Source organism: Diceros bicornis, chromosome 28 (genome assembly GCF_020826845.1).
Source record: "Diceros bicornis minor isolate mBicDic1 chromosome 28, mDicBic1.mat.cur, whole genome shotgun sequence".
Classification (NCBI taxonomy): Eukaryota; Metazoa; Chordata; class Mammalia; order Perissodactyla; family Rhinocerotidae; genus Diceros; species Diceros bicornis.
This window is the reverse complement of record NC_080767.1, coordinates 15,282,888-15,354,976: the sequence shown is the minus strand read 5'-3', so window position 1 is coordinate 15,354,976 and position 72,089 is coordinate 15,282,888. Positions and strand designations below refer to the sequence as shown.

General features: G+C 36.6%; 1 protein-coding gene across 1 annotated transcript; it reads right to left on the bottom strand.

Annotated features, from left to right (window-relative positions):
- Positions 1-17,198: 17,198 nt before the first annotated feature.
- Positions 17,199-71,171, bottom strand: TMEM38B (transmembrane protein 38B). The gene is made up of 6 exons (XM_058523713.1): positions 70,986-71,171; positions 56,258-56,414; positions 44,637-44,821; positions 43,428-43,515; positions 39,275-39,392; positions 17,199-19,185 (listed from the first exon to the last, which is right to left on the bottom strand). Exons 1-6 carry the CDS (start codon positions 71,095-71,097, stop codon positions 18,970-18,972), a joined length of 876 nt encoding a protein of 291 aa, XP_058379696.1. The 5' UTR covers positions 71,098-71,171; the 3' UTR covers positions 17,199-18,969.
- Between the last annotated feature and the right edge of the window lie 918 nt (positions 71,172-72,089).

The following is a 72,089-nucleotide window of genomic DNA, read 5'->3' as shown; positions in this document are numbered from 1 at the left end:
GAATCTTGAGGACATTATGCGAAGTGAAATAAGCCAGTCACAAAAAGACAAATGCAGTATGATTCCACTTATATAAGGTACTTAGAGTAGTCAAATTCATAGAGACAGAAAGTAGAATGGCAGTTGCCAGGGGCTGGGGAAGGGAAAACTAGGGAGTTATTGTTTAATGGATAGATAGAGTTTCAGTTTTACAAGATGAAGTCAGTTATGGAGATGGATGGTGGTGACAGTTGCACAACATTATGAATGGATTTAATACCTCTGATCTGTACAATTAAAAACGGCTAAGGGGCCGGCCCCATGGCTTAGTGGTAGTGCGAGCACTCCGCTACTGGCGGCCCAGGTTCAGATCCCGGGCACACACCAATGCACTGCTTGTCTGGCCATGCTGAGGCCGCGTCCCACATACAGCAACTGGAAGGATGTGCAACTATGACATACAACTATCTACTGGGGCTTTGGGGAGGAAAAGGAAGAGGATTGGCAGTGGATGTTATCTCAGGGCCAGTCTTCCTCAGCAAAAAGAGGAGGATTGGCATGGATGTTAGCTCAGGGCTGATCTTCCTCACAAAAAAACAAATAAATAAAAACGGTTAAGATGGTAAATATTATGTTGTGTGTATTTACCACAATAAAAAAAAAAAAAAAAGCAGCGTTCCAACCTCCAGTTCCACATGTAAGGAGTTTGGAAGTCACCACTCTGTCCCAACAAGTAAAAAGCTGAAAAGACTGAAAAAATCAACTCTTCTTGGATCCATAAGAGAGGGGAAGACACAGGATAAAGTGATTGCAGAGACAGGCAAATAGAGGGAGTTGCCATTTACAGGAGCAGAGACTCACCAGCAGAAACTACCAATAAAACCGGTGCCTGGTAGGAAAATCTGAACTGTACTTGACAAACTGCTGAAGGCTCAGTGTGGACAACTCTGAGAGTTAAAAACTGCAGGGGAACCCAGTCATAAGTGGGCCCCCACAATATTGTGAGATTTACTGCAGGAGTTCAACTACCTTCTCACAGTAAATACCAGAGAAAAATCCCCTTGGGCTTCCAGCAGGGGGAGGGTAAAAGGAACCATTTTGAAATAAGTCAGAGCACTCTGTTATTAACAAGGCCTGCCCTAGGGGGAATCTGTACCCAGAGCCTAAACTTCTGGGGTATCCAGAACTGCTAGGGTATTATCAGAGCCTAATTGACCTAGGGAAGGGAAATGCCCCTGACTTCGGCACATTCTAGCCATCCTGTCCCACCTACAGCGGGGAAAATAAACTGAGAAACACTTGCGAAGTTCACAGTCCAGAGGCACAGGCTCACTAAAACACTAAGACCTAATCATAGGGCTATAAAATGCTCCCTCTCCTCTGACACCTCACCACCACATTACTAAAGGCCTATTCACAGCAGTTTTTTTTACCTGATACATCATGTCTGGCTATCAAGAAAAAATTAGAAGGCATACCAAAAGTCAAAAAACACAATTTGAAGAGAGAGAGCAAGCATCAAAACCAGACATGGCATGGATGTTGAAATTATTACACCAGGAATTTATGATTAATTTGCTAAGGACTATAATGGATAAAGTAGACAGCATGTAAGAAAAGATGGGCAAGCAACATAAGCATGGAGATGGAAATCATAAGAAAGAACCAAAAAGAAATGCTATAGGTCAAAAACACTTTAACAGAAATGAGGAATGCTTTTGATGAGCTTATTTAGTAGACTGGGCATAGCTGAGGAAAGAACCTCTGAGCTAGAGGACATATTAACAAAAACCAAAAAGCAAAGAAAATAAAGACTGAAAAATAAGGAACAGAATATCCAAGGACTGTGGGAAAACCACAAAAGGTATAACATACATGTAATGGGAATACTAGAAGGAGAAGAGAGAGAGAAACAGAAGAAATATTTGAAATAATAATGACTGAGAATTTCCCCCACATTAACATCAGACACCAAACCACAGATCGCAGAAGCTCAGAGAACACCAAGCAGGATAAATGCCAAAAACACAAGTAGGCATATCATTTTTAAATTAGAGAAAATCAAAAATACAGAAAGAATCCTGAAAGAAGCCAGAAGAAAAAAACACTTCACCTATAGAGTAACAAAGATAAGAATTACATCTGACTTCTCAGAAACTATGCAAGCAAGAAAAGAGTAGAGTGAAATATTTAAACATTGAGAGAAAAAGACCACCAACCTTGACTTCTGTATCCTGCAAAATTATCCTTCAAAAGCGAAGGAGAAATAAAGAATTTCTCAGACAAACAAAAATTGTGGGAAATTGTAAATCTGCCTTGCAAGAAATATTAAAAGAACTTCTTTAGAGGGAAGGAAATAATATATCAGAAACTCAGATCTACATAAAGAAAGGAAGAGCATTCAAGAAGGAATAAGTGAAAAGAAATTAAAATCCCAATAAATTTTTTGAAATCATAATTTAAAAAATTGCAAAAAAATTCCAGCAAGTTATTTTTGTGGAAATTGACAAGATAATTCCAAAATTTATATGGAAGCAAACAGGGCCAAGGACAGACAAGAAAACTTTGAAGAAGAAAATATCAAAGTAGGAGGATTTGCTCTGTTGGATGAAGACTTATACGGCTACTGTAGTTAAGACAATGTGTATAAAGCATACAAGCATACCTCGTTTTATTGTGCTTCACTTTTTCACTTGTTCTTTTTACAAATTAAAGGTTTGTGGTAACCCTATGTCGAGCGAGTCTATCACACCATTGTTCCAACAGCATTTGCTCACTTCATGTCTGTGTCATATTTTGGTAATTCTCACAATATTTCAAACTTTTTCATTATTATTATATTTTTATGGTGATCTGTGATCAATGATCTTTGATGTTACTACTGTAATTGTTTTGGGGTGCTACAAACTGCACCCATCTAAGACGATGAACTTAATCGATAAATGTTATGTGTATTCTGACTACTCCACCAACTGGCAATTCCCCTCTCTCCCTCTCCTCAGGCCTCCCTGAGACACAAAAATATTGAAATTAGGCCAATTAATAACCCTACAATGGCCTCTAAGTGTTCAAGTGAAAGGAAGAGTTGCAGTCTCTCATTTTAAATCAAAAACTAGAAATGATTAAGCTTAGTGAGGAAAGCATGTTGAAAGCCACAATAGGCCAAAAGCTAGGCCTCTTGTGCCAAACAGTTAGCCAAACTGTGAATGCAAAGGAAAAGTTCTTGAAGGAAATTAAAAGTGCTACTCCAGTGAACACATGAATGATAAGAAAGTGAAACAGCCTTACTGCTGATATGGAGAAAGTTTTAGGGTCTGGATAGAAGATCAAACCAGCCACATTCCCTTAAGACAAAGCCTAATCCAGAGCAAGTCCCTAACTCTCTTCAATTCTATGAAGGCTGACAGAGGTGAGGAAGCTGGAAAAGAAAAGTTTGAAACTAGCAGAGGTTGGTTCATGAGGTTTAAGGAAAGAAGCCATCTCCATAAGACAAAGATGCTAGGGAAAGCAGCAAGCACTGATGTAGAAGCTGCAAAAAAGTTATCCAGAAGATCTAGCTAAGATAATTAATGATGGTGGCTGCACTAAACAACAGATTTTCAATGTAGATGACACAGCCTTATATTGGAAGAAGATGCCATCTAGGACTTTTATAACTAAAGAGAAGTCAATGCTTGGCTTCAAAGCTTCACAGGACTACCTGACTCTCTTGTTATGGGGCTAATGCAAGTATTGACTTTTAAGTTAAAGCCAGTGCTTATTTACCATTCCAAAAATCCTAGGCCCCTTAAGAATTATGCTAAATCTACTCTGCCTGTACACTATAAATGGAACAACAAAGCCTGGCTGACAGCACACTTGTTTACAACATGGTTTACTGAATATTCTAAGCCCACTGTTGAGACCTATTGCTCAGAAAAAAATATTCCTTTCAAAATATGACTACTCAACCTAGTCACCCAAGAGCTCTGATGGAGATGGACAACAAGATTAATGTTATTTTCATGCCTACTAACACAACATCTACAGTATGCCTCTATGCGACTGCAGAAACAGGTGATGGCAGCCCTGAGCCCACATGTGATCACTTCCTTGTCCAGTGGGAGAGTCCTCATGGCTTCACGGTCCACAGGGAGCAGCTCAGGCTCAGACCTAGTGGGGAAGCCTCGCCTACCAAGCACAAAGGCTGGTGCCACCGAGGAGCAGAGAGTGGCAGAGCTGCAAGCCCAGGCAAATGAGCTCCCAGCTGCCTCGAACATCCGTAATACTACTGCGGCCCTGAAGGGGGGAGCATGACTTGGTGGGACTGTGGGACCAGGCAGCAGCTGCCCTGAGCCCCCGTGTGATCACTCTCTCATCTGGTGGGAGATTCCTCGGTCCCAGGGAGTGGCTCTGACTCGGACCCAGTGGAGAGGCCCTGCCCACCAAGCACAACAGCTGGTGCAACCTAGGAGCAGATGGCAGCGGAGCTGTGGCTCAAGCAAACAAGCTCCCAGCTGCCACAAACGCCCATAGTACCACTGTGGCCCCAAAGAGGGAAGCATGTCTCAGTGGGACTGTGGAAACAGGCGGCATCAGCCCTGAGCCCCCACATTATTGCTTTCCCATTTGGTGGGAGACCCCACAGGGCCGCCGTGACCCCAAGGAGTGGCCCAGGCTTGGACGGGCACAGCTGACAAGGACCGCAGCAGCAGGCTCAGATTACACAGCTCCTGCCTGCCCCCAGTGGCAGTAGGTGGAACCTGTGACCAGATATGGTCACTATGTGCCAGCACAAAGCCACTCCATCAAATGGTATAAAGAAATATATCAATGCTCCAGACCAGAAGGACAAAGACAAACATCCAGAAATCAATCCTGAAGGCACAGAAATATACAATAAAAATGACAGAGAATTCAAAACAGCCATCATAAAATAACTCAATGAGTTACAAGAGAATTCAGAAAGTCAGTTCAATGAAATCAGGAACCAAATGAATGAAGAACGGGATTCTTCACAAAAGGGATTGAAAAGATAAAGAAAAACCAATCAGAAATGTTGGAGATGAAAACAGAATGGATGAGATAAATAAAAATCTGGAGTCCTTAAATAACAGAGCTGACATTATGGAGGACTGAATTAGCGATCTAGAGGATAGGAACACAGAAATGTTTCAGATGGAGGAGGAGAGAGAACTAACACTAAAAAGAAATGAAGAAATTCTCTGAGAAATATCTGACTCAATTAGGAAATGCAACATAAGGATTATTGCTATTCCAGAGGGAGAAGCAAGGAAGAAAGGAGCAGAAAGCTTGTTCAAAGAAATAATAGCTAAGAACTACCCAAACCTGGAAAAGGAGCTGGAATTACATGTAAATGAAGCCAAAAAAACTCCTAATTACATCAATGTAAAAAGACCCTCTACGAGGCATACATTAGTAAAGCTGGCACAAGTCAATGACAAAGAAAAAATATTAAGTGCCGCAAGGCAGAAGAAAATAACCTACAAAGGAACCCCTATCAGGCTTTCAATGGATTTCTCAGCAGAAACCTTACAAGCTAGAGAGAGAGGAATGATATATTCAAAATTCTGAAAGACAAAAACTTTCAGCCAAGAATACTATATCCAGCAAAAATATCCCTCAGAAATGATGGAGAAATAAAAATTTTCCCACATAAACAAAAGCTGAGGGAGTTCATTGCCACAAGACCCCCATACACACACAAGATTTTATCAAGGAGGCCCTCATACCTGGGGGAAAAAAAAGAAGAAGAAAGGGTTTACAAAGCCTTGAGCAAGGAGATAAACAGGCAGACAAAATCAGAAAATTACAACTCTCCATCAGAACAGATTAGCAAACACTTAATTATAACTGTAAAGATAAAGGGAAGGAAAACATCAAAAATAAATATAATCGCTTTATTTTAACCACAAATTCACAACACATAATGGAATAAGTTGTGACAACAACTTAGAAGGGGAAGAGGAAAGGGAATAAGAGGCTATCAGAGAATGGACTATCTCATCTACAAGATCTTTTATACAAACCTCACAGTAACCACTAAACAAAAAATCAGAACAAAGACACAAATGATAAATAAATAGAAAACTGAGAAAATCATCATAGGGAGCCACCAAACTGATTTGGCAGTTCAAAGACGACGAGAAACAAGGGAAATACATAACAACTGAAAAGCAAGTGATAAAATGGCAGCATTAAGAGCTCAAATATCAATAATCATTTTAAATGTAAATGGATTCAATTCCCCAATCAAAAGACACAGAGTGGCTGGATGGATTAAAAAACAAGACCCAACAATTTGCTGCCTCCAGGAAACACATCTTGGCTCTAATGACAAACACAGGCTTAGATCGAAGTGATGGAAGACGATACTCCAAGCTAATGACAAGCAAAAGAAAGCAGGTGTTGCCATATTTATATCAGACAAAGTAGACTTCAAGATAAAAAAAACAATAAGAGACAAAGAAGGGTAGTATATAATGATAAAAGAGACACTCCACCAAGAGGACATAACACTTATAAATATATATGCACCCAACACAGGAGCACCGAAGTACACAAAGCAACTATTAATTGACCTAAAAGGAGACATTAACAACAACACAATAATAGTAGGGGACCTTAACATCCCACTGTCATCAATGGATAGATCAACCAGACAGAAAGTCAACAAGGAAATAGTGGAACTAAATGAAAAACTAGACAAGATGGACTTAATAGATATATATAGAACACTCCATCCAAAATCAGCAGAATACACATTCTTCTCAAGTGCACATGGAATATTCTCAAAGATAGACAATATGTTGGGAAACAAGGCAATCCTCAATAAATTTAAGAAGACTGAAATCATATCAAGCATCTTTTCCAACCATAACACTATGAAACTAGGAATCAACTACAAGAAAAGAGCTGAGAAAGTGACAAACATTTGGAGACTAAACAACATGCTACTGAACAACCAATGGATCATTGGAGAAATCAAAGAATATCTGGAGACAAATGGAAATGAAAATACACCATACTATCTCATATGGGATGCAGCAAAAGCAGTCCTAAGAGGGAAATTCATAGCAACACAGGCCCACCTTAACCAAAAAGAAAAATCTCAAATAAGCAATCTTACACTACACCTAACAGAACTAGAAAAAGAAGAACAAACAAAGCCCAAAGTCAGCAGGAGGGAAATAATAAAAATTAGAGCAGAAATAAATGAAATTGAAACCAAAAAAATAGTAGAAAGGATCAATGAAACAAAGAGCTGGTTCTTTGAGAAGATAAACAAAATTGAAAAACCCTTAGCCAGACTCACTAAGAAAAAAAGCAGAGAAGGCTCAAATAAATAAAATTAGAAAGAGGAAAAATTACAAGCGATACCACAGAAATACAAAGGATTATAAGAGAATACTATGAAAAACTATATGCCAACACATGGGGACAATTTAGAAGAAATGGATGAATTCTTAGACTCATACAACCTCCCAACACTGAACCAAAAATAGAGAATCTGAATAGACCAATCACAAGTAAAGAGACTGAAACAGTAATCAAAAACCTCCCAAAAAATAAAAGTCCAGGATCAGATGGCTTCTCTGGAGAATTCTACCAAACATTCAAAAAATATTTAGTACCTATCCTCCTCAAACTATTCCAAAAAATTGAAGAAGATGGAACACTTCCTAACACATTCTACGAGGCCAACGTCACTCTGATCCCAAAGCCAGACAAGGACAACACAAAGAAGGAAAAAACTACAAGCCAATATCCCTGATGAACATAGATGCAGAAATCCTCAACAAAATTTTGGCAAACCAAATACAGCAATACATCAAAAGTATCATACACCATGGTCAAGTGGGATTTATACCAGGGATGTTATGTTCAACATCTGCAAACCAATCAATGTGTTACACCACATTAACAAAATGAGGAATAAAAACCACATGATCATCTCGATAGATGCTGAGAAAGCATTTGACAAGATCCAACATCCATTTATGATTAAAAAAAAAACTCTCAATGAAATGGGTAGAGAAGGAAAGTACCTCAACATAATAAAGGCCATATATGACAAACCCACAGCCAAAACCATACTCAATGGGGAAAAACTGAAAGCCATCTCTCTGAGATCAGGAACAAGACAAGGGTGCCCACTCTCCCCACTCTTATTCAACATAGTACTGGAGGTTTTGGCCAGAGCAATTAGGCAAGAAAAATAAATAGAATGTATCCAAATCGGCAAGGAGGAAGTGAAACTCTTGCTCTTTGCATATGATATGATTTTATATAGACAAAATTCTAAAGAATCCATCGGAAAACTATTAGAAATAATCAACAATTACAGCAAAGTTGCAGGGTACAAAATCAACTTACAAAAAATCAGTTGCATTTCTATACTCTATAAACTAACTCACAGAAAGAGAAGTCAAGAATACAATCCCATTTACATTGCAACAAAAAGAATAAAATATCTAGGAATAAATATAACCAAGGAGATGAAAGACCTATACAATGAAAACTATAAGACATTGTTGAAAGAAATTGATGATGACATAAAGAAATAGAAAAACATTCCATGCACATGGATTGGAAGAATAAACATAGTTAAAATGTCCATATTACCTAAAGCAACCTACAGATTCAATGCAATCCCAGTCAGAATCCCAATGACATTTTTCATCGAAATAGAACAAAGAATCCTAAAATTCAAATGTGGCAACAAAAGACCTCAAATAGCTAAAGAAAGCCTGAGAAAAAAGAACAGAGCTGGAGGCATCACAATCCCTGACTTCAAAATATAGTACAAAGCTATAGTAATCAAAACAGCACGGTACTGGTACAAAAACAGATACACAGATCAATGGAACAGAAGTGAAGGCCCAAAAATAAAACCACACGTATATGGAAAGCTAATCTTCAACAAAGGAGCTAAGAACATACAACGGAGAAAGGAAAGTCTCTTCAATAAATGGTGTTGGATAAACTGGACAGCCACATGCAAAAGAATGAAGGTAGACCATTATCTTTCACCATACACAAAAATTAACTCAAAATGGATTAAAGGTTTGAAGGTAAGACGTGAAACCATAAAACTCCTAGAAGAATATATAGGCAGTACATTCTGACATTGGTCTTAGAAAGATCTTTTCGAATACCATATCTACTCAGGCAAAGGAAACAAAAGAAAAAATAAACAAATGGGACTTCATCAGACTAGAGTTTCTGCAAGGCAAAGGAAACTATGAACAAAATGAAAAGACACCCCACCAAGTGGGAGAAAACATTTGCAAATCATATATCTGACAAGAGGTTAATCTCCAAAATATATAAAGAACTCATACAACTCAACAACAAAAAAACAAACAACCCAATCAAAAAATGGGCAGAGGATATGAACAGACATTTTTCCAAAGAAGATATATGGATGGCCAACAGGCACATGAAAAAATGTTCAACATCACTGATCATCAAGGAAATGCAAAACAAAACTACAATGAGATATCTCCTTACACCTATTAGAATGGCTATAATTACCAGGACAAAAAACAACAAATGTTGGACAGGATGTGGAGAAAAGGGAACCCTCATACACTGTTGGTGGGAAGGTAAACTGGTACAGCCACTATGGAAAACAGTATGGAGATTTCTCAAAAAATCAAAAATCAAAATACCATATGACCTAGCTATTCCACAACTGGGTATTTATCCAAAGAACTTGAAATCAACAATTCAAAGAGACTTATGCACCCCTATGTTCATTGCAGCATTATTCACAATAGCCAAAACGTGGCAGCCACCCAAGTGCCCATTGACTGATGAATGGATAAAAATGGATGGAACTTGAGGGTATTATGTTAAGTGAGATAAGCCAGATAGAGAAAGATAAACACTGTATGATTTCACTCATATGTGGAAGATAAACAAATACATGGACAAAGAGAACAGATTAGTGGTTACTAGAGGGGAAGAGGGTTGGGGGGTGGCCATAAAGGGTAAAGGGGCACATACATATGGTGTCTGATGAATAATAATGTACAACTGAAATTTCACAATGTTATAAACTATTATGACACAAATTTAAAAAAATACATTTCATAAGGCGATAGCTTCCATAGAGAGTGATTCCTCTGATGGATCTGGGCAAAGTCAACTGAAAACCTTCTGGAAAGGATTCATCATTCTAGATGCCATTAGAACATTCATGATTCATGGGAAGAGGTCAAAATATTAACATTAACAGGAGTTTGGAAGAAGTTGATTCCAACCCTCATGGATGACTTCGAGGGGTTCAAGACTTCAGTGGAGGAAGTAACTACAGATGTGGTGGAAATAGCAAGATAACTAGAATTAGAAGTGGAGCCTGAAGATGTGACTGAATTGCTGCAATCTTATGATAAAATTTAAATGGGGATGAGTTGCTTCTTATGAATGAGCAAAGAAAGTGGTTTCTTGAAATGGAAGCTACTCTTGGTGAAGATGCTGTAAAGATTGTTGTTACGACAACAAAGGACTTAGAATATTACATAAACTTAGTTGATAAAGCAGTGGCAGGGTTTGAGAGGACTGACTCCAATTTTTAAAGAAGTTCTACTGTAGGTGAAACGTTATCAAACAGCATCACGTACTACAGAGAAATCATTTGTGAAAGGCAGAGTCAATCAATGCAGCAAACTTCATTGTTGTCTTCTTTTAAGAAATTGCCACAGCCACCCCAACCTTCAGCAACCACCACCCTGATCAGTCAGTAACCATGAACATCGAGGCAAGACCCTCCACCAGCTAAAAGATTATGACTTGCTGAAGGCTCAGATGATGGATAAAGTATTTCTTATTGAGGTATGTACATTGTTTTTTTAGACATAAAGCTACTGCACACTTAATAGTGTAGTGTAAATATAACTTTTATATGCACTGTGAAACCAAAAAATTTGTGTGTGCTTTACTGCAATATTCGCTTTATTGCGACGGTCTGGAACCAAATCCACAATATCTCTGAGGTATGCCTGTATATGCAACAGAGCATAAAGACAGACAAACAGAACAATGTAACAAACAAGGTCCAGAACATTTTAATGCATATATGGACCCTTGATTTATGACAAAGTGGCAATTTTCAATAAGTGATGGTGGATCAACTGAATATCCATACAGAAAAAGAAAAAAAGCAAAATTGACTCCTTGCTCACACCATACAAAAATAATAAATTCCAGGTGGGATATAGATTTTAGAACAAAAGATACAATAATACAGCTTCCAAAAGATAATATAGGAGAATATCTTCACAACCTTGGGATAGGGAAAGGTTTCTTAAAAAGACAAAAAGGCATTAGTCAATCATAAAGGAAATATTGTTAAATTGGACTAAATTAAAATTAATAACTTCTGTTCATGGTACTTAACTACTAAAAGAGTGAAAAATGCAAGCTGACAGAGTGGAACAATATATTGGCAATACATAAAACTGCCAGACTGCTCATATCCAAATACATACACACACATACACACACACACACACACACACACACACACACACACACAAAACCCTATACACATTCAAAAGAACAGACAATAGGAAAAAAAAATGAGCAAGAAACTGGAACAGACACTTCACAAAAGAGGATATACAAATGGACAATAAACATTTGAAGTATTCAACTTCACTAGTCATTGGGGAAACACAAATTTAAAAACTCTACTCTACCCTCACCAGAATTATTAAATTTAAAAGATGGAGAATACCTACTGCTGGCAAGGAAGTGGGGGAATTGGAACTCTCAGACACTGCTGGTGGGAGTGCAAATTAAGCCAATATTTTGGAAACCTTTTTGGAACCATCTACAAAAGCTGAATATGTTTGTACCCCATGACCCAGCACTTTGACTTCTAAAAATATATGGAACAAAAATATGTGCACCAAAAGATAAGCAAAGGAATATTTATAGCAGCAATATTTACAACAGCCCAAAACTAAAAAACAATCTGAATTTCCGTCAACACAATGGATTGGATACACAAATGGAGGTATAGTCATACAATATTGGCAATGAAAATGAGTGAACTACAAGCTACACAAAGTAACATAGATGAATCTCACAAACAATACGCACAAAATAAGTCAGATACACCAGGATAAATACAGCCTAATTCCATTTATATAAAATTGAAAAACAGTCAAAACAAACATCCACTATTAGAAGTCAAGACATTGGTTACCTTTAAGAAGGAAAGAGTAGTAATTAGAAAACAGAGACACTAATAATGTTTCATTTCTTGACCTGGGTTGTGGTTACATGGGTATGTTCTCTTTGTCATAAGCATTTGTCTTATGACATATGCTTATGATTTGTGCACTTTTCTGAATGTTATACATCAATTAAAAATTTTTAATGCAAATCTGATAAATGTTCTTTTGAAGGAATGTTACTATTTCTAATAGAGATCAATTGTCTTGCCAGTTTCCTTTCATCCTTAACTGAACTGAATTTATCTGTCTCCTTTAGGTAGTGGGGTGCCTTCCGAGGGCAGTGCCCTGTCAGAATTTAAATATGTTTTAATTTCTCTTGTACAATGAGTTGTCAACTGCATTTTGATAGTCAAGAACTAAAAGTCACCTTGAAGCAGATCTTTCTCTTTCTACAAAGAATCTCTTGAGTAGGTTCCTGTCCTCGGAGAGAGGCTTAGCAAAACTAACAGTATTTTGAATGGCCGTTAAGTATGACTTTTTGTGGAGGTAGTTAGTTATCAAGGAGAAAGTAGGAATAACAATTCTACGTTTGTGAGCTGGAAAGTAGTGTTGAGTGAAACAGAGAGTCAATTGCTAGGAGGTCTATTGGGAAATCAAGACAACTCAATGGCATTATGACCCAGGATGACTGTCCTTCTTTAAACAACTGCTGTTAAGAACTTCACCTTGGCAGCCTTGATGGCAGCTAAAGCAGAAGATTTAGGCTCTGCCACCTTATTTCATCTCTGATACTTGGAGGTAACTATGCCAGCACAAAGCACTTGTCCTCCCTGGAGCCTTTTTGAGGAGTCTCATATCATCCTAGGAAATTCTCAGCCTTGTTCCTGCTGCCCACACCTTCTGCACATATCTCAAACGCTTTGCCCCACCACCTATTGACTCAAATCACTGCCACCTATAAGGAGTGACCATCAACTAAATTTGTGCCATTCCCACTGCTCTGGGGTGGCCTAGCATCCCATGGACTTGGTTCAGAGACCTAATGGAAATTACTTTAAAGACTCTGGACAGTTTGGCTTCAAGTCTCCTTTACTAAAAGTAACATTAATAACATTGCTCAAGGTAAAGAGGCAGGACCATATCTGAAGCCCCGTGAACACAAAATCACATAGGGTGAAAGGCTGGAGGAAGAGAGAAAGGACTTAAAGATTGTCTTCAAATGGATTTAATTAACACAGAATTTGTCATAATAATCTGCAATCACAGGGAAGGATAACGTGAGCTTTTGAGGACTTCTGAGAATATGAAAGATCAGACATAGTACGTGAATGTGGTAATTGGCATAGTAGTGCAGTGATAGAAATGATAGAATTGTTTAAACGCATGAGTCAGAACGCCATCTACAGAGCTACTCAGCTCCTCCATGATACCATTACATCACCACAGCATCATAACAACAGTACTAAAAGATAATAACAGTGCAGTGAGGAAAATGGACTTCTGAACTTCCTGTCTTACTGGCTTGTGGGATTCAAGTATTATACGTGGGAAATGACTGGGGCACATTAATTGTATTCCAAACTATGTAGAACTCTGGTTTTATCCATAAATTGACTAGACTCTTCTCTGTGAAATAATGTTTTAAAAACATTTCACATACATTATTTTCAAAACAGTCCTTTAAGGTAAACAATCGTGGCAAAGACTGTTACTTGTCCTCTAACGTGAATTTTTCTCTTTTCCTCAATATAACCCCCAAAATGTCAGGCTGCTCAAAATAAAGACTACAACATGTTAATGTTTCATTAATTTTTGTTACTCCACGTTTATTACAAAATTCACGTATATTTCTTTAGGCTTGGATCTTATATAATTCTTCCCTGCTATATACTTACGTGTTTTAAGCTGAATCATTTTCCAAGCATAAATTAGTCCTTTGAATTTTTCCTGTCATCATAGGCTTTCATAACACCTAATGTCCTTTGCAAATTTAATTAAGATGCTATGCACTTCCTCTCACAGGTCATTAAGATGTCAAATATAACAATGCTGTTTATAAGCCACTGTAGCAGATTCATTTTATTTTGTATTATTCTCAAGGAAGGTTTCTGTCTGTAGGCTATTTTATAGAGATTAGACTGAATTTTTATGTCAAACTTTGCATGATTACTCCAATTCTACGGGGGTAAAAATACACCCGAAGTTACTAAATTTGTCTGGCAGGAGTTGTTTGCGGCCATTGTTTGCTGATAAAAATTCTACCATATGAACTGCTTAATTTTTTCGTGATCCCACCAAACCATTGTTTGCTGATAAAAATTCTACCATACGAACTGCTTAATTTTTTCGTGATCCCAATTAAATCTTAAATCTCTTTATTAAATGTAGAAGAAAGTAACAGTTCTCATTTTAGATATGTGTGCCACATAATTTTGTATTGTCATGGATCTGACAGTCTGCCATGTAAATTGATCTAAGGTCTACTGATTTTCATACCAGATCATTGGTCCACATTCTGTCACCACAAATATGCATTTAGATTATCTATTGCCATATGGACCACTACCTCCCCAACTAATCCCATATCTACACTGAGTTTAGGGGATTTTTTATTTCATTCTTAAAATATTTTCTATTATCACATTCTTACTCACCATCTCTTCTAAATATCAGAGTTGTGATGAAGCAAGTTCAAAGCTGCCCACAGAAAGTCCCTAGACATATACACAAAAGTCCTAAATTCCTGTAATGCATAACCTGTAGCACAAGGACAGAAAAAGTGACCACATAAGTAAAGTGCACAATGATTTTCAAGAAGCAGAACCAAAAATTAGGGCCGAGTGACTTGCTGAGTAATAGAATTATTACTTTATATAATAGCATAAAGTGTTTCTCTTCTAACCATTTCTCAGAATAAAAGCTTGGCACTCCTTTATTTGGGTTCCCGAGATGGGCAAACATCTTCATGACTTGGAGGTAGGCAAAAGTTTCTTATGACACAGAAAATAATAACTATAAAATAAAATACTGGGAAATTAGACTTCTTCAAAATTAAAAACTTCTGCTCATTAAAAGACATCACTATGAGTAGGTAAGCCACAGATTATAAATATGTGCAAAATACATATTTGACAAAGAATCAATATCCACAATATATAAAGAACTCCTACAACTTAATAATAAAAAGACAAATCCAACAAAATAGGGGCAAAAGGTCTGAAGAGACACTTCACAAATGGCCAATAAGCACACCAAAAAAAAGACATTAATCATCAGGGAAATGTAAATTAAAACCATAAAACCCACAAACCACCCACTGGAAATGGACAAAATTTAAGTGTTTGACAACGCTAATCCTTGGTAAGGACGTAGAGCAACTGCAACTCTCATACATTGTTGTGGAGTATAAAATGGTACAACCACTGTGGAAAAAAGGCCTAGCAGTTTTTATAAAACTAAAGGTAATTCTATTCCTAGCTATTTGCCCAAAAGAAATAAAAACATGCTCACCAAAAGACTTGTACAAAAATGTTCACGGTAGCTTATTCAGAACATCCCAGGCTAGAAACAGCCTTGATGTGCAATACGATAAACAAAATCTGTCATATTTATATAGCAGAATGCTACTAAGCAATTAAAAAGATGCAACGTAAATGCAACAAGATGAATGAATTTCAAAACATTATGCTGAGTTTGAGAGAAGTCTTATGCAAAAGAGAATATATTGCATGATTCTATTTATATTCAATTTCGGGGGGAAAGGGTGGATTAAGTGGAAAAAAACTTCCTAAGGTGCTGGTAATGTTCTTTATATTGATAGGAGTTTGTTTAGGCTATATTGTTTTATGTATTTGTCAAAACTTTTTAAATGTACACTTACAATTTATGCACTGCATTGTATGCAGATTTTACCTCAAAAGAGAAAAAAAATTGTAAAAAAAATAATAAATTCTATTAAAGAAACATGTCTGTTAAAAACTACAAGAGTGAAATTGTACTTGATAAGAAAAATAAATCCAAAAATTTTTGAAAAAAATATATAATCTAACCCAAGTATATGAAGAAACAGCATGACCCTTGCACTTATCCAGATGTCTGCCTGGCCTGCTCCCTCACATCCTCAGGTCTCTGCTAAAATACAATTTTAACAGAAAGCCTTCTCTAACAATCCTATTTTAACAAATACCCCCTTACTTTCTATCCATGAGTCCTGCTTAATATTTATTCATAACCTTTAGTATCACAAGAACAAATTTTGTTTATTAATGTCTCTCCACCAGCGGAATGTAAACTCCAAGAGAGCAGTGGAAGGAGGGAAAGCATTCTTGAACACATTATTCCATTTCCAACATATCACTCAATTGCAATCAACTTGTGCTTTGAGGTAGATTTTAATGGAATGGTGTCTGGCCTTAAAGGAACAGAAAAAAAATACAATAAAGAGACGATAATGTCTCCCCTCTTCTCTCATCTCTCCACTTTTTGGTCTCTGCCTACAGGGAAGCTGGAATTTCCACTGAAATCTACCACTCCACTTATCTGGTCCCTCTCCAGCCCTTACTCCTTCAGTAAGGAAGAGTGACTAATCTGAAAAACCAGAGTTTGATATTTATTTGGCCACATTTTACTAGAGGGTGAGATCACTGAGTCAAGCCAGCCCATGTTCTTGCCAGCTTCTTGTCTCCTTTTACTTAAGGAGATCTATCAGGTCTTGACTCTCTCAGTGCCACTTATGACTGTGTGAAGCAGGCCCACAGGCCTCCTTCATGCTACATGTTGGGTGAGGACAATCTGCTTCGCAAATCTAGTAGTCTGTAGGCAGCATGTGTAGATTCAGGGTGGGAGGTTCAAGTCTAAGCCGTGTTCTCCAGTAGAGCTTTTTCCTAAGAACCTTGAATTGAAGGTTATAGGATGCTTGCTTAGATTAATAAAGTTTGTACCAGTGTCCCATCTGAACAGTAATCATTGAATATCTATCAGTCAAAATGCCAAAATAGAAAAGAAAAATCATTAAAATAATGTAACACTCCATTGGTGCTAAATAACTTATTTTAATAAATTTGTCTTTAATACAAGTGTAAAACAAGACTCCTATCATTTCAACTATAGTTAAACCCAAACTTCAAAACTAAGTCAATAATTAGTAACATGTAAATTTTGACAGGTTTTTAACCACAAGAGTATCAAATATAATACAGAACTCTTAAATATTTAACACTTTTTGTCACAATATTAAAAATAAACTGCTTAGCATCCCGAGGCTATCAAAGGTCCTCCCCACCAAAATCTCTTTTCTTTTAACAAGTAAAAGTATAGTACCTGCTGGTGTTTGTATTTGTTAAAAATTTTTAAAAACCAAAAACTTCTAACTTGAACGTGATTTGAGTACTTCTAAGCCATCCCAAAATGCCTGAAACATAACTAACTCTTTGCAGGTAGCAGGTTTATGGTCTTGGTAGAAGAAATCATGTCAGTCACAGCATTTTAAAACTAAAACTGGACTTTTAAACTATAAAATAAACCAAGAAAAATTAACATTATTTAGTACCTCTTTGTTTTTTTGTGTTTTTTTGCCAATAAGGAATCAGATTTAATGTCATCATTCTTCATTCAAATGGACTACCATATGAGATTTTAGTTTCTGTTTCTTCTTGGTTAGCTGGTTACTATCGAATGCCGAAGGACAATTCTCATTAGAGCTGAGCATTTTCATAAGGGTAATTAGTTTCAATTTAAAATAAAATTAGTAACATATGTACACATAGATTAAAATATAACATAAACATATGCAAACTAGCAAGAGACATTCAACTAGAGAATGAAGGAATTCAATTAGAAAGGAGACATAGAGGGGAAGTTTTTAAATTGAAATAACACTTTTGTTGAATCCTTAAGATGATACTACCATCAATGTATCCAGATCATCTAAGATCACAAAGAAGTTAAGAACATATGAAATGCTGAGAAGAATAATTTCTCCTAGAGTCAAAATGAATGTGTTTTAAGAAGAGACAAAAAAATAAGCTCCTAAAATGAAAACTTACAAAGCAAAACACGGGTTTAGGGATTTATTAAAAATTACACCCCTGATATTCTTTTGAGAAAAAAGAAACAGTATAAACAAAGACATGAAATAGACTTCAGATTGAGACTTATACTAATATTCTGTTCTCATTGAAAAACACTACTAAAAAAATTTTAAATAAAATTTCAGATATTTTCCATTTAATGTGGGTAAAAAAATACAATGTTTATATCTGAAATGTAAACTAGTAATTTATTTTCACTCATAATATAAAGTGATTTAGGTTAAGTTTACTTTTCCCAGTGCTCAAAATTAAATAGGAATTGTTTTCCATATCTAGGAACTATAAGGGTAATGTGAAGTAAAAGTTTAATTTTGCTGAACTAAAGCTCAAATAGATTTAAATAAAAGATATGTATGAAAATACGTGAAGAAAACAAAAAAGCTTTAATTTTTGTTATTTTACAATGATAGTAAGTTTACTTTTTCTAACATTAACAAGTATCTAGCCTTTTATCAATCTAAAACTATTAATCGCAATAGAATCTTTTATATATAACTTAGAAAAACAATTTCACATGATACACTCATAACACTCAAGAATTACAATCCAGAATGGGATAGTCTCCCTGAAACAGAAACAAGTTTTCTTTTTGTCACCTCCACTCCTTATATACAATCTTTATTTCATATCATTTACATAGAAATATTTATCACAATCTGAAAGGCAGATAATAAGAAAAACTTTTTTTGCCTTCTAGAGCTCATCAAGTAAATTTACTCAGTCTTCTTAATATGTTTCTTTTTAATTTTATCTGAAGCATCAGCTATAGGTTTTGAGGTCGATGAACCAGTACCATTAAAAGATGATTTTGTTTCACTTTTCTTTTCACATGATGAAAACTGCTGCTGCCAGCCAAACAGCACCCGACTCAATGTATCCTCAAAAGGAGCAAAAGACACAGTAGGAGTCTCTGTAATCATCATGGTTATCTGGAAAAAAAAAGTTTAATTTTGAATTTAAATACAAATGTTTTCTGTTTCTCAAAACTGAGAGGAGAAAGTAAATAAAACAAGAAAAAGATTCAAAATGCATTCTTTTTTTCCCCCACTCTTTTCTTAAATTAAAAAAAAATATATTTTTATTGAGGTACAATTGACATATAACATTATATTAGTTTCAGGTGTACAACACAATGATTCGATATTTGTATATATTGCAAAATGATCACCACAACAGGTCACGATACATAGTTATAAATTTTTTTTTCCTGTGATGAGAACTTTTAAGAACTATTCTCTTAGCAACTTTCAAATACACAATACACTATTAACTATAGTCATCGTGCTGTACATTACATCCCAATGACTTTATTTTACAACTGGAAGTTTATACCTTTTGACTCTTCATCCATTACCCCACCCCCCACCCAACCCCTCACCCCCACCTCTGGCAACCACCAATCTGTTCTCTGTATCTATGAACTTAGTTTTTTGTTTGTTTGTTTTGGATTCCACATACATGTGAAATCATATGGTATTTGCCTTTCTCCATCTGACTTATTTCGCTTAGCATAATGCCTCCAAGCTCTGTCCATGTTGTCACAAATGGCAAGATTTCATTCTTTTCATGGCTAAATAATATTCCATTGGATAGATGATAGACAGACAGATAGACAGATAGATAGATAACCACATGTTTATCCACTCATCCATCAATGGACACTTAGGTTGTTTCCATATCTTAGCTATTGTAAATGATGATGCTGCAATGAACATAGGGGGGCATATACCTTTTCGAGTTAGTGTTTTCATTTTTTTTCAGATAAATACCTAGAAGTGAAATTGCTGGGTAATATGGTAGTTCTATTTTTAATTTTTTGAGGAATTCCACAGTGTTTTCCACAGTGGTTACACCAATTTACATTCCCACCAAGAGCACAAAAGGGTTCCCTTTCTCCACACGCTTGCCAAAACTTATTTCTTGTCTTTTTGATAATAGCCATTCTGACAGATATAAGGTGATATCTCATTGTGGTTTTTTTGTGTGTGTGTGTGTGAGGAAGATCAGCCCTGAGCTAACATCCATGCCAATCCTCCTCTATTTTGCTGAGGAAGACTGGCTCTGGGCTAACATCTGTGCCCGTCTTCCTCTACTTTATATGGGATGCCGCCACAGCATGGCCCGACAAGCGGTGCATCGGTGCGTGCCCGGGATCCAAACCCGGGCTGCCAGCAGCGGACCACACACACTCAACCGCTACGCCACAGGGCCGGCCCCTCATTGTGGTTTTGATTTGCATTTCTCTGATGATTAGTGATGTCGAACATCTTTTCATGTACCTATTGGCCATCTGTACATCTTCTTTGGAAAAATGTCTATTCAGATCTGCTCATTTTTTAATCAGATTGTTTTTTGCTATTGAGTTGTATGAGTTCTTTATATATTTTGAACTCATCAGATATATGATTTGCAAATATTTTCTCCCATTCAGTAGGTTGCATTTTCCTTTGCTGTTCAGAGCTTTTTAGTTTGATGTAGTCCCACTTGTTCATTTTTGCTTTTGTTGCCTGTGCTTTTGCTATCAGATCCAAAAAATCATCACCAAGACATTACCACAATGTTTTCTTCTAGGAGTTTTATGGTTTCAGGTCTTACATTCACATCTTTAATCCACTTAGAGTTAATTTTTGTGTATGATGTAAGATAGTGGTCCATTTTCATTCTTTTGCATGTGGCTGTCCAGTTTTCCCAACACAATTTATTGAAGAGACTACCCCTTCTCATTGTATATTCTTGGGTCCTTTGTAGTAAATTAATTTTACCATATATGTATGGGTTTATTTCTGGGCTAAAATGCATTCTTAATTTGATCTTCAGGAGAAGCAAACTAAGCTAGGATCTAGGAAATCTCTGTTCTCTACAAGCTTATACTTAATTAATGGTAAAGAACATACCTCATTAACAATAATAATGGTACAAGGTACCATATTTTTGGGTGCCAAATGAGCAGTATAACCACAAAAATACATTTAGTATTCAAAGGCAATAGAAAGATAAAATATCATCTACAGTCTGCACCAAACAACCAATAACAGCTATCATTACTATGCACTTAACATACACCAGAACTGTGTTAAGTGTTCTACATCACCTTATTGTTTTTAACTTTAATCCAACAGCTACTCTATTATTACTCTCATCACAGAGATGAGGAAACGAGGCTCTGACAGGTTATGTAACTTGCCTAAAGTCACAGAGCTAATAAGTGGAAAAATAGTTTAGAACACCCAGATTTTGAGTTCAGTCACTAAATACACTGCATTCTATCATTATCTAGTCACAGACTTTCAGGGAATTACAGAATACTGCCCCTAGGAGGGACTGTAGAAAATCTCTATCATCTCATTTTTTCCATATGTATATTTATATACAAGGAACTGAGACACTGAGAGGTGGAATGGGGAGTGCTACCAAATCTTTATCTGGCAAAATGCACAGTGTTCAGAGATGTTTAGATTTGCTCAAGAAATTAGACTGACGCCAAAACAGATGTGGGGGGAGAGCTTTAAGGACCAGAATGGTTCCAAAAGCCCATGATTTTCAAAGAGTCGATTCCTCCAGCAGATCTCAGATAATAAATCAAACTAGAAATTTTGGGAATCAAATTTCCATAAGAGGCCCCTACCTAATCCACTTGTTTGAGGAAAATGAAATCAAGAATAAATTTTTATTAACTGCAACATAGTCTAGGTAGTGGAGAGTTGGAGAGAAAGTAGTGTCCATTACAAGAAGAAAGAACGGATAAGTGAAATGCATACTGTGCAACTATTAAAAGTAATAAATACAAAAGTAATACGGAAAAATTCTTAAAACATACTGTTAGGTGAAAATGAGACAAAGAACAAGAGCTATAGTGTACTATCATTTAAATAACTTAAAAATGTGATGCACACACAACATTGTGAATGTACTAAATGCCACTGAATTGTATACTTTGAATAGTTGATTTTGTTATGTGAATTTGACCTCAATAAAAATAAACAAACAAAATAACAAACTTTTTTTTTAAATGCATGCATACAGGCTTCAGGCCAGCCATGACTAAATACCTTATATCAGATTCAGTCTCTCACCAAAATCAATATAAAAGACAGAAATACATAAAACAACTGTTAAAAAGCACTGGAGAACAACCGATACAGACAGAACTTGATGGCAGAAACTTACGATCCCTAAGAGAAAGGAAACTGAACAAGGTGAGCTCCACATTCACCCTGGCTTTTTCTTTTAATGATAAATGTCAATTCACAGCATAGGAGAACAGCAAGCAACCAAATGGGCTAAGGAGACAGAGGCTGCATTCTGAGCATGTCAAAGCATCTAGGACTTGAGGGCAATACAGCTCAAAGAGGAGGCAACCACATGGAAGTGAGCCCAAAAATCCATGCATAACCTGCCCTGGAGGAGTTTACCAGCCCTCAATGGTGCAAATATAGAAAGAGATTTCAAAAACCTAGCAGAGAGCAACAGCCGGGAAGCCAAGAGCTGAGTAGACACTTCAGCAGCCAGCTGCTTGGTGCTGGGAAGAGAGGTTGGAGTTCAAGGCCAGCCAAGGTAGAACTGCCCAGGAATATACCTCAGGCTTAAATTGAAACCCCAAAAGGGTCACATTCTAGAAAAGCAAACCTGAAATAGAACATCACTAACAAAACCTAAAACCAAGCATCAACAGAATTAAAATAATCTGCTTGTGCATTACATCTGGCTGCCAGAAGAATGCTGAATGCCGTCCCTGCCCTCAAGGACCTTACAAACTAGTCAGAGACAGGCAAGTAAATCAGTAATTACAGAACAGTAAAGAGTATATGCAGTAACAGAGGTTTGCCCAGAAACCTCTGTAAGGGATATAGATTTGGAAGTCATTACCACATAAGTAAAAGGTAAAGGCACGAATATGAATGTGGTCACCTGGAGAGAGAATATAGAGTGAGAAGAGTCTAAATATAGTGTTAACCTCCAAGTTTATGCCATTATTAGGTACAATCTAAGAAGAACTTCCTTATATTAAATTACTCTTTAAAATAAATAGTTACAATGAAATGTACTAGCATAATTATCTCGGTCATAGCTTGAATTCATAGACTGCCAATAAAAGACAAAAGAATTCAGATAAAAACAATGGTCCACTGTCAGGGAAACAGCAATGTCTTTCTACAAAATCCAAAAGAGAAGACTGTCAGGATCTAAAGTATTTCCTGAGAACATGAACTATAGTATTTTTCAAAGTCAAGAATTTTAATAGAATCTCCACTCCCAGTAGACTCATCACTCAGCTGAGGAGTATTGCTGGCATCAGAAATTACTGCTGAGATGAAATTACTGCTGAGAACGAGGTTCAAGGATGGACTTCTGTGAATTCAGCCTCTTATCAGGCCTTGATTCAGCAAGGTGACACAAATATAATGGTGACAAATGGAATGAAGCCTTATTCTTTTACAAATAAAATATAAAACTGTCTCTTTATTTAGCAAACTATTAAAAGAAAAAGTATATTGCCTAAATTAAATAGCATTTGACTTACTGGCCTCTTGCTTAAAAAGGGAAGGAAACAAAAGAAAGTAGAAGCCCTAAGGATAATCTCATATTTAAAACATATCCTAAAATATAAATTTATTCAGCTAAAGAAATTTCTTGAAGCTCTGCCATATTATTTATATAATATCTCATGTTATACCATTTCAAAAATACTCAGAAAAATGTGACTTACAATATAAGTTCTTTAAGTGCACAAATAGTACTTATGAACTTTAATATCCTCAATAGTGCCTAGTATTGAATAAATATAACTTCTACCTCACATGAATAATTCAAAGACTAATACAATATATCTATATAAGCAAAATCTACATAATTAATCTCTCCACCCAGAACATACTTCTTCCTGAATCTACCTGCCCAAATCCACACAATCCTTTGCAGCGCAACTCAAGTATCTACTCAATCAAGCCTTCCTCAATGCCCTCCAATGAAAGTCACTTTGCCCTATAATGAAGTCCTGATGGCACATGGCATATTCAACCAGGCTTTCTAGTCATCTACGCTTTCTTCATTGGTGATATCATTCACTCAGACATCAATAATTATTAACCTGAATGACTGTCAAATAAATTAACATCTTAAGATTTCCCTTTTTATAAATGTCTTTTTCAATAAACTAGGTAAATGAATTGTTCATTTCTGGTAGCATAGCCTTAGATAAATAAATATGGGAGAATTAAACACAGAGAGCCCTATGAAAGAGCATTTTGGTCATTTATCAGTCAGTCAACAAACATATATTAAAAATCTACTACACACACCAGATATAATGCTAGGGATGGAGTGATGCATAAAACAAACCTAGTCCCTATCTTCATAAAGTTTAAAAGTATAGTGTACATGTCTCATATTTCTTTTTAGATAATAACATCTTGAAGACAGAGTTTGGGTCTTATTCAAACTTTATATGCCCAGTTGTATCCCTCAAAGGGCCTAATAACACTGTCCTTCATTCACGTATTCAACAATATACTATCTGAATACACCTCTCAACGGCATTCAGCACAAATGACCAGCCCGTCCTTCTTAAAACCACCTCCTGGTTTTCCTCTTACTTCATCAGCCACTTCTTTCCAGTTTCCCATTCTGAAATCATCTTTCTCTAAACATTAGAGAATCTCATGGCTTTGTCCTCACTCCTGTCTCACTCTATGCTTTCCTTCCTATGTAATATAACTGCCTAAGTTAATTTATAAATGTAACAAAATCTCAATAAAAATAACATGTTTCTTATGGAGTTAGACAAATTGCTATTAAATTTCATATCAATATCCAAAAATAGCTGGGAAAGAAACTGAAAAGAAAAACAAACATGCAAGCATATCCAGAAAACACGGAAAACGAAAAATTGCAAGTATCTGGATCTCCACAGCCTCATAAACAGAATATATAGCCAGACTTTTCACTTTTGCCAGTCTGATAAGAAATAGTATCTGAGTGTTATTTTAAATAATATTTCTCAAACTATGAGTTTCACATTTTTTCATATGTTTGTGGGACATCATATCTTTTCTGTGTGAATTGTCTGTTAATAAGTTTCTTTTAATTTTTCTATCAAGTTTTTGGTCCTTTATCCCTTAATTTTTAAGAGGTTGTTATGTATCAGGACTATAAGCCCTTTGTGATACATGTTGCAAATATTTTATCACAGTTTGACAGACAAGTTTTTACTTTGCCCATGATGTTTTTTGCCATGCAACTTGAAAAAAAATGTCATGGAGTCAAACTTACCAATCTTTTCTTTATAGAAAAAGAATAAAGTAAGCCTAAAGTAAGTATAAGGAAGGACATAATGTAGACCTAAAATTAGTGAAACAGAAAACAGAAAACAATGAAACCAAAGGCTGGGTCTTTCAAACCTACTGACGAAACTGATAAACATCTAGCTAGACAGATTTAAAAAGAGGGAAAGAAAAGATAGAAATGACCAATACCAGGAATGAAAGTGGAGACATCACTACAAATTCTATAAACATTAAAAGTGTAACAAAGAATATTATGAACAGTTTCATGCCAACAAAATTGAAAACTTAAATGAAATGGCAAATTTCTTGAAAAATACAACTTACCAAAATGAACACAAATAAATTAGAAAATCTGAACAGTCCTATAACAAACATTTAACTAAGAAATAATATCAAACCTACATAAACTCTTTCAGAGAGTAGAGAATCAAACACTTCTCAACGTATTTAACGAGCTCAGTGTTATGCTGACACAAAAACCAGACAAAGAAATTACAAAGAAAACCACAAACCAATATTCTTCATAAACACACTGGAAAAAAAATCCTTGAAAAATACTAGCAAATTGAATCTAGGAATATAAGATAAGGATACATCACGACTAAGTGAGGTTTATCACAGAAATGAAAGACTGACATAACATTTAAAAAAATCAATCAATGTAATCCACTATTTTAACAGAATATAGGAGAAAAACCACATGATCATCTCAACCAACGCAGAACAAAGCATTTAACAAAATTCCACACCAATGCACTATAAAAATTCTCAGCAAACTAGGAATAGAAGGGAATTTCCTCAACCTGATAAAGGGCATCTATAAGACACTTACAGCTAACATCACATAATGTTTTCCCACTAAGGTTAGGAATAAGACAAAGATGTCCACTCTTGCCATTTCTATTCATCATTGTACTGGAGGTTCTAGCCAGGAAAATAAGGCAAAAAAATAAAAATAAATAGCATCCATATTAAAAAGGAAAAAGTAAAACCATCTTTATTATTTATTATAGACAAAAAGATCATGTATGTAGACAATGCTAAAAAATCTAGACAAAAGATACGAGAAACAATAGGTAAATTTAGCAAGGCCACAGGACACAAGAACAGTATATAAGAATCAACAGTAAATCTACATATAAGCAATGTAAAGTTCAAAACTGAAAATTTTTAAATTACTATTTATAAAGGCATCCAAAAATATTAACTATAATAAACTGAAATTTAACAAAATCTATGTAAAACAATGAAAATTGCAACACATTACTATGAGAAATTTTAAAAGACCTAAATAAAGAGAGAGACATAACACATTCATGGATTGGTAGGCTCAGTATTCTTAAGATGTCATTTCTCCCAAATGGATCTATAGATACAATACAATCTCAATCACAATCCCAGAAGCCTATTTTTTGGTAGAAAGTTAACACTTTGATTATAATATTTTAATAGAAATGTAAAAGACCTAGAATATCCAAAGAAATCTTGAAAAAGAACAAAGTTGAAATACTTATGCTATTTGATTTCAAGACTTACTATAGAGTTATAGTTATAAAGACAGTTTGGTATTGGCTAAGGATAGACACATAAATCAATGGAACAGAATATAGTTCAGAAATAGACGCACACATGTAAGGTCAACAGATTTTCAACAAAAGTGCCAAGATAATTCAATGAGGGAAAGGATAATCTTTTCAACAAATAGTGCTAGAATAACTTCATTTGAGGGAGAAGTCAAGATGGCAGCATAGGCAGACTCTGAACTCACCTCCTCCTCCCGCGGACACAGACAATTTACAACTACTCGTGGAAAAATTAACCCTGAGACAGAACTGAAAACTGGGTAAGAGGAACTCCTGCAACAAAGGACAATCCTAGTTGAGGTAGAAGAGGGAGAAACTCCCTTCTGGAGAGGAAAAACGCCGCCTTCACAAGCCGCCAGCTTCACGACCACCCGGGAGCAGCCCACAGGTACGCAGCCCTCCCTGGAAGCACGGGGCCCTGAGCCGGGGAGCGCCCCTGCTGTGGGCATTTTGTGGACCCAGCACAATCGAGACAAGTGGCATAATATCTGACTTTGCCTGCTACTAAAACACTGGGGAGTACCCCCAGAAAAGCTGGTTCACAAAGACATTAAAATCGGGTCTTAAAGAGCCCAGGCGCAAACTCACCCATTTGAGAAAGCAACCTAAAATCACCAGAAAGAAAGGTGCACAGTGCTTTGGTGAAAAGAGACTCACCTAATAGGCCCTGTGTGCATCTCGGTGAGAGGTGAGACCTCTCCAGGGACTGGGACATTGGTGGCGGCCATTGTTGTGGCCTGGTGTGGGTGTGCTGACACAGACGCCATTGGAGTTCTCCCTGGGGCCTGGTAGCCCAGGGTCTGCCCCACCCGCTAGAACACCGATTTAATCCAACTAAGCCAGGGCAGGTAGCCCAACCTAGAGACTGGCCCAACACAACAACAAGCCCTCAGGCAACTTGTGGGCCTGCATAGATAGATTGGGGACTGGATTCTCTGCAGCCTGGCAACTGAGCCCACTTCTGTGGGGCAGGGCGTGCACAAGGGGCGGGTGGAGAGTGTGGGGCGGTGGTGGAGTGTGTGGGGCTCCCGCCGTGGAGAGACTGGGTCCACTTCGGGAGGTCGGGGTGCGCACACGGGGCAGGACTGTGTTGACTGTGTATGTGGACCTGTAGGCCGCAGGGCTTGTCAGCTGCAAAAGACTTGTGCTTCTCAAAGACCCACATAGGGGGTTTGCCCCACCTTCCAAAGCCTGAAACAATTGGGTGCTCCCGTGCCTTAGGCCAGACCCACCCAGCTGCAATCCTTAGAGAGCTGACAAGAGACTTAAAGGCTGGAGGCTTATAGCAATTGTAAGGCCCTGAGTAACAACCTGCCACGTTGGGGGCCTACTCACTTAAAAGAAAGACTGCAACACAAATGTGGTATTAGATCTTGCAGCCAACTGTGCTGGGGCTCCCCACACCTGATAAAGAGACTGAAGGGCCCACAACAACTACAAGCAGCTGAGCATTACAACAGCTGGCCAGGAGCATAACTCGGCCTCCCTGGGCACCTACAGGGAGAGCAAACAGGCCACAACAGAAGGACACACGTAGCCCACATAGGGGTCACCCCTAGAACATTGAGAACCGAGGGAAGCACACTGCAGGACTCCTTAGCCATCACTTACATAAGGTCACCTACCCAAGAGCAGGAGACGTAGCTGACCTACCTAATATGTAGTCACAAGAACCGGGAAAGAGGCAAAATGAGGAGGTAAAGGAATACATTCCAAGTAAGGGAACAGGACAAAACCCCAGAAAAGGAACTAAGTGAAACAGAAATGAGCAACCTACCTGACAGAGAGTTCAAACTAAGAGTGTTAAGGATGCTCACTGATCTGGGGAGAAGAATAGATGAACTCAGTGAGAATGTCAACAAAGAAATGGAAGATATAAAAAAGAACCAGTCAGAAATGAAGAATACAATACTGGAAATGAAAAATTCACTAGAGAGACTCAAAAGGAGAGTAGAGGATACAGAAGAACGGATCTGTGAGCTGGAAGAAAGACGAGAAGAAATTACCCAAGCTGAACAGGTAAAAGAGAAAAGAATTAAAAACAGTGAGGACAGTTTAAGGGACCTCTGGGACAACATCAAGCGCACTAACATCCGTATTATGGGTGTCCCGGAAGGAGAAGAGTGAGACAAAGAGGCAGAGAATCTATTTCAAGAAATAATAGATGAAAACTTCCCTAACCTAAGGAAGAAAGCAGACATCCAGGTACAGGAAGCACAGAGAGCCCCAAACAAGATAAACCCAAAGAGGCCCACACCAAGACACATCATAATCAAAATGTCCAGAATTAAAGATAAAGAGCGAATCCTAAAAGCCGCAAGAGAAAGTCAAGTTACATACAAAGGAAACCCCATAAGGCTATCAGCTGACTTCTCAGCAGAAACCTTACAGGCTAGAAGAGAATGGCATGATATATTTAAAGTGCTAAAAGGAAAAAACTTACAGCCAGGAATACTCTACCCAGCAAGGTTATCATTCAAAACGGAAGGAGAGATCAAAAATTTCCCAGACAAGCAAAAATTAAGGGAGTTTGTCACCAAGAAACCAGTGCTACAAGAAATGTTAAAGGGACTGATTTAAGGAGAAAAGAGAAGACCACAAATAGGAAAAATTATCTCCTTCCATGATAAGAGGGTAATGGATACAAATGCACAAAAAAGAGGTTAGATATGATATCAAAAACATAAAAGGAGGGAGGAGGGGAGTTAAAGAGTAGAACGTTCAGACAGAGGTCAAACTAAAGAGACCATCAATTCTGTATAGAAGAAGTAAGGAACAGAGAAGGACTACTAAAACACTGAGAAAAAAAAGTTAAAAAATGGCAGTAAGTACATACATATCAATAGCTACTTTAAACGTCACTGGACTAAATGCTCCAATTAAAAGGCATAGGGTGGCTGATTAGATTAAAAAACAAGACCCATATATATGCTGCATACAAGAGACACACTTCAGACCTAAAGACACTCACAAACTGAAAGTGAAGGGATGGAAAAAGATACTCCACGCAAATGGCAATGAAAAGAAAGCTGGGGTAGCAGTACTCATATCAGACAAAATAGACTTTAAAACAAAAACTGTCGGGCCGGCCCCGTGGCTTAGCGGTTCGGTGTGCGCGCTCCGCTGCTGGCGGCGCAGGTTTGGATCCCGGGCACGCACAGACGCACTGCTTCTCCGGCCATGCTGAGGCCGTGTCCCACATACAGCAACTAGAAGGATGTGCAGCTATGACATACAACTAGCTACTGGGGCTTCGGGGGGAAAAAATAAATAAATAAAATCTTTAAAAATAAATAAATAAAACAAAAACTGGAAAAAGAGACAAAGAAGGTCATTACATAATGATCAAGGGAACAATCCAACAAGAGGATATAACACTTGTAAATATCTACGCACCCAATGTAGGTGCACCTAAATAAATAAAGCAATTATTAACAGACATAAAAACAGAAATAGACAGTAACACAATAATAGTAGGGGACTTTAACACTCCACTTACACCAACGGATAGATCATCCAAACAGAAGATCAATAAGGAAACATTGGCCTTAAATGATGCACTAGAACAGATGGACCTAGTAGATATATACAGAGCATTCCATCCAAAAACCAAAGAATACACGTTCTTTTCAAATGCACATGGAACATTCTCCAGGATTGATCACATATTAGGCCACAAGTCTCCATAAATTTAAGAAGATTGAAATAATACCAAGCATCTTTTCTGACCACAACGGTATGAAACTAGAAATCAACTATAGGAAGAAAATCAGAAAATCCACAAATACGTGGAGATTAAACAAAATGCTACTGAACAACGACTGGGTCAACGAAGAAATCAAAAAATACCTGGAGATAAATGAAAATGAAAATACGACATGCCAGAATTTATGGGATACAGCAAAAGCGGTTCTAAGAGGGAAGTTTATAGCAATACAGGCCTATCTCAACAAACAAGAAAAATCTCAAATAAACAATCTAACAATGCACCTAAAGGAACTGGAAACAGAACAAACAAAGCCCAAAATCAGTAGAACAAGGGAAATAATAAAAATCAAAGCAGAAATAAATGAAATAGAGACCAAAAAAACAATAGAAAAAATTAATAAAACCAAGAGCTGGTTCTTTGAAAAGATAAACAAAATTGACAAACCTTTAGCTAGACTCACCAAGAAAAAAAGAAAGAAGGCACAAATAAGTAAAATCAGAAATGAAAGAGGAGAAATTACAACAGATGCCTCAGGAATACAAAAGATTATAAGAAAATACTATGAAAAGCTATATGCCAACCAATTCGACAATCTGGAAGAAATGGATAAATTCTTAGAATCACACAACCTTCCAAAACTGGATCAAGAAGAAGTAGAGAATTTGAATAGACCAATCACAAGTAAGGAGATCAAAACAGTAATCAAAAACCTCCCCAAAAATAAAAGTCCAGGACCAGACGGCTTCCCTGGTGAATTCTACCAAACATGCAAAGAAGACTTAATACCTATCCTTCTCAAACTTCCAAATAATTGAGGAGAGGGGGAAGCTCCCTAACTTATTCTATGAAGCCGACATTACCCTTATACCAAAACCAGACAAGGACAACACAAAAAAAACTACAGGCCAATATCACTGATGAACATCGATGCAAAAATCCTCAATAAAATACTAGCAAATCACATACAACAATACGTTAAAAAGATTATACACCATGATCAAGTGGGATTTATTCCAGGTATGCAGGGATGGTTTAACATTCGCAAATCAATCAACGTGATACACCACATTAATAAAATGAAGAATAAAAATCACATGATCATCTCAATAGATGCAGAGAAAGCATTTGACAAGATACAGCATCCATTTATGATAAAAACTCTGAATAAAATGGGTATAGAAGGAAAGTACCTCAACATAATAAAGACCATATATGAGAAACCCACGGCTAATATTATCTTCAATGGTGAAAAACTGAAAGCTATCCCTCTAAGAACAGGAACCAGAGAAGGATGCTCACTCTCACCACTCCTATTTAACATAGTACTGGAAGTCCTAGCCAGAGCAATCAGGCAAGAGAAAGAAAGAAAAGGGATCCAAATTGGAAAGGAAGAAGTGAAACTGTCACTATTTGCAGATAACATGATTTTATATATAGAAAACCCTAAAGAATCCACCAGAAAACTTTTAGAAGTAATAAACGAACATGGTAAAGTTGCAGGATACAATATCAACATACAAAAATCAGTTGCCTTTCTATACACTAACAACGAAGTAGCAGAAAGAGAAATTAAGAATACCATCCCATTTACAATTGCAACAAAAAGAATAAAATACCTAGGAATAAACTTAACCAAAGAGGTGAAGTTCTGTACACCGAAAACTATAAAACATTGCTGAAAGAAATTGAAGAAGACACAAAGAAATGGAAAGATATTCTGTGCTCTTCGATTGGAAGAATTAACATAGTTAAGATGTCCATACTCTCTAAAGCCATCTATAGATTCACTGCAATCCCAAAATGCCCAAAGATGACATATAAATGGCCAGAAAGCACATTAAAAGATACTCAAATCTCTAATCATCAGAGAAACACAAAATAAAACTACAATGAGATACACCACTACAGACAGATACCTATCTATTACAGGTAGATACCACTACCTATAAAATGACTCAGGTTAAACAGACTGACAATACCAAACATTAGCAAGGATGTAGGATACCTGGAACTCTCATACATTGCTGGTGGGAATGCTGGTGGGTACAATCATTTTGGAAAACAGCATGTCAGTTTCTTAAAAGTTAAACATATGCTTTCCACATGACCCAGCAATTCCACTCCTAGTTATTTATCTGAGAAAAATGAAAATATATGTCCACACAAAGTATATGTGTTCATGGCAGCTTTATTCATAATACCCTTATTTAAATAATTAAAAGCTGGAAACAATCCAAAATCCATCAACAGGTAATTGGATAAACAAATTGTGGTATATAATGGTACTTAGCAATAAAAAGGAATATGCAGGGACTGGCCCGGCGGCATGGTGATTAAGTTCACGTGCTCTGCTTCAGCAGCCCGGGGTTTGCAGGTTCGGATCCCGGGCGTGGACCTACACACCACTTATCAAGCCATGCTGTGGCAGTGTCCCATATACAAAATAGAGGAAGACTGGCACAGATGTTAGCTCAGTGACAACCTTCCTCACGAAAAAAAAGGAATATGCAACAACATGGGTAAATCTCAAAAATATTACGCTGAGCGAAAGAAACCAGACACAGAAGATACATACTATATAATTCCACTTACATGAAACTTGAGAAAAGATTAATCTGTAGTGGTAGAAAGTGGCTAAGCACTACCCTGGAGCTATGGGTGGTATTTGTGATTTACTGGAGTAATGCACAAGGAACTTTTTGAAATAATGAAAACGTTCCATATGTTGATTGTGGTAGTGGTTACACAGGTGTACAAATTTGTCAAAATTCATCAAAATGTACTCTTAGAATGAGTGTATCTTATTGTACGTAAATTATACTTCAATAAAGTTGATTTTTAAAAAGTTTTAAAGGAGTTCGTTCCTAAGTTTTTTGTAAAGGAATATTAAATGCTACTTTGCTAAAACATTTTTTAAAAGAGATCCTGATGGAGTTGAGCTCTGTATCACACCTTGGGAGATTGTTATAGGTTATACCTAGAAATAGAATTACTAGGTCACAAGATATGAGAATCTTCAACTTTGTCAAATATTGCCAAACTGCTCTCTCAAGTTGTTTCTATTTATTTTCTCTCCAAATCCCTTTAAAATAGTTTATACTCTGTCTTCACTTCCTCATATTCACCTCAGTCTATTACCACCATTTTTCTATTCTCTACCAGTCTACTGAAACTGCTTCTACCAAGGTCACCAAATACCTCTTCATTTCAAAATCCAACAGCCTCTTTTCAGTTTTAATCATTCTTGACCACTCAAGTCTCCCTCTGCTTTATTTAACAATAACTCCTTACAATGAGGAGCCAAAAAATAATTCGTGCTTCTCAAAACTTTTCTCAAATCATCTCTGATGAAAGAAAGTGAATTTGGCATAGCCCCAGTCAAAGACATGCCAAATATAAAATGTCATATTTTATCTTATCTTTTAAAAATGTGAATTTTGAATTCTATCCTATAATATGTTCCTGTTTAACTTTAAAATGTTTCTAACTAATTAACATCAAGATCAACCAATAGTATATAATGCATCACACTTATAATGTGACTTCATATAGCCAGTGCCAAAAGCCATATATCCCTTGGGATACAGATAACTCTAGTTTGAGAAACATAAACGACTTGCTCAAAATTGTGAAGCCTAGATTTCAACATCTGATTCCAAAGCCCATGTGCTTTCCCCCATATCAAGTCTTATTGGAACATAATTCTTTCCTCCAAGACTTGGGTTTTAACAATCACACAGGACTTGTGAGAATTGGAAAAGTAGAACTGAGTCCTTCTTGAATGAAACTGGGACCCCACAAGGGCTGAACATTCAGTGAATGTTCAGCTTGCCTGAGCTCTGGAAGAACGAAAGAAAAGAAAGGAGGATAAGAGGAAAGGAGGGAAGGAAAGAGATAAGAAGAAGAGGAGGATACTTCTCTCAGGAAGGAGAAAATAGATCAGATAAGGAAAAAATTAGTATGCTATATTTGAAACATAATGAACAAGCATATATGTAGATATATGTAGACGCTCTATACCTCCAAAATAATGAATATATTTATTTTCACACATACAAATAATAATTACAAAGTCTCATTAATACTAGTACAGAAATGAAGTCTCAACAAACACCAAAGAATAACATACAGACCACATAATTGTTCAAAATGCAGTTAAAGTAGAAAGCATTTTTAAAAAAGATTTTTTATAATTTTATTTGTTTATTTGTTTATTTATTTTCCCCCAAAGCCCCAGTAGATAGTTGTATGTCATAGTTGCACATCCTTCTAGTTGCTGTATGTGGGACGCGGCCTCAGCGTGGCCAGAGAAGCGGTGCGTCGGTGCACACCCGGGATCCGAACCCGGGCCGCCAGCAGCGGAGCGCGTGCACTTAACCGCTAAGCCATGGGGCCGGCCCTAAAAAAGATTTTTTAAATGCTTGAAATTTTAAAACACACTTATAAACATTTCTATGTCAAAGAAGAAACTGTAACATAAATTAGGAGGAATTTAAACTGAATGACAATAAAAACATACACATCAAAACATGTGATGTGTGACAAAGCAATGTAAAACAATATGATTGAGAAAAACAACAAAACCAAAAGTTGGTCCTCTGAAAAGATTAACTACAGAACAATAAACCTCTGACAAGATTGATCAAGAAAGAATACAGGAACTTCTTCCTTGGCTATAACAGAATAACTGCCTCTGGACTAGCACTCCAGGCATAAAAACCATAAATTTGACAAAATACATTAGGCAACTATTTTCAGATATTAGACAACAGATAACATAAGACTGATCCACAAGAAAAGGGGAACCGATGAAGTGATCCCCACATTTACCCTCATTTTTGCCTTAGAACAATTTCTCAAGCAGAGAACAGAGAGCTAGAACTGAAACCGAGGGGGCAGAGATTGACATCAGGTGCAGCTAAACTGCAGCTAAACTGGAATCTGCAGGGCAGGGTATCAGAAAGGAGGAAGCCGGGCAGGTGTGGGGGGCGGGGGAGGAGACTCCAAATGTCTATATGTGATGGTGCCACAAGTCCTTGGCTTAGGGCTAGGCTGCACATGTCAAGAGTGAGACTATCTGAGGCTTACCATGGAGCAGATTCTAGTCGGTTGAGATGACAAGAGATACTAGAGGTTGAACAACGCTAGGGGGCATTTACTTTCTGTTTCTTTTATAGAATTCACTATTTTTATGCTTGTATTATAGTTATCCATGTGCTCGTCTTACTTTGGGGGAGATACTCTCTTTGAAAAAAGAAATATTATTAGCATCTTTATATATGCCAAAACATTGGATTATTATCCAAAACAAACACACAATGTAAATTTCCTGACTATATAAATAATACAGAAAATGAAAGAGCAAAGTAAAAAAAAAAATAATTACTGCCAAATCTTTCTCTGCATATTCTGTCAATTCACTTTTTTATATCTAAGAAATGAAAAACTACGGTGGCTATTCAGAAACAAATGACAAGTGGCTTAAAAATCAGTACAGGGGGCCGGCCCAGTGATGTAGTGGTTAAGTTCACGCACTCCACTTCGGTGGCCTGGGGTTCATAGGTTCAGATCCTGGGCACGGACATCCACACTGCTTATCACACCATGCTGTGGCAGGCGTCCCGCACATAAAGTAGAGGAAGATGGGCACGGATGTTAGCCCAGGGCCAATCTTTCTCAGCAAAAGGAGGAGGATTGGCAACAGATGTTAGATCAGGGCTAATCTTCCTCACCAAAAAAAAAAAAAAAAAAAAATCAGTATAAATCTAAAGGAAATTTGAGCAAACAAATGAGTTAAAAATAAATATTCTATTTAGAAGTTGGTGGATAATTAGGAAAATGTTGGGGAACATGATTAGAAAAGTTCAATATTGTATGTTATTATCACATTGCGATATGGTGTTTAAGTTTAGGTGTTATAATAAAGAACTATATGTCCAGCAATAATTGTAAGAAAATTATCATTTTTATTCCACAAATTAGGCCTTAAACAAAAACTGATCCTTGTAATTCAAAAATTTAACAGATACCTATACTACTTATTCTTACTAAACCCACAATACATGTTCATTTTCTTTAAAGATAGAAACTTATCATACAGCTCTCAACACTCCCTCATGATAAAAATACTCAAAAAACTAAGAATAGAAGGGAACTAACTTCCTCAATCTGACAAAGGACATCTATGAAAGACCTACAGTTACTGTCATACTTAATAGTGAAAGACTGAGTGCCTTCTCCCTAAGATCAGGAAGAAGACAAGGATGTTCAGTCTATTTATTTGACATTGTACTGGATGTTCTAGAGAGGGCACTTGGGCAAGAAAATTAGATAAAAGACATGCAGATTGGAAAGGAAGAAGTAAAACTACCTCTATTTGCAGATGACATGATCTTAAATACAGAAAATCCTAAGGAATCCACACACATACACAAAAATCTATTAGAGATAATAAACAAGTTCAGAAAGGTTACAGTATACAAGATCAATGTACAAAAATCAATTTTGTATCTACATATTTGCAATGTACAACCTGAAAACGAAATTAAAAAGCAATTCCATTTACTATAGCATCAAAAAGAATAAAATACTTAGGAATAAATTTAACAAAAGAAGTGTAAGACTTGTACACTGAAAACATTGTTAATAAAATATTAAAGACGACCTAAATAAATGGAAAGACATCTATGTTGATGGATTGCAAGTTTTAATATTGTTAGGATGACAATACTCCCAAACTGATCTGCATATTCAATGCAATCCCTATGAAAATATGAACTGGACTTCTGTGGAGAAATTGTCGCGTTAAACGTAAAATTCATACGGAAATTCAAGTGACCCAGAATGGTGAAAACAATCCTTAGAAAGAAGCACAAACTCAGAGGACTCACATTTCTCAACTTCAAAACTAACTACAAAGCTAAAATAATTAAGACAGTGTAGTACGAGCATAAGAATAAGCATATAGATGAATGGAATAAAAGTGAGAATCCAGGGGCGGCCCCGTGGCCTAGCAGTTAAGTGCGCATGCTCTGCTGCTGGCAGCCCAGGTTTGGATCCCTGGCGCACACCGATGCGCTGCTTGTCAGGCCACGCTGTGGCGGCGTCCCATATAAAGTGGAGGAAGATGGGCACAGATGTTAGCCCAGGGCCAGTCTTCCTCAGCAAAAAGAGGATTGGTATGGATGTTAGCTCAGGGCTGATCTCCCTCACAAAAAAAAAAAAAAAAGAAAGAAAATTAAAATATCATTAAAAAAAAAAAAAGTAAGAATCCAGGAAAAAAACCCTCACATTTACAGTCAACTGATTTTCGACAAGGGTACCAAGACAGTTCAATGAGGTAAAGAATAGTCTTTTCAATAAATAATGCTAGGACAACTAGATATCCACATGTAAAAGAATGACGTTCAACCCTTCCTCATACCATACACAAAAATTGACTCAAAACAGATCATACAGCTAAATAAAAGAGCTAAAACTATAAAACTCTTAGAAAAAAACCATAGAGGTAATCTGTTTGACCCTGGATTTGGCCATGATTTCTTAGATATGACACCAAAAGCATACACAACAAAGGAGAAAATAGGTAAATTGGACTTTAACAAAATTTAAAAATTTTGTGCTTCCAAAGACACTACCAAGAAAGTGAAAAGATGACCCACAGAATGGGAAAAAACATTTGCAAATCAGAAAACTAATAAGGGTCTAGTATCCAGAATATATAAAGAATTCTTACAACTCAACATTAAAAAGACAAATGACACAATTAAAAATGGGCAAATGATCTGAATAGACATTTCTCCAAAGATTACAAATGGCCAACGAGCATATGAAAAGATGCTCCAAAATCATTAGTCATTAGGGAAATGTAAATCAAAATCACAAGATGACACTTCACACACACTAGGATGGCTCTAATAAAAAAGACAAGCCTTGGTGATGGTGTGGTGAAATGAGAATTCTTATACATTGCTGGTGGAAATGCAAAATGATGAAGCCACTTTGGAAAACAGTCTGCTAGCCCCTCAAAAAGTTAAACATAGAATTACTATATGATCTAGTAATTCCATTCCCATATGATATACTCAAGAGAAATGAAACATACATCCACAAAAAAAACTTGTACGTGAATGTTCATAGCTCATTATTCATATTAGCCAAAAAGTAAAACAACCCAAATATTCATCAACCAATGAATAAATAAAATGTGGTATACCCATACAATGTAAAATTATTTGGCAATAAAAAGGAATAACTTACTGATACATACTACAACAGGGATGAACCTCAAAAACATTATACTAAGTGAAATAAAGGCCCCCAAATTTATCTTTTTGGACTATAACAACAACAAAAAATAAATGTTCCTATTACTTGCCTAGTAAGCAGAATTCTGGTTATACAGAACTTGTAATACTGATTTATAGCTACTTTGAACTCTTACCTTTGTGGCCACAAGAAACATGGTATAAACGAACATAAGATTATGCCTTGATATTGCCAGATGCTTGGTGTGCTGGAATGTGAAGATAACTGATCCCAGCAGGGTTACCTTGGCAGGGCTGAAAATAGAACACATTTTAAGTTAGCAAGTAATAAACATGATCTATCTCTATATACCTCAAAGATCACTCTGCAAAATATTAATTTAACAAGATATTAATAGACAAAAATGAGTTCTATGATAAAGTTTTAGAAGTGCTAAGTTATATAAAGTTAAATATCTTTCTTTACAGCATAAAGTATCAGAGACTTTAGAATGTTCATATATATTGTGACTCTCCGATAAAGAGTACATTTCTATATGCAATATTTCTGAAATGTATGTGACCATATAATACTTTTTCACAAAGGATTTGGAAGTCCCATGTTCCACAGCATGATTTAGAAAAAGCAGATTAGTCCTGAGAAACTTTACAGTACTAAATAAGCTCCTTGGGTGGGGTGGGAGAAGGAAAAGAAAGCCCTGACTTGTAGTATTTTCCCATATCCATCGCGTAAATACTCCCATCACAGCCAATCTCAGGCTGCTGTGTGGAATGGAGAAGAGATACACAAAATCAGCTCTCATAAAGCAGTATGAGCCAGCTCCAGCATATTAGTTAGCTAACTCCAGCACAGAATATTAGCAATAGCTAGTATCTTAATAAATTAATGCTGAAATTTTAAAGTCTATAATAAGATATTAATCTACAAATAAGAAGTATTATTTTTATACTATATATTTGCCACATAAAGTGTATCTCAGTAACAGATCATTATCTAGCTCTTTATGCTTACAACTAGAAAAAAAAAATGATAAAGTCTTAGAATGCCACATTGCAAAATATGACAAAATCTAAAAGCCCAGATAAGCCATTTTATGAAAATTATTTATTTAATTATTGCAAGGTAAGGATTGAGTTCAAAACAGAGTTAGTCTTGGGCAAGGGGGTTTGGACCTCGCTTAACAATAAGATTGGGCAATATTCATGTTTTGGAACAGCGGTATCTAAACTTTTTGACTGCACATCCTTATTGGTAAAAAAGACACTCCCTAATATGTGTTTATCAATTAGTTTATAAATTATATACATGCACAACTGTATTATAAAATGTACACCAAATTGACATTTTAAAAGGATGAGATAAAAAAACAAATGTATTAGGTTTGTCTTAATGTCATTTTGCTACTCTTTGTTTCTAATAGAGTTTGGTTTCTGCACAATAGTGCCTCATCATGGGCATCTTCTTAGCATACTCATATTCCTTTTTGGATTGCATTTTCTTCAAACATAAATTCAGAAGCACTGAATCTGAGGAGCAAAGATTTTGTAGACAATAAATTGGAGCAGGGCATTTTTAGTTTCCTGTGAAACTAGAAAATAAGCTTATGTGCTTCCAAAATGCAACAGTGGAATAGGCATAGGATAACAGTTGCAGACATTCCCATTCCAAACAGAAGAACTGGAAGGAAGTAAGGGGTCACTGATCCTATGCAATTTCAAAATCCAGCAGGGCAAATTCCATTAGGTTTCAAGACCTGGGAATAATCCTCTGTGGCTTCAGGCTCCATCCTCTGAGTCTGCAGCTCCAATCCCTGCACTCACGGCTCTGGCCTTTGCACCTGCGACTCCAGCCTGTGGGCCTGGCCTCAGGCCACTAGGCCCGTGGTTCCCAGCTGAAAGTCATTCTTCCTTTTCCTTGAAAGGTAGTTACTCATTTGCAGCGGAGCAGTTCTATCAGCCTGTTTCCTGCCTATAGAATTTTGGGAGTCTGACAGCCTTCTTTTATTTCATCTTGTCTCTGTCCCTTTCAGTCCAAGCCAGTAGTGTTTCTGCTGATATAACATTTTCAAAAACCTTGTGGGCCTCCTGTGTATGACACAGGGATCCATGCCATTAGTCAATATGGTTCTCCACATATCTTCCCGGTATAATCTCATCTCTATTCCTGGCGTCTGCTGTGATTGCTGAATGGATCCATGAGTCATACACCTAATCTGTTTAACACTAGCAAAAGCTGCCCAGCCACACCCTTGACCTTCTCTCCATAGCAGGTTTTCCTAAAAATGAATCTCCTAATTTTATCATCTTTTGCAATCTAGATAAGCTGAGAATTTCCCAAATCAAGTCTTTGTTTCTTTGCTTAGCAGTTATCTGCTAAATTCAACTCTTGCCTCTCACACTTTACTATACGCAACAAGAAACCAGTCCAGATCTTCAACACTTTGCTCCAAAATCTCCTCAGCTAAAAATCCAAGTTTATTGCTTACAAGTTATGCTTTCCACATAACTGTAGCGCACAATTCAGCTAAGTTTTCTGCCACTATATATCACCTCTTCTCCAGTTTCCAATATCATGTTTCTCATTTCCTTCTGAGCACTCACCAGAACCTTTAATGTTCATATTTCTACCAATATTCTGTTTATCATAATATACATATTGTCTAAGACCATACAGGCTTTCTCTACTATGCAGAAGTATTTGGTAATAAGTAAATGAAAACTTACATACATACACACATACACAAACTATCATAATGTACCAATGATCTATCTTGCCTGACCAATTGTTGATCATTCATTCATTCATCTAATACGTATCAGGTGTCTAATATATGGTAGGTGCTTGGGATACAAGAGCAATCAAAAAAGACAATAATCCTTATCCTTGGCATCTTGTATTCTTTGAAGGGTGGGGCAAAGCCAAGAGGAGAAGAAAATAAACCTAATGAATAAGTAAATTATAGAATACGATAAATGCTGTGGGGGAAAAAAAGAAAAATAGAGGGAAGTGTTGCAATTTTAAGCAGAGTAGTCCTAATTAACAAGGTAAGCTTTGAGCAAAGGATGTAAGGCAGTTGCCACCTGAGGAAAAAGATTCTAGGCAGAGAGAAAAGCTAGTGTTAAACCAGACCACACCGGGCTTGTTCAAAGATAGAGAGCAGTGAGCAAGGGAGAGAATAGTAAGAGATGAAGTCATAGCAAATAGGGTGTGACGGAGAGGCAGATCTTGGAGGGTCTTATAGACCATCTCGGGGAGTTACTGCAAGGTTTTAAACAGAGGAGAAACACAATTTGAGTTTGGTTATAAAAGCCCCAAGAAATGTTTTATGGAATATACATTTCAAGGTATACACTCAAAATGAGAAAAATTTTCCTTGAATATCACTAATGCTTTATTTATAACTTATTATCAGTCAAAGCCTTCTGTGTTCTATTTCTAAACTACCTCATTCAAGCTTTAAGGCATACTTTCCAAGTTAAATATCCTGGAATTTGTTAGTTCACACAAACATATACTTCACCATTCATACTGCTTCTCAACCTTCAGTTTTAATTCATTCCAATAAACTTATTTTCACGTAAGGTCTTTCCTCACCTTGCTTATGGCCACTGTTCTCTAAGTCCTTTCCTTCTTTAATTGTGGAAATCGTAACTCTATTTCTCTATTTCATTTTCAGGTGCATCAGGGATACATTTGTGACTTATTTAAGATTGAGTCAGTGTCTTTAAAGAACATCTAATGATCAGATTCTCTTAAATGGATGCAAAAGGTAGTCTGCATTGTACAAGTACACAGTGAGTTATTTCCTCTAAACTTTTTCTTATTTTTATATGTAATTAAGCTCAACTCTCATTTTTGAAGCAACTAACAGGGCTTTATAATAATGTATTGATTTGTTCCCATAAGCTTGACATTTTACCACCAGAACTATGTATAATTTGAAATCTGCGTGATGTAGTCATTAAGAAAAATTTCAAGAGCCTATAACTACTTCATTTCCATCCAGAGCAGTCTGTTCCTATGTAGTTCTCTCTCCATAAATACACTCTTCCCACAATTCTACGACAATCCAGAAGTTTTCGTTTGGTTTTATTTTCTAAGAGAAGAAACCCAAAGAGAAAGAAGTCAATATTTATTTGAAAAACTACATTTGAGAGAGCACACTTTTTGAAAGAATAAGTTTCCTGGTTCTCTTCCCATTGTCATTACTATTTATTTTTCCAGCTATATTTCATTCACACTTGAGTCCCCAAAATGTTCTTAAAAAGAAATTTGGGAAGATCTCGGGATAAAAAGCTTGGATCTCAGTATAGTTTATACCAACTCACTAGGACATCTTCAGCCACTGATCAGCTTCTGGTTTCCAACTTCCTTTTACCAACTGCTCAAAACTCGTGATAACGCTACCACCTGCACCTAAAAATAAGATAATAAAACAAGAATATTTATTCAAATTTTCTAGAGAAAATATTTTAAACGAAGCCAAAATTCTATCTCCTGACTTAAAATGTCAAAGAAGATCCCGAAAATGTAACTCTTGGGAAGAAGAAAAAAGTTGCCTCATACATTTACGATACTGAAACAATTGCAATTCTTCCCTTTCACCAGCATGGCAACTGTCTATTATACCTTAATTAAGGTTAAAATTGGGACCTCAGGCACAGAGATGTGGCTAGACGTTTCATAGCCAAAAAATAAAATCCTCTACTTTATCATTTCCTTCTCTGGTATTAGTTTTAGGTGCAGTATACTATAACAAGAGATTAGAGAAATTTGTTCAATTTACATACAAAAGAACATACAAAAGAACTCAACAATAAACGTAAGTGATAGAGAGTGAACATGAACCCATAATCAATCATATTTATTATTTCTAGTTATTCAGGATGACAAAAACACAGAAGAAAACAGAGCAATGTTTTTTTATTTATATACACCACATAATTTCTTATGTAAACTTGTTTTATCTATAGTGGCACTACACCTCAATAAACAATGAAACCCTCTGGTTCTAGGGCTGCTGATCAAGCCAATCGTAAAAATTTTATAAGACAGTCAGGCTCAAAATAATGGCTGATGACTAACACTAATGAAAAGTGCTAGTTGTTTCTTCTTTGTTTTTTTTTGTTAAATTAATCTTTTTTGTTTTGAGGAAGACTGGCCCTGAGCTAACATCTGTTGCCAATCTTCCTCCTTTTTTCCTTTTTTCTCTCTAAAGCCCCAGAAGATAGGTGTATGTCATAGTTGTACATCTATGTTGCTCTATGTGGGATGCCGCATCAGCATGGCTTGATGAGCGGTGTGTAGGTCCATGCCCAGGATCCGAACCAGCAAACTTAACCACTACACCACTGGGCCGGCCCCTGAAAAGTGCTAGTTTTGAATTAACTTTACCAGCCAACAGAAACAAGGCTTCCATTTTCCAAAAAGACTCTATCATTAAAGTATGCAGTCTCCAGTAATGTAATTAGAGAATTGTTTGGTAGTCGCAGTACACCAGTAACAGAATATTTATGAATATATATTGTTCACATTACCTCGGGCCCATCCAACAGCTATCATGACTATCCAGCCATTTTTGTAATAGCTATCAGCATGTGTGACTCCACCTACTATTTTCCAAGTTCTGGTCACTTCCTTCATTCCAGCAGCCAAGAGTTCAACAGGTAGGAAAGAATAGCCCTGGGAAACTAGGTCATATGGGCAAAAAAATATAATATACCTGAAATTAAAATTTAAATATTTTAATATAAAAATGAAATCAGAAAAACAAAAATAAAAATCCAGCATATCAGCAATCACAATTTGGCAAACACAACAAATGGAATTATCCATATAAATATGAAATTTGACTTCAAGAAGACTACAGATTGGGTCAATTTTTTTAAATCTTGTGAAGCACATAAAAGTCATGATCAAAGGCGAATGTAAATTTTGAACTTCTGAACACTCTATATATGCAAAAAGTATTTACTGAGTTCCTAATTTGTGCCTATACTGTTCTAAAAGCTAAGTGCTGAATCCACTAGCAAAATATATAATCACTTCCAAGGTAGGGACTTCTCTAGCTAGAGTGTCTTTGTCCTCTGGGAAAAGGAATTAAAAAAGGGCCCTTGATAGCTGAGCAAGAGCTGCATTTCAACCCCACTTACATCTTCATCTGTGCCCCTTTGTGCAGCACATAAACTGCAACCTATACAAAGGTCATAGCTCTCAAGGAGACAGATTGTGTTAAGGAAAAACATATTTTCATACAGCTGAAAGAATATGAAGCTTGTTTTTCAATTTAGTTGAGTAAGCTTAAGTTTTACCCAATTAAATTGTGATATTAGTTTAATAATAATTCACTCCTCAGGTGAATTATTTTTTGAAGCCTCATTTGTTCTAAGCATCTGTTCAAAGAGTTTAACAGTAGTGTTAATTGGAAAATACACTACTTTTTCTTCCCCATTCCTAAAATACTCTCTGGCAGACAATTTTGTGCTTAAAGCAGAATATATTTTCTTCCTAATGAAGTGATATGGAATACACTGCATGAAAGAAATATTACATCTCTTCAAAAAGAAGTTGTTAATCTTACTGCAATTCATGATTCATAAAGTCAGAACTCCCAAAAGTATTCATGGAATACGAAATCTATTTGCCAAAATAGCGCTTCAGAGACCCAATACAAGCTGCAATGGTTTGTTTAGCCTGAAGCACTCTTTCTTCTTCATCTCCACTTACCAATTCCCTCCTATTCTTCAAGGTCCCACTCAAATACTACCATATACATTGACTTTGGGAGTTTTGTTTTAGTCAATATTCTCAGTTCACACTGAATTCTGATGGCTCTGTGCAACTAAAACAATTGGTTCTTATGCCCCAACATAGCTCTTTATACATTTTTCTTTATAATATATAAAGGCTGCAATGCTCATAATAAATTTTAATAGTCCTTAGATGGTAGGAACCATTCATCTTGTTACCCCTTCACCTAAAACTCAGCATGATGAGAAGTAGCCCTGAATTAAATGATTTATTAGCAGTTAATCTGGAGGCAAATTGCAAAATATACCAAATCAAAGAATCAGTTGATGGGGCCAGCCCGGTGGTGCAAGCGGTGAAGTGCGCACACTCCGCTGCAGCGGCCCGGGGTTCGCCAGTTCGGATCCCGGCGCACACTGACGCACCACTTGGCAAGCCATGCTGTGGCAGCATCCCATATAAAGTGGAGGAAGATGGGCATGGATGTTAGCCCAGGGCCAGTCTTCCTCAGCAAAAAAAAGAGGAGGATTGGCAGATGTTAGCACAGGGCTGATCTTCCTCACAAAAAAAAAAAAAAAAGAATCAGTTGATAATTAAAGAGTTCGAGAGAAAAAATAAATTATCTGAGGGGCCAGCCCGGTGGCGTAGTGGTTAAGTTTGCATGCTCCGCTTCGGCAGACCGGGGGTCACAGGTTCGGATCCTGGGTGCGGACTGTCGCATAGCTTGTCAAGCCATGCTGTGGTGGCATCCCATATAAAGTAGAGGAAGATGGGCACAGACGTTAGCCCAGGGCCAATCTTCCTCAGCAAAAAAGAGGAGGATTGGCAACAGATGTTAGCTCAAGGCTAATCTTCCTCAAAAAAAAAGAAATAAATAATAAATAAGTAATCTGAGAGTAGTAAAAAGCTTTTTGAAAACGACTGGTATGATTTAAAAATTTTACATGTTCACATAATATTTTGAAAGCCTCTATACGCTTCTCTCTTTAAATATACACCAAATTTCCAGGAAGTCAATTAGGTATTGGGGAAAAAAAGAGTTACACTTAAATAAGTAATTTTAAAATGTATTTTAAATAAAATAAAAACATTTCAGTATCCACTGGAGATTAGATTAAAAAAGGAGGATTTGGTTTCACTCGAGCAGTAATGAATGCTCAAAAGTAAAAATACTCAAAGAAACAAAAAAAACAAAATGATCCCATTTTCATTCTCTACACCGAGACTATCTTCAACATGAGTTAAAAACTTATACCAGTACAAGAGCAATCTTAGACTTTTTATATTCAACTATGTGACATTACGGTATACAGTGTAAAGTTTATAATTACTGCTATTTTTCAATAATTAAGTCTTTATTCTATTTAATCAGAAATTTTTTTTTTTTTTTAACGCAGGAAGCCTGGCTCCATATCCACTTTTTTTTTTTATGCTACTTTCTGTAGTGTTTTTTTTTTTTTTTAGATTTTATTTATTTATTTTTTCCCCCCAAAGCCCCCGTAGACAGTTGTATGCCATAGCTGCACATTCTTGTAGTTGCTGTATGTGGGACGCGGCCTCAGCATGGCGGGAGAAGCGGTGCATCGGTGCGCGCCCGGGATCCGAACCCGGGCCGCCAGCAGCGGAGCGCGCACACTTAACCGCTAAGCCACGGGGCTGGCCCTAATCAGAAATTTCTAAAGCATACCTATAATAAGCAAACATTTTAAACAGAAAACAGTTCTTGGTTCAAGTGTTAAATAGTCACAGGGCAAAAGAATAATTGTTTATTGTGCTCAGTAAACTTACAAGTAAACATATCAGACCAATGGCTCCCTAAACAACCATTCGTGCTTATAACACAAGTTAGCTTTTTTAAACTCCTTTAAGGAATCATCATTAAGCAATCATCATGTCCTTCCTCCTGTAAAGACTAGAATTTCACCTTTAACTAAAATTGCCACTCCTAAGGAACTTTTAACTTACAAAATGCTTAAAGAAAACATATCAGAAAAGAAGAAGAAATGAGACATATTGGAAAAGAAATGGAATGAGAAGACGATTTCTTATACATTTTTAAGTCAGTTAGGTTAATGGAGAGAAAAAAATGACAGAGAATAGTGCAAAATACTAGAAGTTAATCTAAAACAAGATACAAACAGGATGCTAGGCCACTGACAAATGAAAGCTAAACCAGTTTAAGTAGGAAAGACGAAAGTAGAATTTAGGTTAATATCAAGAGTTGAGCAGAGAGAAGCTTCCTACGGTTAGTCACTGAGAACTCTGTTTTCACTCTACTATTAATTCTACTTCTCTATCAAAGATAGTATTACTTAACTAAGCCAAAACAGAACAATAAACTAAATATAGTTCATATTAGTCCAATATGACAGCTTTGCTCTTACTCTTATTACTCTAACAAATTAATAAATTTACGTATCTGCTTTGAAAAAGACTATTGCAGAATGACAGACCTATAAAACTATAGCTTTTCTTGTATTTTTCCTCATAAAAATGCAGTCTTTTTTGCATTTTTGCAAAAAATGTATTTTGCATAAGTCACTTATGCAAATGTGCAATAAATAATAATTGCTACTTGGAAGTTTAAGGAAAACAAACTGGCACACAAAAATCAATACATAGAAAAATTACAAAATATTTATCTCCCCCAAAACAGTTTTCAAAAAGAAAAATCTTATGAAAGTGTATGCTGTCTTCCAAACAATACTATACCATGATATATACCAAGTTACTGTTTCCCTTTGCCAGTAGATGGTGCTAATCTCCAGATGTGAGCACTATGAACTATTGCACTCAAGATGACCTTTCCAATAAGTGCATTCACAGAATCCCTTAGTTTAGCTTGCTAGAGATTAAAGTACATTCCAAACATCATTTTATCTCTCAAATTAAAATCAAAGAAAGCAAAGATTACAAATTTGTTCTCAACATTAAAACCTTGAAAAGGAATATAGTAAAATATATATGTCTTTAAGCAAGCATTTTTTATACTTAAGGGTCTGTGAGAACAGAGACAATGTTTGTATTTCCAGAGTCCAAAACAATACACTGCATAAGAGCAGACTAAAGGATTAGATAGCCTAGGTTTGAATCCTGGCTCCAACCACCAGATATCTGTGATACCTTGGGGAAGATATTTAACCCTTCTTGCCTCGGTGACATCATCTGTTAAACGAGAATAAAATAGCATCTACCTTACAGGGTTCTTGTGAGGTTTAAGTGAAATAACATATGTAAAGCACTTAGAAAAGTGTCTGGAACACAGTAAATACTACATCAGTGCTATTGTTGTTGTTTTATAATGCCCAACAAAACAACTAGAACCAGTAAAAATGCTCATCAACAGAAGGATAAATAAAATATAGATATTAATATAATGGATTATATAGCAGTGAGACGGAATGTACTATAGCTACATGCAAAAACACGGATGAATCTTATTAACATTATGTTGAGTGAAAAAAACAAGTCCCAGAGAACAATATACAGTATGATACCCATTTTAAAATAGGGCTCAAAACTAAATACATATTATTTAGACATTCATATGCATGATTCACCTTTTTTTAAAAGGTAAGATAAACACAAACAGGATAGAGGTTATCTGTGGGAAAAGTGCAGAGAGATGCGATGGGGAAGAGATATATGAGCATAGGTAAATTAATGGTAAAGTCGAGTTTTTAGGCTGGATGCAATGCAGTGAAAACGTAAATTAGTACAATCACTTTGGAAGTGATTTGGCATTATCTAGTAGAGTTTAAAAATCACTTTCCCTGTAACTCAATAAATCTACTCTTAAGCATATACCAAGAGAAAATCTTGCTCATGTACACCAGTAAATATATATAAGAATGTTCTTAGCAACACTGTTTGTAACAGGAAAAAAACTAGAAACAACTCTCTGTCAACAGAGGAATGGATGAACAAATTATGACAATTAATTATGGTATGCTATACAGCAGTAAAAATTAATAAATTACAAGCATACACAACTATACCGAATCTCAGGAACAGAGATCGAACAAAAAACAGCAAATCACTGAAAAATACACACATGTGATTCCATTTACAAAACTTTCAAAAACTATATTGTATATGGATATAAACATATGCTAAAACTAAACATATGCTAAAACTAAATAGAAAGTAAAAGAATGGCAAGTACAAAATTAAGGGTAATGGTTACTTCTGAGTAAGAAAGAAAGGAAATCAGATCGGGCAGGGTGGGGGCAGTGTTGCATACAGGGAACATCAAAACTAATGGCAAGGGTTCTGAGAAGATGGTAGCAGCAGTGGCTGCACAGATTTTGAGCTCTTCAAATCCCCATACAAAAACAGATAAGGCAGGGGCCAGCCCAGTGGCGCAAGCAGTTTAAGTGCGCGCGCTCCACTTTGGCGGCCCGGGGTTCGCAGGTTTAGATCCCAGGAGCGCACTGACGCAGCACTTGTCAAGCCATGCTGTGGCAGCATCCCATATAAAGTAGAGGAAGATGGGCACGGATGTTAGCTCAGGGCCAATCTTCCTCAGCAAAAAAAAAAAAAAAAAGAGGAGGACTGGCATTGGATGTCAGCTCAGGGCTGATCTTCCTCACAGAAAAAAAAAAAAAAAACAGACAAGGCAACTAGCTGGCAAAACCAAAATCCCATCCACAACGCTTACAACAAAACTACAACAAAACTACACATGTGACAAGGTATCCCTTCAAATCCCAAAATGCAAGTGGGCAGAGACAATTTACTAACAACCACAAGACCTGCTCTGCTTGGCAGGAAGAGGAAGGCAATAAGGTGGCAACTAATGGACCTAAGAACAAAACTCCAAAATAGCTAATGAGTATTCACTAGAAAGCACAGCAGGCCAATTAGGGAAAAACAACAATAACAACAGCTGAAACTGGGAGGGATTCTGGCATCTCTACACTAGGTGACACAAAGCGTCCATGATAAGAAGGCCTGAAGGGGTCGGATCAATTTAGTCCCCATGAACTGATCCACCTGGGCAATCTTCTAGAACAAGCCCCACATGAGAAGAATCTAAACTGAGAGGACAGAACAACAGAAAAAAGGGAAGATCCAAACCAAACTGGGGAAAGGGAGAAGACCCAGGAAATCTTAGAAAGCAAATCATCATCTTTTGAACACTATATAAAAACAAACAGAAGCAGGAGCTCTATGAAATCAGAAAAATTTTCCTCAATTCCACCTTATCCAAAAAGTTCAAGAAACCCAATTCCACAAAAAAATGACCAACAGAAAAGTATCAAGGTCAAATCCTATAAAATTTATTATAAGGAAAAAAATCAAAATAAATCCCAAAAGACAATGAAAGCACTCAGGAAAATGTGTCCACAAAACAAATTAAACCTGCAACCCACTATTTCAAAACAAGCTAAAGACATTAAGAAAATGATACAACACATAAAAGAACAATCTACAACAGAATTAGAAAAATTGAGAACTGAAGATAAAATACTCAGGAAAAAATAAGAAAAAAAAGTGGAAAAAAATCATTTCAGTAATGAAGACCAAATTAGAAGGAAAACAAAGAGAAACAAATATAACAGTGCCTTCAAAAAAATAGAAAGGGAAAAGGGAAAACATTTTAAATTTTAAAAAAGACAGATAAAAAGGTTCATTGAAGAAAGGCAAAGAGCCAATATACCAATAATAGGAATTCCTAAAGAAAATCAAAGCAAGAGAAGAGTTCAAATCCTAAAATAGCTTCCTCAATTTAAAAAAAAAAATGTGTAACTACTAAAAAGAATATACTAGGTACCAAAGAATACTGACCCAGAATGCTTTATGACACAAGAAAACGGAATAACATATTTAAAATACTCAAAAGATAGAAAGTATGATTCAATGATTTTACATCCAGTAAAACTGACTTACAAGTACAAAAGACAAACTTAACAACATGGGAGAATTCAGGGACTACTGTTCTGATGAATCTACTAGAGAACAAGCTCATACAACCAAAATTACTAGACACAAAGACATAAAGACTGGTGATAAGCATGAAATATACAGCTAGCTGTAAAACTAAGACTGATTAAGACTAAGAAGGATTAAGAAGGGAAGCACATGGTATGTAACAGCTATGATAGTGTAGAATAGTACATCTATTTTAAAAATGAGAAGCATATTTGCGAAAAAATTAATGTTTTCAGTAATCATATGGGTAGTAGTATTAGTACTATTATTCTAAAACTATTGTGTATTGTGTGCATAATACAGAATAAAATAAGTGAGTAATGTTGGAATATTCTAATTCTATCATGTCTTGTGCCCTTAAGAACTAAAGTTTTTAGTGTGGAAAAAAGGAGATACATATGTAACATAGAAAGGTTAAATAAAAGCTCTGTGGTCTTGAATTTGAATTACAAATATCAATATGAATTCATGAGTTATTTTGTCCTTATTTTTTCCTAGCTCTGTCCACTAAAAAGGCCTAGAAACAATAATCAATCCACTAATAATGAACACCTATAGCACTCAGATTGTGGTCCTGAAATGCTACGTCTCACTAAAAGAAACCAGAGCTTCTTAGAGAAAGGAGTGATTCCAGAAGAAAAGCACAAGATGAATCCTACATTAAGTAGCAAGGAAGCTAATCAAAATCACAGGAGCCAATCTGAAGAAGCTCCCACTGGCCAAAAATGAAACAATTTGAACTTCAATAATGACAACAATTGCAATTTACTGAAACCCATGAAACATGCTTAAATCCATGAGTTCATAATTATAAAAAAAAAAAAAAACTGGTCACCTTTGGAGGATGACGGGACCAATTCTTATCTTAAAAATTGCTAAGTAAAAGGGAAAGAATGAAGTATTTACCCTGCCTTTCCTATATGAATTGTGTAACTGGGTAACCAAATAATAGATGATTAGTGAGAAGTATCTATTTATAATACTATTCTAACTAATACATAAGAAGACAGAATTAGACTATTAACATTTTGCAATTTTCAATTAACTGATATAGTCATTAAGTGTAAAAGAGGGCTAACGTGAACAAAAAAAAAGAGCTAATCAGCCATTTGGGGCCTCTTACGGTCTTGCTAAAGGGATCTAACCTGAATCTGATTTGGATTCTGGATCAATTTGCCAATTTTCAGGAAACACAGAGAACTGAGGAATATAATGATCTGCGCTAGGAGGGAGCGATCAGCAAACTCCAGACTACGGGAAACTCTGCATGTCAAATGGCTCTGGTTCTTCAAGAGATAAATTATAAGGAAAAAAAATGAATGGAGGGGGAACCTATAAATAAAAAAGACTTAAGAGACATCAAATTTTTTAATGGGCATGACTAAATTATAGTGTCTAGGGATGAACATTTGGATGATAAAATTACAAAAATATGCGAGGAAGTGATTACCATACAAGTCAAGATAATGGTGTGTTATTGTAATGGTTATTTAAGGTAGGAAGAGGGTTGTGTTTGGAATGGAACACACAGAAGGGATTTCTAAGATGGATGGCAAAGCTATATTTCTTGACTTGGGTAGTGGTTTCAAGGATATACTTTACAATAATTCATTAGGCCATACATTTGTTTTTTGTGGTTTTTCTGAATTTTCACTTTATAATAAAAAGATTTTTTTAAAGCAGCAATTTTTTTCTTAATCTAAATGATGGATATACAAGTTGTTATTATATCACAATTCTTTATACTTTGCATATATTTTATAAATATTCTTTTGCACCTGTTCAATACAAACCAAAATTTTTTTTAAGAGACCATGACTTTTTTTTTTTTTTTTTTTGCTGAGGGAGATTCGCCCTGAGCTAACATCTGTTGCCAATCTTCCTCTTTTTGTATGTGGGCTGCTGCCATAGCATGGCCACAGACAGATGAGTGGTGTAGGTCCATGCCCAGGAACCAAACCCAGACCGCTGAAGCAGAGTATGCTGAACTTAACCACTAGGCCACCGGGGCTGGCCCTAAACTAAAATTTTTTAATTAAAAAAATATTGTTCTTAATGAAAACTCTTCTCAGTTAAGATCACCGTGCTGAGTTGAAATCCAGACCCTGCCATTTACCAACTCTCTAAGCCTTAATTTCCTCTTATGTAAAATGGGGATAATAAAAGATCTGAGGTTAATAAAAATTAAATACTAATACTACTTATTCACTATATAAAAATGCATTTCTTATTTTCCACTTCTAACAAACATTTTAGTTTAAGCCAAGAAAGCATATATTTATAGACAAGCAATTTTATTTCATTTAAGGAATCAACTAATCAAGATTTGTAATTCCTTGCTACTCAATTACAGAAATCCCTTATAATATAACAATACATAGCAGTCCTTTCCTTTAGCAACGTATTTACTGAACCTAGAACAGTACTTGGCACATGGTTAACAAAACAAAGTCCCTGCTCTGATAGGTTGTCATTCTAGTGGAGTGAGACAGATCAACATAAAAAGAAATAAACAGATAATATGCCAGGTAGTAATAAGTCTAAGAAGAAAAATAAAAATGATGTGATAGTCATGGGAGAGGAGGTGCTATTTCAGTCAGGGAAGACCTCTCTAAAAAAAGAAAATATTATCCTCTGGGAAAAGGACATTATAGAGAAAGGAAAGCAAGCACAAAGGCCCTAAGGTAGAAGAACGCCTTATGTGTTCAAGAAGTGGCAAAGCCAATGTGACTATAGCAGACTGAACAGGAGTAGAGTGGAAAGACAGTACATTGAAGAGAGTGGAAAGGAAGATTTTCTAGAGTTTTATAGGCCATGGTAAGAGTTTTGTATTTTGTTCTTAATAAGATAAGAAACTACTGAGCATAGGAATATTATGTTCTAACTTATTTTAAAATAATCACTTTGTCTGCTACATGAAGAACAGACTCGGGGGGATAATGAAAGCAGCAGCTAGACCACTTAGGAAACTACTGCAATTGTCATGTAAGAAATAGTGGTGGTTGGTCTACAGGAGTAGAAGTAGAAGTAATGGAAACTGCCAGATTCTGGATATCCTACTTTTTATATAGTTTTAGCATCTACACACATACATAAAAAAATTCTCCAAAATGCTAAAATATTTTAAAAATATTGTTATAAAAATAAAAGTCCTTAAGAAAGTCTTTTAAAACACATAGCACCTGGAAGAATATACTTTAAGAGATGGTTAAAGAAATCTACGAGAGAAGTGGCTGTTAAGCATCAAGGCTGCAAAGTCAAACTTCTTGGTTTTGATCCTAGCTCAATCACTTACTAAATATGAAAATTTCAGAAAAGTTTCTCTATGCCTCAGTTTTGTCATTAGTCAAATGGGAATAATAATAATACTTATCTCATGAGACTCTTGTGATTAAATACGAAAAATGAATGTAAAGAATTTAGCTGACAGGGCCAGCCCCGTGGCTTAGCGGTTAAGTGCGCGCGCTCCGCTGCCGGCGGCCCGGGTTCGGATCCCGGGCGTGCACGGAGGCACCGCTTCTCCGGCCATGCTGAGGCCGCGTTCCACATACAGCAACTAGAAGGATGTGCAGCTATGACATACAACAATCTACTGGGGCTTTGGAGGGAAAAAATAAATAAAAAAATTAAAAAAAAAAGAATTTAGCTGACATATGGTAACAACTCAATAAATATTAGCTATCAAATTTATTATTCTACTCCTAGTAGTTTCCACTGCCACAGGTTCCCACTATTTTTTCCATTGCTACTACTATTTATAATACTCCCTTTTATGACTGGTTACATATTCATTTATAAATTATCACAGTAAAAATGAACTTTAAGTGTTCCTAACATGTTATATATTTCACTGATATAGTTTTTAATCAAAAGCATAGTTTTTGCTTTAGATATAAAAAGTACTCTGATTTGTATTATACTTTTTTTTTAACTTGATGGATCAATCCTCAAGGATACCTGAACTTAGATTTGCAAAAATCCAAAGCAATTCCTAACATTTTTTCTTCACTTCAAAACTAAATACAAAAAAAAATTAATGTTAAATCTCATAAGGTTCTGAAAAATCCAAAAAAGAGTATGACAAGAATAATTATTGTATATGAATCATAACCACTTGGACTTTGTGTAGTTGGTTACATTCTTGATTTTATCCTGTTGTATATCTGCGTGTATGGGTTAGGTGCACAAGATAAACTGTTTGGGGCCAAATATTTGATGCCCTTTCATATTTGAATGCTTCCACTAAAGATACATTAGATAATAATAACAATAACTGCCTCTGGGAGAAGCCAAGGGAGAAGGGTTAGAAAGAGACATACTTTGCACCTAAAACCTTTGGCATGTGGGTTCCTTCCCTTGCACATGCATTAACTTTTCAAGAACATAAAATATTTTTCTAAAGAAAAAAGTTCCATTTACTAATAATTTACAAAATAATTTTTTAAATGTCTCATAGTTCACCATAATGGCAGCTTACCAGATTGAAGATGCCAGTAATACATTAGTGCTGTTTGCAAGAAACCTCAATAGAGGCTCTGACAGCAGTACACAGGATAAAATCCCTCCACCAAAGCAGTGGAGCATAGCAGTAAACCAGCTTGAAAGAGGATTCTTCCGTGCCTCCGCCGCTGCTCCTGAAATGGTGAAGTAAAAATGTGGTCTGAGATAGTTGTATATTAAACAAGTCTGAGGTACCAGTGGCACTAAAGAAATAAACTTCTTAATTTCATAATTTTCAAGAACTTACCATTACTCATAGGTGTGACATCACAATCATCATAAACCATGTCTTTTGTTCTTTAAATCAAGACTAGATACATTTTGTTAAGACATGGGTGATTTGGGGCACCTTTAAAATACTCTGTTCAGGTTCTTATTGCCAGTTTCTTAGTGGTAGATTATTATAAACAATCTCCCCATCTACTGTCTCCTTTCATTCCCAATCCTACTGTTAAGTACTTCCAGTCAATATGTCAAAGCAATATATTAAGAAAAATTTATAATCTTAAGTACTTTAGAAAATAAAAGCTGAAATAAATAAAATAAGCTTTCAACATGACAGGCTAGAAATAGAATAATAAAATAAACGCAGAGGTGAAAGGTTGATGAGGAACAGACATTTACATCATCTCAAAATGTCTCCTAAGAAATTACTTATTAATTACAGAGGGAAATAACTTTAGAGTGGAGAAATCTTGCAAATGTCACTGTAAACAAACAACATCAGGTGACTCCTGATATGACGCACTAAGAACATATCATCACTTCTGTGGTATTTCTACCAAAAATGTATAACCTGAACTAATCTAAGCAGACACACCCAAATTGAGGGCTATTCTGGAAAAAAAAAAAAAGGCCTGGCCTATACTTTAACAAGGTAAAGGTCAAGAAACATAAAAAAAGGCTGATGAAGGTTCCAGATTGAATGACATTAAAGAGACAACTAAATGCAACGCATATCCCAGATCATATCCTGGAGTGGAAAGAATATTTATAAAGGAACGTTCTGGACAACTGATGAAATCTAAATATGGATTGTGGCTTAGATAACAGTATTGTATCACTGTTAAATTTCCTGATTTTGATAACTGTACTGTGGTTCTTAAAATTAGCACACTTAAGTAATCAGAAGTAACTGGGTAAAATGCCTCCAATTTACACTCAAGTGGTTCTGAAAAAGTAACACGCACAAATAAAAACGTTCAGAGAGAAAATGCTAAAGGACAAACTTCCAGTTATAAGAATAATAAGTTCTGGGGATCTAATGTACAGCATAGTGACTACAGTTAATAATACTGTATTGTATACTTGGAATTTGCTAAGAGTAGATCTTAAATGTTATCAATCCCCCCCCCCAAAAAAAAGGTAACTGTGTAGGTGATGGATATGGTAATTAACTTGATTGTGGTAACCACTTCACTATGTATATGTATATCAAATCATCACACTGTACACTTTAAATATATACAATTTTGTCAATTATGTCTCATTAAAGTTGGAAAAACAATAAAATAAATGGGGCAAAAACCTCAGTAGTTGGTGACTCTGGGTAGAGAAACAGGAGTTCCTTGACCTACTCTGGCAACTTTTCTCTAAGTTTGAAATTATCAAAGGAAAAAGTACACAAAAATAAACTCAGTCAGAGAATAGAAGCAATTTATAAAAATAAAAGTAGAAACTAATTAAATTGATGCTAAAAAAAAAAAAGGGAGATAGAGATGGGCAATCAATAAAGCCAACCCAAAGGTGTTCTTGGAAAAAACCAATAAAACAGATCATTGCTCAGGAAGTCTGAGAAAGGGGTGGGGGGTGAGGGGGGGAGGAAAATAATGCATAACATTAGAAGGAAATTATTTTAGTTGGAGAGTTTTTTTAATTGTAGGAAAACAACATGTAATGTGAAGATGTAGTTGAAATGGCCAATTTTATGAGAAACTATAAATTAGCAAAATTCTCTTAAGAACAGATAGAAACCTGAACATACAAATAACTATGGAAAAAAGCTACAGGGCAGTCAAAGATCTATCCTAAGAAAGCTGCTAAATTTATGGAGACTTGTTTTGTGGCCTAATATGTGATCAATCCTGGAGAATGTTCTATGTGCATTTGAAAAGAACGTGTATTCTTCGGTTTTTGGGTGGCGTTATTCACAATAGCCAAGACTTGGAAGCAACCTAAGTGCCCATCAAGGGACGAATGGAATAAAGAAGATGTGGTATATATACACAATGGAATACTACTCAGCCATAAGAAACGATGAAATTCAGCCATTTGTGACAACATGGATGGACATTGAGGGTATAATGCAAAGTGAAATAAGTCAGACGGAGAAGGTCAAATACCATATGATTTCCTTCATTAAGTAGTAGATAATAACAACAATAAACAAACACATAGGGACAGAGATTGGATTGGTGGTTACCAGAGGGGAAGAGGGGAGGGAGGAGGGTGAAAGGGATAATTCGGTACATGTGTGTGGTGATGGGTTGTAATTAGTATTTTGGTGGTGAACATGATGTAATCTATGCAGAAATAGAAGTACAATGATGTACACCTGAAATTTTTACAATGTTATAAACCAATGTTACTGCAATAAACAAAAAATTAAAAAAAAAAAAAAAAAGAAAGCTGCTAGATCAGATAAATTAATGGAAACATTTACCAAATAGTTTTGGATTACTCAGTTTTATGCTATATAACCATTATAGAATTTAGCAAAGAAGAAAAATTTAAATCATTCTATGAAACACATAACCCCAAAATCAAAAATTATAAAGAAAAGAAAAAAGAGAGAGAAAGAATGAGAGAGGAAGAAGGGAAAGAGACAAGGAGGGAGGGAGGAAGAAAGAGAAAAAGGAAGACGATACATACTATAATTCTAACTTATGAGTATAATGCACAAATACATTAATAACAAATTGAAATCAGTGGTTTTTTGAAAGGATAATAAATCATAACCAAGTAGATTTTATCCAAAGAATTTAAGGAAGGTTCAATATTTAGAAATTCATTAAAATCATTCACTATACTAACAAATTATTATGACCACTCCTTTGGTCAGACAGTAAGAGGTCACTTCATAAAAATTCCACATTCTGGATTTTTTAAAAAAAATCTAACAATCTAAGAACAGAAAGATAAGTACTTAACCTGAATAAAGCCATGAAGGAAAAGATTTACAAATCTGACTTCACCAAAATTGAAAACTTCTATATGACCAAGGACTGGGATAGAATGTTTTTCAACCTACATAAGGCAAATTCCAACAAATCAACAGCAAAAGACAATAAACACAACAGAAAAATGGGTAAGTCACAAAGCAGGAACTATAAATGACTAATAAACATACCAAAAAAAGGGAAAGTCCTCAACTCATCAGTAATCAAAGAAAAACAAAATAAAATGAGATGCTATTTCACACACATCCAATTGGAAAAGAAAAAAACTACAGCTTAATATTAATAAATTGGCAAAGGTGTGAAGAAATTCATATACTCTTGTGACAGTATAAACAGGTAAAACCATTTTGAAGAACAATTTGGTAATGTCAATTAAAATATAAAATTTTAAATTGACTCAAGTGCCCAAGGAGTTTCATACAAGAATATTAAAGCAGAGTTGTTTATAATGCTGGGAAAAATGAAAAAAATCTAAATGACCAATATCAGAGGAACACTTAAACAAACCATGATCATTTGTACTATGGAATACTATACAGGAGCAACTCAAGAGTGTGGCAGATCAACATTAACATGGGAAGATCCCCAAAACATGCTGTTGAGTAAAAACAAAGAACTAAATACAATCATGTTGAACAACAATATTACAGCATGAAATCACTGACAGGCGAAAATGCAAACACCATACATTTCTACGGGTACATACATATATATGGAATGCATAGAAAAGGGCCTGCAACACACCAAAATGTTAACTGTTACTATCTCTTGAGAGAAGCCTGGGATTAGGGAAGATGGTCAAAGGAGCTTTAAATTTAATTAATTATAATAATTATAATATTTAATTATATTTAAATTCTTTAAAATAAAATGTTCATTTATTAATTATGTAATTAAACAACATCTTAACAAATTAGGTCACATCTAGTCTGAGGAATACAACGCATTTACTCAAAAACATGTGGCAGCTTTACATGCACTGACATGACATAAAGACAACCATATGTATATTAAAAAAATGAGAGTAAAAAATCATTTACAGGGGAAAAACAGAAAACTAGATATTTCTTTAGGTACATATACACACAGATAACACATAAAATAAGGTCTGCAAGAATATACAACCAAACTGTTAACTGTTGTTACCTTGTAGGGAGAGGCCATTTACGCAAAAACAACAACAAAAAACTATGCAAATGTATGTGTGAGTTCAGTAGAATAACATCATCATACTTGTATTAACATGGGAATTCATCTATATGTGCTCAGGGAAAAAAAAAAAGAGGGAGGTAAAAATTCAAATAGCGCAACCCACCATTCCACACAACAAAATGTGCCCAGGAGTGAACATGAGTTGGCAGAGGTGAATTTTCTGTGGTGTACACAGCCTGTCAAGTGAAGTGATGCCAAGGTTTAATGATAAGCTTCTGGTGATAACTCAAGAAATGGTGACCTGTTCCAATCTGGAAAAAAAATTAGTTATGAGAAACTTACTAAAAGACAGGATGTCAATATCCAGTGTAGCAATTTCCCCTAAATCGAAGAATTTTCAAGTTATTCTGATGATACATGGTCATGCTATAATAGAGCCAAATCTCTATGTAAGATGGATACCGTTATGTCTCTAATACATATATATTGTTATCTATCTAAATCTGTGTATAGGCTCTGTTCACTACTGCCTCGTACAGTGCAGTGCACACTCCCCACAGGTGACTGATTATAACACTGGTCAGTCAGCACAGTAAATGAGTATGATCTTTTTTTTGGTCAGTGGACACTAGCTGCCATACTGAGCCATCCTCATGTTGAAAGGCAACATAGAGTGCTTAAGCGTATGGACTCTAGAGCTTAATTGCCCAGGTATAAATCCTGGCTCCAGCACTTTGCTTTCCCACATCTTTAAAATACACATATATAGATATAGACATATAGATATAGATATATGGATATAGATACAGATAGAGAGAGAGAGACACATAAAAGAAGAAAAGGAAAAAAATAACCTACCTCATAGGGTTGTTGTAAGGACTGACTATAAGTGGGTACATTTAAAGCACTCAGAAAGGGGGCCTGGCATATAGTAAGCAATAAGTATTAGCTATCATTATTATTACAGAAGTGAATAGAAATAAAAAGCAAAATTACCCTTTCCTCTCTACTTCTACCATTCAATCACACTCCTCTCCTGAGGGGTGACAACTTTCAGAATTTTTTTCCTATGCTTATTTACACATACACATTCCTTTTCTCCCTCGCCCTTCCTCTCCCCCAACCCCACTCCACGTGTGTGTGTCTCCCTCTCTCTCTCACAGGCACACCCTGGTTAGCTCTGGGGACACATTCTGGAAATGGGAGCTCTAACTGAATGAGAGCTATAACGGGCCCATCACAGCACAGTCACTATGAAGACACATTCCAAGGTAACTGATTACTTCTGATAAACATACAATTAGGGGGCCAGCTCCAGTGGCCTAGTGGTTAAGTTCTGCACCGTCCGCTTCAGTGGCCCAGGTTTGGTTCCTGGGCACAGACATACACCACTCATCTGTGGCCATGCTGTGGTGGTGGCTCACATACAAAAAGAGGAAGACTGGCAACAGATGTTAGCTCAGGGAGAATCTTCCTCAGCAAAAAAAAAAAGAAATATATATATATACACACACACACACACACAATTAGGGAATATTGGCTCGTGTCTCTATCCTCTACATTCCCTAATATTGTTCTAATGGAAGATTAGCATTACTTTCATCTGATTAGCAGATATTTGGTCCCATCCAAAATGTCCATAAGACACCTGGTCCACACCAAAAGGTCTTTGACATTTGGTCCTGTCCAAAATGTCCATAAGCCATTCAGTCCCTGCCAAAAAGTCCTTCATATTTGGTCCTGTCCAAAACCATTTGGTAAAACTCCTGGACATTTTGGACAGAACCAAAGGTCCTGCAAGGCTTACATCCATCTGACACTCACCACTCACTGGCCTAGCCAAATTCAAATAAGCCCAGGTTTTCCTTGGGCTTATTTCCTTGGGCTTATACTAACACAATTCCAATCAAATTTACTAAATGCTTTCACACAAATTATTCACTCACGTAATATTCATTTCTGATTAAAAGTCTGTCTAAATAACTTTCCTCTTCCCTCAACTTTCTCATTATCTTATTCTTTCCTCTTAAGGCATATCACATTCCAGATTTTGTTCACAAGTATTAGCTCCACTATAAGATTGTTACCCCTTGAGACTCAAAGAGACTTTCATATAAACTAGGTGCTCTATAAATGTTTATCATATGTCAGAAAAATACGTGAAATACTTCAGGAGTTTAAGTATTACAATTTTACTTCCACTAATTTCCCTTAGTATTGCCACAAGTCAGAGAGGCAATTGTGATTGCATACCAATTTTGTGACCTCTTTGTAGGACCTCTAACCTCTCTTGGCTTAAATTTCAATTTTCATAAAATGGGAATTAAATTATACATAACTTACAAGGATGTAAAATAAGAGAATATACATAAAAACACATGGCACACACTAGTACATGGTAGACAATCTGTTGATTTATCTGCTGAATGGATTGATCATTGATAGCAGAGAAAATAAACAGGCAAAATGCAACCCTTGGGCTGCTTCTGACTCAATTCTCTGAGCCCAAGACATAACTCTTTTGAGTTCTTATTGCGAGGCTGGGATGAGAACAACACATCATGGCACTGAAAAAGCACTCATAACCCCAACAGTCTTAAATCAAAGAAACTATGATTTTATTAAAAAAAAAAAAAGAAGAGTTAAAGGAAGAGTCTCCCTTACATCAGTCCTTTTTGCTTCATTTTCAAAATTATGTCAGCCAGAAAAATTTCTCTAATTCAAATAGGCCTTTCTATAAAGCTCTCTTCAGTACACACACTATGGTAACACATTTCACAGTACGTGGCAATCTCACGACAAAGTTCTTTGGGTGTTATGTTTCTCTGTATGTATCATGCTAGTACCAGAATTAGTTTAATGTGAAGGTAAACTATGAAAATACATGAAGTTAACCAGAAACAGCTGGTATATCTTCAGGGAATATAAATAATTTTCAGTTGGAAAAAAATAGTTAACATATCTTTAATTTCTTCTCAATTTTAAAACAAAGATGTATTTCTTTTAGCTAAGGGACAAGCTGTGTTATTAATTAGGATACATTATTTTATTTTTAATATACTAACATTTAAAAGAGAAAAAAATATTCTCTATCCTACCTAAAGTTAAGATGTTTGTGATATGCTATCAACAGCATTATTTCCCCCAAAACTCTTACAAAATTTGCCACATTGAGACCTAAATCTAAGTCAAAGTATAAGATGTTTAAAGTACATATAATCACCTACGGACTTTAACATGAAAATATTTTCATTATGAAATGAAACTTAAAAAGAAGTCACATTCTACCCCCATAAATTCACTTAAAATCACATCTACAAAATGATCCCACACGAGGCCGGTCCCACAGCGTAGTGGTTAAGTGCACGCGCTCCGCTGCTGGCGGCCCGGGTTCAGATCCCGGGCACACACCAACGCACCGCTTGTCAGGCCATGCTGTGGCAGTGTCCCATATAAAGTGGAGGAAGAAAGGCACAGATGTTAGCCCAGGGCCAGTCTTCCTCAGCAACAAGAGGATTGGCATGGATGTTAACTCAGGGCTGATCTTCCTCACACACACACACACACACACAAAAATGATCCCACACTCTGGCCAAAATGAATCGTTAAACTATGTTAAAATTTGTTGTGCTGACTTGGTTATAACAAAGCTTGGAAAGATATTTTTTAACGTACTGCATACATGACTTCTTTATTTTGACTTAATTTATTTTAGTTCTACAGTGTGTCCCTATCTTTAAGAACTACTTGCACTGTAGCTATTTTCAAAACAGTTAACATTCAGCTTGCTGGTGGTTGATATGACTTCCAGAAAGCAGCAGAGGAATGTTCTAGCCTTCTTAAAGCCTCAACTCCAAATGTTAAGTATTTTTAAACTGCATACAGTGATGCATCGTTAACAATGGGAATACATTCTGAGAAATGTGTCATCAGGTGATTTTGTCGTTGTGCTAACATCATAGAGTGTACTTACACAAACCTAGATGGTATAGCCTACTACACACCTAGGCTATATGGTCCTAATCTTATAGGACCACCAACATATATGCGGTCTGTTGTTGACCTCAATGTCATTATGTAGCACATGACTGCATTAGTAAAATTTTGCTTTAGTCTTTCCCCTTTATAGATTTATCTCCTTGAAAAAGAGAAAAATTAACAACATATCTTTTATGCCTCAAGTATGCTTTTTCATAAAAATTATTAAAAAATAATCATATAGGCATCAGAAGCTTAGAGATTATCTATGACATAACTCAATTTTGGATCAAGTGTGAATCATAGTGGGCCAAGTAAATCCAAGACTCACCCTATGGTTATTTCCCCAGCTTCTTAATGTATAATTAGAATAGAAACTTTTGACAACTGGCACAATACCCTTATTGATTCTCTGATCCATGGAGTAAAGAAAGGTCCATTATGCTAGGAACGGTCAAGTAGAAGCCCCTAGAGTTTCTTCTCCTCACCAAGATATTTTTAAAAAGCAATACCACAAAGATGGGTGCCATAACCAAAAACATGAAAGATGAAAAGGTGGTGATAGTTATCACATCCCATTTAACTTGCCTGTTTGGTCTATACATAAGGCAGATAGATCCTGGAGACTGTGGATTATCATAAATGTAGACTGGTAGTGACTCTAACTACAGCTGGTATTCAAGATGCAGTATTTTTACTGGAACAAATCAACATAACCCCTGTAACTTGGTAAGCAAATGCTTTTTTTCTGCATATTAATTTGCAAAGAATCCCAGAAACACTCGATCTTACCTGGCAAGGTTAACAGTATACTATCACAGTCTTGCCTCAGGTCTATGTCAATTCTCCTACTCTCCAACAAAGTCCACAGAGATTTTGATCATATTGAGAGTCCACACAAGATCACACTGGCCCACTACACTGGAGACATACTGACTGGATCTACGGGCAGGAAGTAGCCAGTGCTTTATATATCTTAACATGACACATGCAAACTAGAAAGTGGGAAGTTAAATCCCACTTGCAGGTTTCTGTACAAGTCCGAGTCCACTCAGGAAACAGAAAATACATATTTTAATAGATAGAATTTAATATAAAGAAGTAAATAGGTATAAAATTGTTATTTTTGGAAAGGTAAAAACAAAATACTATGGTATCACAGAGGTGTCAACTGAAGAAAGCAATTACCACTGCTGGAGGAACAAAAGATAGGGTGAAATTATTAAAACTTAGAAGCTTGGAGGAAGAGCTCTTTAGAGCCAAATCGGAGACTCCTGAGGAGGGGAGACTGCTCAGCTGGTGTGCTAGTCCAGCTCACTCACTGCACAAATAAAATATTGAGATTTAAGTTCTTATCCTAAGCTACCCAGGTAGTGGTAGTGTTTGAACTAAAAAGTGGTCTCCTGACTTTATGAGCTCTTTCTATCACACCACACTCTCTGACCAATATTTTATGTCAGGTCACTCAATATACTAACTTTCCTTTCACTTAAAAAAATATTAGAGCCAGCCCTGATGGCCTGGTGGTTACAGTTCAGCATGCTCCCCTTCGGTGGCCTGGGTTCAGTTCCCAACACGGAACCACACCACTCATCTGTCAGTAGCCGTGCTGTGGCAGTGGCTCACACAGAAGAACTAGACGACTTACAACTAGAATATACAACTATGTACTGGGGCTTTGGGGAGGAAATATATATGTATATATAATATATATATGAAAATATATATATTATATACATATAATATAAAATATATTTAAGTAAGATTCTCTAAACTGACAGAAGTAAATTATGGACTGTCATTTCTTAGACATCTTTTTCCATCTCACACTAGGCAGAACCTCTCTCTGGCTTTTTAAAGCATCATATAACAAAGGGGGCTTTGGGGGTATCATGAATGTTCTATTTTTATCCAGATGTCAATTACATACACATGTTCATTCTGAAAGTTTATTGAGCTGTACATTTACAATTTTTGTACATTTCCATATGATTTTATGTGGGGATTCATAAAGACAGCAAAACTATGCTGCCACCTTTCCAGAATCCCTAAAACTGATAAATTCTTGATTTACTCATCCTTTCATCTCCCACAAATTAGAGGAAGGAATAACGACAAACTTTATTCCTGGATTAATTCCTGAAAGCAAAGAAGAAACCGATATGTGATGTGGAAATGACAGAAATACTGGGAGAAAATAACCATGTCAAATGACAACTTATTGAGAACTTGCTAAATATTGAGAAACTAAGAACATTAAATGGACCTGCAAAGAGAGAGCACAGAATAGCTGAGAACTCTGCAATTAACCCAAGAACTTGCTTCATAATTTACTAAACTATGTGACTTAAGAAAGGTTATTTTATTCCCGTAAGACTATTCCTTATCTGTAAAATGAGTTCAATAACACCTACCTTAAAGGGATTTGTGAGGATCAGAATTAAGATACTGATGCACATATCTGAAATGTATCTGAAATGAATGAATATTATTATTGTGTAGGAAAGGTAGTGCAACCTGATGCGACACTACCACAAAAAACACAGTTGAGTTTCTTTAGGACTATAACAGTATCTTTCACCTTGGTATCATTGGCATCTAATATAATGCCTGATACACAGTAGAGTTTCAATGAATATTTTATTAATTGAACCATGTATGACTTGAGAGAGGTTAGCAAAATAGCAGTGAGAGAATTAAGAGTAAAATAATAGATTTTGTGTGTAAAAATCAAGCAGAAATAATTGTAGATTAAATTTTCAAGAAGTTTTACAGAAAATAGCAATTGGATATGAATGTAGGATTGAAGAAATGTGTTTATTTTAATGAAGATTTAAATAGAAAAGAGACAAAGACTGACTTAAAATGTTAAGATAAGAGAGATTAAAATTGATGATGTAAACTTTCTGTTAAAATGGTTTCTATTTTTTTTTACTTTTTATTTATTTATTTTGTGTGTGTGAGGAAGATCAGCCCTGAGCTAACATCCATGCTAATCCTCCCCTTTTTGCTAAGGAAGACCAGCTCTGAGCTAACATCTATTGCCAATCCTCCTCCTTTTTTTTCCCCAAAGCCCCAGTAGATAGCTGTATGTCATAGTTGCACATCATTCCAGTTGCTGTATGTGGGACGCGGCCTCAGCATGGCCAGAGAAGCGGTGCGTCGGTGTGCGCCTGGGATCCAAACCCGGGCTGCCAGTAGCGGAGCGCGCGCACTTAACCGCTAAGCCACGGGGCCGGCCCCTAAAATGGTTTCTAACGGCTCTGCAAGAAGCATTTCCCAACTTCCTAATAAAATGCCCAGGAAAATAGAAAAAATACCTATACTACTAGCCAATTAAAAACTATAGACAATCAGATGCCAGGGTTCAGGAGGAACTAAAGCTAATTATGAGACAAATAGACGTAAACTAAGAAATAAAAAACAATCCACTTATTAAATGCCCTGATGCCTTTGCTTATGAAAAACAAGTCACATGGAAAAGGAAAGGGGCAGGGGGACCATCATTCCTTGGATTTGAAAGCCTACAACCTAAACCAAACAGAAAAGGGATGCTATCTTTACCTAGACCAAAGATAGAAAGAAAAGAGTCAATCTCCTTTACCCTCTTGCCTCCACCAGCATTTTTTAAGATCTAGACAAAGATCACAAATCACAAGATGTAAATCGTGGGAGAGTGGGGAGTGAGGTACTGGCAGTGGCAGAGTACATTCCAAAAGTCAGAGTCTCAAGGAGCAACATGTTTGAAAGGAAAAAATAAGAACCATGGATGGCCAGCCTGGTGGCATAGTAGTTAGGTTCGCATGCTCCGCTTCGGTGGTCCGGGGTTCCCAGGTTTGGCTCCCGGACAGCAACCTACGCATGGCTTACCAAGCCATGCTGTGGCAACATCCCATATAAAGTAGAGGAAGATGGGCACAGATGTTAGTCCAGGGCCAGTCTTCCTCAGCAAAAAGAGGAGGATTGGCAACAGATGTTAGCTCAGGGCTAATCTTCCTCACGAAAAAAAAAAAAAAAAGAAGAAGAACCTTGGTCACAGTACACAAATGAATTGTAGTTTTATTGTAAAACTTACAGGTCTAAGTTTTAGAGAATCAGTCACTGGGGGATAGGAAAAAGTTGCCAATTAAGTAAAAATGTATATAAAGTATTGGCAAATCAGAATTCCTAATGATTTAAAATAATACATCAAACAAGTAGTTTATTCCAAGAATATAAGGATGGTTCATCATTTTAAAAAATGTATTACATTTTAAATAGGAAAAACAATGTGATCAACTCAACAGATTTATAGAAGTAGAAATACAAATGGCCAATAAACGTAAGAAGCACAAACTCATTAGTAACCACGACAGATGCAAATAAAAACTATGTTTTCTGATCATTAGAATGACAAGATATTTAAGACTGATAACAGCCAATAATGTCCAAGGAAACAGGGAGTCTAACACACTTGTGGTAAAAGCTGAAATAGGTACACTCTTTCACGTGAATTCTATCATTTTTACCTGTTTACAAGTACTGGTACCGGAATATAAAATATTTTTCACATCACGTGTATTAGCATTCAATTAGTCCAGTGGTTCTCAAATTTTTTGGTCTCAGGACGCCTCTGCACACCTAAAAATTAGTGAGCAGATGAATGGTTGCTTGGGGCTGGGGGAGGGCTATCTACAAAGGGGCAAGAGGGAATCTGGAGTGCGGGATAAAATTGTTCCATATCTTGATTGTGGTGGTAGTTACACGACTGCATGTGTTTGTCCAAAATCACAGAACTTTACATTTAAAAAGGGTGAATATAATGTATGTAAATTAAATCTTTAAAAAGCCTGACAAAAAAACTCTTGACTCTAAAGAGTTTTTATGTGGGGAACATGTATCAATACTTAGCATATTAGAAATTATAACTGAGAAAATTTTAAAATAATTATTTATGTATTCATTTTAAAAATAAATGCACTAAATGTTAACAAAAATAATATATTTTTTATGAAAAATAACTATTTTCCAAAGCAAAAAACATTTAGTGAGAAAAGTCACACCGTTTTATATTTTAGCAACTCTCTTTCATGTCTGGCTTCAAATAGAAAACCGCTGGATTCTCATATCTGCTTCTGCATTCGATCTGTTACAGTATCACAGGTCATGCAGCCTCTGGAAAACTCCGCTGTACACTTGTGAGAAAATGAGTGTGAAAAAGAGAAATAACATCTGCATATTATTTTGGAAATAATTTTGACCTACAAGTGTCAGGAACCCCAGGGGTTCCTGGACCACACTTTGAGAACATCTGATTGAGCTTACACAAAAAAATATCAAATACTGAACATGGCATAACAATATAATGGACCTGTTTTCAGATCAAGGAAGCTGTATCTTATGCAGATTATCTATGCAGATCTAATACAATAACATTCTCCCTATCCAGGTCGAAACTTCTACCAAACCCTGATTTAGACTGAGCTACAAATTTGAACGTAAATGAAAAATATTTCTGAGGTCCAAGGGTTTTAAAGACCAGTAGTCCACAGAGGTACAGCATGGTCCTCCAGCCCTCACTCATCAACTCGCTGTAGGACCAGGCAGAGTAAAGGCAGCCCCGGCACACAGAAAGCAGACAAAGAAAGTGCCTGACCTCAAAGAAAGAGGAGATCCGTGAAGCGAAAGGCAGGTAAAAAGCAAAGCAATATAGGAGCAAACACATCCTGCACTAAAATACAAGAACATGCAAGTCTTGCTGCTTGATGGCATCGATAAAGAACCCACAATGCTGCGTTACGACGACATCCCCAGCCACAGAGAGTGAAACTGCCAGACGACTCTTACTTGTGCAGTGTCACTCGTGTGACCGAAAACGGGAAGTCACTCTCTTCTCAACTATCATCTGTCTACCGTGCTAAGCAAGGTGACAGAACACCGCGTTACGGGGAAGACTGGTGGGACTACCTGAGGCTTTGTGTTTAATAAGAGTTTACACAATTTTCATAACTGGACGGCAGTCCAGGACTGTTCACGACTCCCAGCGCCTAAGTCAAACTTGCCGTCCCCGGGAGCTCCGTCCCCAGGTGACTTTTAATACTTTCCCAGGAAGCGGCGGCACCGCCGGGAGACCGCGCAAACCCTGGCGGGCACCGGCCTCCTGTCCCCTGTCCCGGGGGTCCTTCCCGTGGCTATAGGGCCGGCCCCCCACCCCCTGAGGCGGCGTCGCGGACCCCAAGTCGCGCCTCCTTCGACGAGTGCCCAGGCCACCTCCCTTCCCGGCCTCGGTTTCCCCATCTGTACTCGAGGGGTCGGACCAGCCGGCTCTGGGCGCCCCTCCAGCTCGGCGGTCACCCGGCTGAGCCGTCCTCGCCTCGAGGGGACCCTGAGGGGGCCAGCCCGCGGCGCCGCACTCACCCGGCTGACGCTTCAGCGCCATCACCGACACCAGGTAGTGGGCGATGTCAAAAAAAGGGAACATAGACGTGCGAGAAAAGGCCAGGGTCAGCTTATCCCACTCAGAGTCCATGACGACGACCCACCACAGCGGCCGCAGCAGCCGCCACTACGGTTGCCCGGCGTGCGCGGCGAGCGGTGGGGGAAGGGGCCACAGCGGCCGCGCGCCCTTCGGCGCGGCCTGGAGGAGCCCTGCGCGTGCGCCCAGGCTCCCGGCGCCGGCGCGCGGAGGGGCGGGGCCGCGTGTCCGGAGAGCCGCCGGCGCGCGGGCGATTGGCGGGGAGGCGGGCGAGCGGGCTCCGGGCTGTTCCCTGGTTCTCCTAAAAAGGGTGCAGCGTTTCCTCCCTGCTGGGGGCTGTGCCCGAACCCGGAGAATGGGCAGATGAAGGAAACATAAATAAATGAATAAAAAATACATTATTTATGGTAACATTTAGTGCATTTATTTTTAAAACGAATACATAAAGAACTATTTTAAATTTTTCTCAGTTATAAGTTCTAATATGCTAAGTATTGATACATGTAACCCACATGAAGTCTTGAGGACTTTTTGGGGGTCCTCCAATTTTTTTAAGTCGGATTTTTTAAAGGTTTAATTTCCATACATTTTATTCACCCTTTTTAATATAAAGTTCTATGATGTTGGATAAACACATTCAGTCTGGAAGGGGAGACTCTCAGAGTCGGATTATTTCTGTAAATTGATGTCATTCTCCTAGCATTTCTCGAGCAACCACAGTGTGCAAATCACACCGTGACTTACTGAAGATATAAAAGAGAATACGATAATATCCTGCACTCAAGAAACTTGTGTTATCCCAAGAGAGATTAAAATCTTTTTTAAAAGGACATACATAGTTTGTACAAAGCAGGTAGTGAGCAGTGTAGGCGCCGAGCCAAGGCAGTTCCAAGGAGAGGAAAACTATTTCTGGGAACTGGTAAGGTGAACTGGCCTTTAAAAGCCAAGTGAGACCTTACACCCGTCAGAATGGATATAATTACCAAGACAAAAAATAACAAATGTTGGAGAGGATGTGGAGAAAAGGAAACTCTCATACACTGCTG

Coding starts and splice junctions, on each gene's coding strand:
- TMEM38B (XM_058523713.1), bottom strand. CDS start 71,097: ATGGACTCTGAGTGGGATAAGCTGACCCTGGCCTTTTCTCGCACGTCT. Junction 39,393..43,427: donor CAGTGGCTGAAGATGTCCTA/GTGAGTTGGTAT, acceptor TTCTATTTTCAG/CCCTGCCAAGGTAACCCTGC. Junction 19,186..39,274: donor TGTTTCTTGTGGCCACAAAG/GTAAGAGTTCAA, acceptor TTTTTTTTCCAG/ATAACCATGATGATTACAGA.